Source organism: Medicago truncatula, chromosome 4 (assembly GCF_003473485.1).
Source record: "Medicago truncatula cultivar Jemalong A17 chromosome 4, MtrunA17r5.0-ANR, whole genome shotgun sequence".
NCBI lineage: Eukaryota > Viridiplantae > Streptophyta > Magnoliopsida > Fabales > Fabaceae > Medicago > Medicago truncatula.
The window spans coordinates 5,188,887-5,260,975 of NC_053045.1; the positions used below are offsets into that span (position 1 = coordinate 5,188,887).

At 31.5% G+C, this 72,089-nt stretch overlaps 2 protein-coding genes and 2 long non-coding RNA genes across 6 annotated transcripts; all 4 read left to right on the top strand.

Annotated features, from left to right (window-relative positions):
• The first annotated feature begins 10,372 nt into the window (after positions 1-10,372).
• On the top strand, positions 10,373-13,225 carry LOC112421082 (uncharacterized). The gene is made up of 3 exons (XR_003011048.2): positions 10,373-10,697; positions 10,989-11,061; positions 11,458-13,225. It is a non-coding gene; the product is annotated as an uncharacterized lncRNA (long non-coding RNA).
• Positions 13,226-23,759: 10,534 nt separating this feature from the next.
• Positions 23,760-25,454, top strand: LOC120579854 (uncharacterized). The gene is made up of 3 exons (XR_005645598.1): positions 23,760-24,093; positions 24,217-24,297; positions 25,118-25,454. It is a non-coding gene; the product is annotated as an uncharacterized lncRNA (long non-coding RNA).
• A 6,633-nt stretch (positions 25,455-32,087) lies between these two features.
• LOC25491461 (metal transporter Nramp1) lies at positions 32,088-35,699 on the top strand. Of its 3 annotated transcripts, none has more exons than XR_005645597.1 (5): positions 32,088-32,356; positions 32,454-32,526; positions 34,444-34,610; positions 34,708-34,811; positions 35,268-35,699. XR_005645597.1 is itself a non-coding variant. In XM_024781241.2 (4 exons), exons 2-4 carry the CDS (start codon positions 34,506-34,508, stop codon positions 35,306-35,308), a joined length of 234 nt encoding a protein of 77 aa, XP_024637009.1. In that variant the 5' UTR covers positions 32,364-32,526; positions 34,444-34,505; the 3' UTR covers positions 35,309-35,699. The 3 variants fall into 3 exon arrangements, 1 of the variants encoding a protein (XP_024637009.1); XR_005645596.1 differs by having other exon boundaries at positions 34,724-34,811; XM_024781241.2 differs by lacking the exon at positions 32,088-32,356 and having other exon boundaries at positions 32,364-32,526; positions 34,724-34,811.
• Positions 35,700-38,028: 2,329 nt separating this feature from the next.
• Positions 38,029-39,265, top strand: LOC120579859 (uncharacterized). The gene is made up of 4 exons (XM_039832569.1): positions 38,029-38,474; positions 38,657-38,826; positions 38,912-38,996; positions 39,070-39,265. The coding sequence occupies exons 2-4, from the start codon at positions 38,727-38,729 to the stop codon at positions 39,263-39,265; spliced, it is 381 nt and encodes a 126-aa protein (XP_039688503.1). The 5' UTR covers positions 38,029-38,474; positions 38,657-38,726.
• Positions 39,266-72,089: the final 32,824 nt, after the last annotated feature.

Sequence of the window (72,089 nt, forward strand, 5' to 3'; positions counted from 1 at the left end):
AAGTTTCAACTCATTAAATGGTATCGATCTTGTGTTTTCACCGCCGCTTCTGATTTTTTTAAATACACTTTGTCCTCTAGGAATTGACTAAGTTATAAAAAAAAAAAAGGCTTAAATATGTAAAAGGTCCCTGTAAGTTCGCGCATTTTTGGTTTTCGTCCCTGTAAGTTTTTTTTTTCTAAAATAAACCCTGTATCTTCTTAACCTTTTGAAAATGGTCCTTGCCGTTAGCTTCTGTCAACAAAAACGCCACTGTGGCTAACGGAGCACAGGTGGCAAGTTATGAGTTGGCACATTTGATGAGATGGCATGAGAGATGATTAGTTGTGTAAAGACAGGGACTAAAATCAAAAACGTAAATTACCACAGGGACTAAAATCAAAAACGTAAAATCAAAATTTCATATTTAAAATCAAGATCTTATTCTTCTTCTTCCCTCATTGTCTTCTTCATCTTCATCACCATATTCATAAATCATCAACACCAAACCCAGGAAAAGAAAAAACAAACATATATTTTTTAAACAAAACTAATAATCATCAATCAACAACAACAAGACCCACTATTCATCAACACATTAAAACAACACAAACTCTTTTCATCAATTTCTAATGGAAGCCATTTGAGTTAGTTTTCTATTCTTCACTAGAGCAGCTAATCCTCTGCTTAAAACTTCTTCAGCCAAACAGAAGAGGAGGGGTGAGAGGGGATCCCCCTGCCTCACTCCTTTAGTGCAGTTAAAGAAACCAACAGATTTTCCATTAACATTGATTGAAATTTTAGCAGAATGAAGAATGTTTAGAATCCAATCACAGAAAAGCTGATTGAATCCAAAACAATGAAGAACATGTATGAGGAATTTCCAATTAATAGTATCAAAAGCCTTTCTCACAACAATTTCCAAGGCTAAGTTTCCCCCATAAGACTTCTTGTGAAGAGAATTAATAGCTTCTGAAGTAGTTAAGATGCAGTCTTGAATATTTCTACCTGGAATGAATCCCCTTTGATTTATAGAAGTGATTTTGGAAGCAATAATTCCCAATATATCAACCAAAATTTTGGTAATGATTTTGAATTGACATTACAATCAAAACATACGATTGAGTAATGGAATTAGAATAAATTGTTGAAGGATAAGGGTTTTGGTTCAAGGGTGCAAGGTATGGGATAGATTGGAGATAGTTTGAGAGGAAGAAGACTGAAATTTGAGAGGAAGAAGAAGATTAACCGTTTTTTTAATTTCATCCCTGTGTCAATTTACGATTTTGATTTTAGTCCCTGTATTTTAACAACTTATCATCTCTCATGCCATCTCATCAAATGTGCCAACTGCCACGTGTGTTCCGTTAGCCACCATGGCGTTTTTGTTGACAGAAGCTGACGGCAAGGACTATTTTCAAAAGGTTGAGAAGATACAGGGTTCATTTTAGAAAAAAAAAACTTGCAGGGACGAAAACCAAAAATGCGCGAACTTACAGGGACCTTTTACATATTTAAGCCAAAAAGAAATTCCAAAATTATCACTTCCCATTTTCCATTTTTTAAGGTCAAATCAATAAAGTTTTTGGATAAAAAAAAAAAAAAAAAGTTTTCTAGAGTTGGGATAGACCTCAAGGCTTAAGAGATTGCCACACTGATAATGGTTGTTGAACTTACGTCCTTTTATGGTACGGGTTCAACTCCTAACCAATGTTCTTTGGCATAATAATTTTTCCAATAGTACAAGACATTTTTTGGTGTAATTTTGTGGTACTTGTCATGAGAAAAAGAAAGTTATTTTCAGGTGCATTTTTAAAACTAGATTCGAGCCTAAGACCTTTATTAGGTCATTAACATTGATGGATTTTCCATCCTTATGGACTGTTTGTTTGGTTCAAACTCGATTATAGATACAATCAATGACTATTAGGTCATTAACATTGCAAATCTAAGGACAAGGGTATTTCAATATCTTTGTTGGAAGAACTTTGGCACTCATTGCAATTCTACTCAGTCCGAGGGATTAATCTCTGCACTTATATGCAAGGAAACCCAATTCAAAAGAAAATTAATCCCTTTATTTAGACTCTTAGACAATGTCCATAAAACATAACTTAGTATAACATTTCAAAAGAAAGACTCTTAATTAGACAATGTTCTTAAAACACAACTTAGTATAACATTTTATTGTTACATATAGTAAATAATATCAGAAAATTAAAGTATCCACAAGGGTATTATTTTTTTGAAGAAGCCGAATGGTATAAGTTATTTAAACCAACAATTCAATCGTAACGAACACAGGGTATGCAAGAAGTGTATCCAACGAATATTGTACACAACTAAATTCTTACCACTACTACACGAAAGATTCTCCAAATAAAATTGTACACGAAAAATATTTCAAAAAACTATTTGTTCTCAATAATGATTGCTTTATATAATGCTGAAACTTACCACTTCTCTTCTCTTGTACTCACTTTGAACCTCAATAACAACTTGTTCACTAAATTCCCTTTGAGAATTGTTCTTCCAAACAATGAGTGCTTCTCATAGTGAATAATTTGTTGTTTTTTTTTTGTCATCCTTTGTATTAGTTTTAAAAATATATTGGCTCTTTAATTTGATCCTCCCAAAGTTCTAAATATCACTAACAAATCTTTTTTTCAATACCAACATCACCATATCAAGAAAACCTTCTCATATACTAACAAAAACAGAGTGGCTAAATACTAAGAAAAAAAAAAAGTAATACCTTGCATCAATCTGAAGAATTTCAATGTCAGCTTCAACAACTCCCCTTACCTTGATTCATCTTCCTACGCGGGCAACCAATACCTCTGCGGCCGCCCCTTATCCAAACCCTGCACTGCCGATACCGCCGTAGGTGAAAACGAAACTGATATTATATTCATCATTTGGATAAGCGCGTTCTGAAACTGCACTCATAATTTTCCTCGTTCATCAATTGATTCATCGCTGTTTTCATCAATTGAAGAACGAGGAAAATTATGAGTGCAGTTCCGAACGCACTTATCCAAAGGATGAATCCAATATCAGTTTCCTTTTCACGGGCGGCGGTGCAGGGTTTGGATAAGGGGCGGCCGCAGAAGTATTGGTTGCCGGCGTAGGAAGATGAATCAAGGTGAGGGAAGATGGCGGAGGAAGGAATTGGACCGGTGAGGTTGTTAAAGCTAACATTGAAATTCTCCAGATTGATGCAATTGCTTAAGCTTGAATGAATTGAACCCGTGAGATTGTTTTGCGAGAGATTGTATCCGCGGTGCAGGGACTTGACATTGACAACATTCCTTCCAATGTTACAATTCCTCTCGATTTGGAAATCGGCAATCGCTACAAGTGGAGGAGCTTAGTTCTTCTCTTCATTGCAATAATTTGTATTAATTGTTTCTATTTATTTTTCCACCACTGCGTCTTCGCTAAAATATGAATGTTACATGTTTGATAGTGGTGACCATCTTTCTATACATGATAGTGACCGAGACATTAGAGGGTAAAAACCATGAGGGGTTCAAGAAGAGTTGGTGGTGGATCAGGAAAATTCTCCGATAATTCAAATAAAATGGTACTTAAGGAGATCAATTCAGAAGCAACATCATATCAAAATTTAAGTTTTAAATGTAAACAGCTTGTCATTTTTAAGGGCATGATAGCCAAAGATCAACTGAAATCGAAAGTCTTTGCAAACAATTTATGTAAGAAAACAAAGAAGAAAGAACTAATGTTATGTATCAAATTTTAAAATTTGTTCCACTTATGATTTGTTGAATAGATTTTTTTTTTTGTGGAGTCTAGGATTTGAACCCCGAACCTTCCATATATTATGTATTGTTCTTAACTGCCTAAGAAAGGAACATGCGGCAGTTAACTGCCGATGATCTGTTATAAGAACAGAACAGGCATAGAAGTTTCCAAAACACCATTGTTGCGTTTTTTGAATTCTTAGGTGCGATTTTCACCAAGCATAAGTCATTCCAAGCTAATTTCAAGCACAAAATCAAGTAAGTTGTTATCATCTTATTGCATTGTTGTTTTGTGATTGAATTATTAATTTTTTTTGTTAAACTTCGATTATAGAGGTTTTGTTGATTTTATGATTTTATGATAGTTTAGGTTTAGCTTTTGATGAATTGTTGTAGAATTGTTAGGAAATATTGTTGTAGAATTAGGTTAAATTGTCACATAATTAGGTTTTGTTGATTTTATTATTAGATGTTAGTTTAGGTTTAGTTTTGATGAATTGCTAGAAGTTTTGGTTAAATTGTCACATAATTAAGTTTTGATGAATTTTTGTAGGTTGAATTGTTAGAAGTTTTGGTTAAATTGTCACGTAATTAGGTTTTGTCGTAGAATTGTTAGGTTTTTTATGAAATGTTGTTGTTATGAATTTGTGATTGAATTGTTACGATTAGTTTAGGTTTTGATCACCAATTTCTCTATGTAGATATGTCTCAAAATCAGAATCAGAATTAGGTTCAGTTGAACAAAGAGAAGGGTGATGACAAGAAGAAAGCAAAATCGCCTATGACATGGCACAAAATCGAATGTGATGGTTCCGTAAAAAGGAAGGATTTGAAGGTGTCGATGTATAATCATTCTAGGCTGAGGAAGAGCGGGAGGACATGCTATTTTGGTCCTCATCCAAAAGCAGGTGCCCTAGGGACTGTCGAGGACAACCCAATTGACTTGTGTGACGAGGAAGATGATTGAATGTAATACGTTGTAATATCTAATTGTTTTGGATCTTTTTTTAAATTTTTTTATATGCCGCGCGCATTTTGGTACATTATGGTTTACATTATGGTACTTTGAATAAAGTCGCGTATTGAATAATTTTGAATAAAGTAACGTATTGAATAATTTCGATTAAAGTCGTGTATTGAATAATTTTGAATAAAGTAACATATTGAATAATTTCGATTAAAGTCGCGTATTGAATAATTTTGATTAAATTACATTACCTTACATACATAAAGTACCTAAATATGTATTATGAAGAATCAACTATATATGTTATCACATCAAATTCTCTCATATAAGACGAGTCATCACATAACCATGGTTCTGGGTTCGAATACAACCTTGGGTATGCAATATTACTAAGTGCAACTTATACTCACCATTACTCAATTAATAATTGATATGATGTATTATTTTATTTTTTTAAAAAGAAGTTAAATTAGCTCACCTAAATTTGATTGGCACTGAAGAGAATCGAATATGAAACGTTGAGTAGGAGCACACTCCTAAGTCCCAAGCTAATACCACCAGACCAACCCAAGTGAGTTGTATAATGTATTATTATTAGTTTAAGTCGTTTGAGGTAGTTTATATATTTCGATTAATAGAATTTTAACATACAAATTCTAAATTGTTGGCAATTGCTCCTTCTTTAGCCAATTATTTAAATGTATATTCGTATTCGTATATTCTTTTGATGGAAATCATCAAAGTTATATATACTAATAAGTTTCTCGAAAATGTTTGATGTACAATCATATAATGTATACACTTTGAGAGATAAATAGATAAGAAAAAAAATGATGTGATAGATATCATAGATTTTTTTTGTGGTGTTCAGAGTTTGAACCTCAGACCTTACATATATTATGCATATCCTTATCAACTGAGTTAAGCTCACGAGAACATAGATATTATAGATTAATGATATGATAGAAAGTCAGAGATAAAAATAAATCTGATATTAAATGAATGTATATTTTTTTTGTTTACAAAAATGAATGTATATGAACATAAGATGTTCAAAGATAATTGTTGTAATCTTTTACCAGAGTACACAGTTATTCCAAAGAAAAAAGCACGTGGTGTATGCTTTATTGAAAATTGAAAGAAGGCAAAGTCACACATATAATTTTTTGGGGTACATTATAAGACATATGTTTTAGGGTTGGCTTAGTGGTTGACTTAAGATCTTGGAGTTTGCTTTTTTAGAAGTTTCAGGTTCGATTCCCTCTGGTGTTAATTTTGGTGGCCTATGTCCATATAGAGCTTGCTTGCTCTGGCTTTAAACGGAGCCCCCGCAAGTGGGTGGTGTGATTGATCCCCCCGAATTAGTCGATTCTTGGATCAGATACCGAGTTTTCAAAAAAAAAAAAATGAAATTCATTAAACCGTCAATTTGATGCGCCAATTTCCACATGGCAAAACACATGTTCTTACGGATGATTAATTAGTTTTTTCTTAACAACAAAATTTATTATATAATAGGAGAAGTATAAAGAGTACTTAACCCATAAACTGAAAAAAGTACAAAGGATACTTGCCCCACAAAAAACAAACACCCTACATCAAGAACTAACAGAGAAGAGGGTTCAAAAACCATCCGTAGTAACTTTGTCTAAGCATGCGATAAGGGATGCAATGAGGCTGACAAATAAGAGTAACGTGTTACATATATCCATTGTATGCATAAAGAAAACTCACTCATAGTAAATTATTTTTATTATAGTGTGATTAAATAAATCACAATTTTTTATTATAATGAGATTTCTCAAATCACAATAGCTCACCGTAATTTCAAAGAACTTATCGTGATACTAAGTATGCGCTAAACATTTTAGGTTAAATATATTTTTGATTCAACAATTCAAATTCTAATCACTGAGTGATAATCAAAATTTGAAAATTTTAATTTGTCTAGCCTAGCCAATAATTCATTCCAGACTGTACTGAATAAGTTTTATGAATTCTTATCCTACCTTTCACCCAATAAAAATCATACCTTTAACCAACTTGAACCACATCTACCAAGATAAAAGGACATATATGTTTTGCCATAAGAAGGAAAAGGAATCAATATCATATCCCAAAAAATTTGTAGATCGCACTATGAGGGGTTTAGGATGCCTGTTTTTACCTACAATAATTGATAATGATAGCTATTTAACCAATACTTTTAAGAATACTATGCTTTTGCGTAAAAAAGAAAAGAAAAAGAGAATACTATGCTTTAAGAGTACTATCCTATCTTAAGGAACTAGAAAACTATGATTTTAAGAATACTATGCTTTAAGAACTCAAAAAACATGCATGGTTTTTTTTTGAACAAGCAGAATCAATTGATAAGCCAAGCACAAGATGTGCGAATGGCAAAATGATACAAAAGTATAACAGGCAAAACCTTGCAAAGGAATAAGGCACAGGCAGCCCCCAAAACCAACAGACGCTACCAAACAGAAGGAAGAAAAAACAGATACAGGAAACCTATCAAATACATTTAGCAGCCTAAAAAACAAAAGCCTGGAAGAGTAACCGAAGAAAGGCATGGCACTTATTCCTGCCAAACCAAAACCAAACAACCGGGGCAACACTGTCACCGTCGTCTAATACACTCTCTCGGATTCCAACACCACTCGTAAAAGAGACAAGAAGCTATCCTCAATCTACTCAAAGACCAACACCAAGACACCACTTTAATGTTATCAACCACCTCATCAAAATGCTGAAATTGATTCTTAAAAATCCTCGCATTTCTTTCCTTCCAAATCATCCAAATTGAGGCATGCCAAATCATCAAAAAAGCTTTCCGAAGCTTCCGAGAATTCACCTCACCATTCCAACAAGCATAATGGGAAAGCAAATTTTGGGGAGTGATGAAATTAATTTCTAACCAATCTAGCACCTTACGCCAAATTAACAACGACACCTCGCAATGCACAAAGAGATGAGACGTTGTCTCCTCCATCTCACCACATAGCACACAAACACAAGGTTCCCCAGGAGCCAAAACATTCCGGTGCCTAAGATTAGTCCTCCAAAACATGCATGGTTGAATATGCATTTATTTTCATTTATATTCGAGATTTTGAGCAAAATAAACCTCCAAATGAGTTATATCGTACGGGTCAAGAAAACATGATTAGTTATGATTAAAAAAAATTATAGACCAAGGAAATACATTTTTTTTTATTACAAAGACGATGGAATACTCAATAGTTGTTGAAAAATGTGTTTGAATCTTTTTATTGGGGATTTTGCCATTTTGCACCTAGACACAAGGATTTGCGTCCTGGGGCAAAAGACCTACTGCAGGCGTGTTGGGACTGTTGTTTTGCGCCCATGTGAAAATGCGAGATTAGGTCTAAAAAAAGACAGTTTTAACACAATTTTGAGTGGGGAAAAATGCGAATCTTGTGGAATCAAAAGAGGGGACTCTTGGGATAGGGTTGGTTTCTTTTTGGGATGATTCAAGGGGTGGAAACATAAGGGAAACACGTGAGAGGTGAGATTGAGGCAAACACTCTCTTGATTAGTAGAACAGTGAGTTTCTCTCTCATCCAAAGTAGGTTAGTATTGGACCAAAAACAATATTGTGTGTTGTTCCTCTTCTTTTATACTCTTTTATCTTGTTTTTTTTATTCAATTGTGATTTTCCTTTACATTGTTATTAGATCTATAGTTATCGCTTGCGACTGTTTGGTTATTGATTGTCATAGTCCCTTGCTCAACACATCAAAGTTTATTGGCATGAGTTTTGATACGAGTTCATAACAATAGCCACCGGTGTATTTTCAATTTTTTTTTTTTGTTAAATCTTTTAAGATCCCAAACCCATGTCCTTAGTTATGTAAAAATGAAACTGAATGAAACATATTCAAGGCTTCCTATTACTACTTTTTATGCATAGTTATATCATTTGGGTAAATCGTTACAATTACAAATAAATTCTTTAATTTAATCCAAAGAAAGATGAGGGGCTATGGAGTAGACCATTATAGTCAATACAACGAGCCTTCAAGTTATCAAGTCACCATGGTCTGTAACGGAATGATGAAGCTTCTTTTGGAAACATCCTTGATTAATGAATTATTGAAATAGTTAAATAGGGAAACAACACTTATGGGTATTTTTCTTACTCAATTTTAGAGAAATGATATTTGAACAACTATTTTGTGACAATTTTTATGACAACTACACTCACATTATGTTTTCATTTTCTCTCTATTGTTTTGGTTTCGTACTTAGACCTACATTTCTTTATATATTTTAGTTGTCCTACAAATTATTTAAGAAAATGGTTGTTCAAATAACATTTTTCTTATTTTTTACTCTAAGGTGAAGTAAAAAGGGAAACAACCCTTCCGGTATTTTTTTTTACTGAAAGACGAAGTAGTGAAATGGTTAAAGAGGGATACAACACTTCCGGGAATCACTCCCGTCTTAATCCACCTAAAATCGAATACCAAACTCTATCAACCAAACAACATCTACAAAACAAATAATCATCCACTTTTAAAACGCCGAACACCACACACAATTAGAGCTAACACCATCCACCAAGATGACCCTTCTAAATAAATTAGAACGAGTTGGAAGCCTACCATGAATGAGTTGCCAAGAGAAAACATATCCCTCGCTAATGTTTGTTAAGTGCCTATTTTTGAACACCCTTACAAAAATCAACACATCCATTCAACACCCTTCATTCACCTCTCTCTATATCTCTCTCCATCACCTACTCATCATAGACACGGATCTGCTCGTAGGGGTCATTTGACCCCACTTCTTTAATTAAATTTTTAGGAATGTTATTTGAAAAACCATTTGATTGACAACTTAAATGACAACTATAATTTACAAAGGAAAAGTAGGTATCCACATGAACACCAAAGTAATAGAAAGATAAAATAAAAAATAACGTGAGTATGAGAGAGAAAGTTGTCATAAAAATTGTCACAAAATGGATGTTCAAATATCATTTCTCTTAATTTTTTTTACTAATAATATGATAATTTTATGTTTTGCCATCACATGAAAATTGTGGTTGACCCTACAAGAAGGCCACTAATGAAAATACATATATAATAATTATTGTTTTTTTATTGTTAAACATATACAAACTATTTACAGTGTTCCTCTAAAATAATAATTATTTTGTAGTGTTAAAATATTGCTACTAAATATCAGAATATTGCGTTCAAAAAAGGATGCCAAGATAGCGGATCCTAATATTTCAACATTCAAGATAGAGAGACATAAGAGTGGGGCTTTAATACAAAAGTCTTATTAGGGAATAAAAATAATACATAGGAAACATTAAATCTTTTTACTCCTTTTTCCATGTCTCCCAAATTTAAATTGTGTGATCATACACATTGATTGATTGTGGTCCTCGTGAACTTAGCTCAGTTGGTTTGAACAATGCATAATATATGTAAGATTTGGGGTTCAAACCCTGGCCACCATAAAAAAAATATATTATTTTTAGATGTACAGTAAATAATCATACCTCGCTAATGAACATTGTGGATCCGTTTTGTAAAAAAAAAAAAAAAAAAAACATTGTGCATCTATCTACCAAGTACCAAAAACTATTTGTTCTCAATAATGATTGCTTTATATAATGGCTGAAACTTATCACTACTCTTGCACTCACTTTGAACCTCAACAACAAACTCTTCACCCCAACTCACTCTTCACTAAATTCCATTCGAGAATTGTTCATCTTACAATGAGTTCTTCTTGTAAAGAATAATTTGTTGTTTTGTGGTCATCTTTTGTACAAGTTTTAGAAATATATTGACTCTTTGATCCACCCAACTATCTAAAAATCGCCAACACCTTTTTTCTTTTCACTCCTAACATCACCATCTCAATTTAAAACCTTCTCATATACTACCAACTACATAGTGACTAAAAACCAAGAAAAAAAGCATGTATTTTATCAAGAAATTAAGGTATATATATACATATACCATATATTCTTAGATTTAAACACACATAATGAGGCACACACATATAACTTTATTATTTCGTAGAAAGCATATAACTATGTTCACCTAAAAATCAGTAACACAAACCATTTTTTCATCCCCAACTTTACCATCTCAACAAAATATTCCTATATACCAAAGCAGTAGCCTTATTTATTTATTTTTCTTTCATTTCCATGTTTAAAAGCATATGTGAATGTAAGTTGAAGCAAGTTAATTATTATTTTCTAAACATGATTTGTCTTGTGGGTGCAGAAACTCACCTTGAGCATGAACCTCACGCTAAAGTGTGGAGCTGCCTTTGGGCATGGGTGGAATTGGAAAATAGGTAATGAATTTTGCTTTCTCTTCTAAGGTTACTTTTGGATCTTGGGAAATAGGCTCACACGCATGCATTAAACTGCACATAATTTAATTATTGTAATTTTTTTTTCACTTTTTTGAGTTTGTGCTTAAATGTTGTGTCTGAATATATTGACCACACAATTTTTTTTCCTCTTTACAGTGGTAAATCGTAGGGTTCACCTCTTTCTTATTTTAAAAACAAAATTGTAATCTATAATTAATAAATAAAATGTTTAGGTGATTTGGTAATTGTCTTTGGAAATATATATATATATATATAATAAAAGTCATACTACGAATATTAGATTTAGCATAAATTTGTCGCATCTACATTTTCACTCTCAAACATATTAATTTTTTCCCAACATGTGTACTTTAGGTCGAATGGCCCCTTCACACTAAGAAAGGAGGGTCTTGTGAAAAATCCCCACAGCTGAAACCAAGTGGCAAATATACTATATTTGGGGTAGGCTTCACATACTCCCTTAATTCCTCCGACCAGTTGGTGAATGATGAGAGGACAACAAGGGATAACCTTGCTTTCCTTCGTAAGTGGTTCAAGATATTTTCAATGCTAAGAAAAAATTCCTTTTTTATTGTTGGAGAGCGCTATGCGGGACATTTTGTACCCCCAACTTGCAAATCTGATTATTCAAACAAAATTTCGTATAAATTTGAAGGGGATTACTATTGCCAATTCTCTTCTTGATTTTAACACAAACTATAATTATGTAGCAAGCTTTTATTGGTCTCATTGTGTTATATCCGAGCAGATCTTTGACTTTTTAATGAAGGTTTGCAATTATTCCCAAATTAAAAGAGAACATATTTATGGTGGAGTTCGTGGCATTTGCAAGCAAGTGTATTTCCAATTTGTTCATGATGTTGGTGATTTTAAGGGTTACACTGATGTCCTTGATAATATCTGATACGCTTGGAATTTGGATTTTTGGATCTCTGATTGTGTTAATGATCTAACTTTCACATATCTGAACACAAGAGATGTGCAGGATGCTCTGCGTGTTGGGCTCTTCAGGAAGAAGTCTTGGTCATTTTGCACATTTCAAAGGATCAGGACATGCTGCACATTCTCATCCTGAGAGGAGTCTTATACTTCTCAAAGCCTTCCTTGAAGGAAAGCAGGCTCCAACACTTACATATATTTTTTTTTTCCTCAAAAAAAAAAAAAAATTAACATACACAAGAACAATCCAACTAGTTCCAATTTCTATGATGAAAGTGACTTCTCACCACCATTAGAACTATGATAGAATGTATTTAGATCAAAAGTAATGAAATTTGCATTTCTTCTTGTGCAGAAACCGATTAAGGCCCGTTGTTGGGTAGTTTGCTGAGAATTCAGAGCTGTGGTTTGTGATCAGTACTCAAATTCTAATGAACAAATGCACGCTCAACTTCTGGAAGTTTCTCAAGTTTTATTTAGAATATCTCCAATGTCATGTGCTTCTTTTAAGTGTAAATCTTCTGGCAGTTCGACCTCGACCTCCACAAAATATAAAACAACAGATGTATATGTGCAAACAATATATCAATATGGTTAATTCCAACGTGTATTATAACAAGATGTGATAGCTTCTGCAACTTCACAGGAGATACATATTGCCCCACCAGTTAAACTGCATTTTCTATGATAGTGTGAGACCAATTTGAAATAGTGTAAATTGCAAGCAAAATAGCCCCCCTCCCCCCAATGGATCAATCCACCAGTGAAATTTATCACCAAGAATAGTCGTAACTAATAAACATACATGTTACAACATCAATGTGCTGATAATCTGCATAGGCATTGACAATCTTGTTTCCTAAGCGATCAACTGCAAATTATCTTGTACTTTATATACTTTGTATATATTGGTTTCCAGGTAGCGGCATATATAAGGCAATATTTATAGGGAGCTTCTATGAAGAAGTCGGGGAATTGACTTTTTCGGTGAAGTCGTTAATTCAGCCAATCAGATTTCAAGCCATGACACGTCAGATGTTGGGACAAATTCTAATATGGATCACTTGTTTCATATGTTCCACCATAGACAAGTTTATTTCAAGATCTTAATGGTTAGATTTGTTTGGTCTCTATGATATTGTGGTACACGCTCTACACATGATTTTTCTTATTTTTCCAATTCTATTTCCTCTTTATCACTCATTCATCTCTCATATTTCTTTCTCTTTCTTTATTTATCCATATTCTCTTTCTTCCAGATTTTTATCAAATCACTATGTCACTCTTCAACATCTTCATCATACATTCATCGTCTTCATCATCTTCATGTGAAAAAAATCGGAAAAAAAAAAAATTACAAAAAAAAAAAAATGATAAGTAATTACATTTGCATAGAAACAACAACAACGACGTAAAAATGCAAATGAAGCTATAGATCCATCACAATAAACCTACCATAGATTCAAAAACGTCAACAACAATTTTGGGTATTTTTTGTTGAAATTAAATTTATTTATTTCAATTTGAGTGCTTAAAGTTACAAAACATTGCTTGAAATCGCAAAAAAAATGTTACTTTTGTTCATGAATATGTGTTGAAAATGAGTTTTTGATGATATGACTTAAAGTTATGTTTTTTTGGTTTTGGGTCGCATGGGTTTTAACCGGATCGTTATGACCCGTCTGGAGGTAGAAGATGAAGTATTAAAAAAAATACATCTTTCAACATTATAAGAATCAAACCTGCAACCAACCATTTGAATATGTTTGCCTTAACCAACCAACTAACCACTATGTTTTGGAAAGTTAGGCGTTCTGATTTTATTTTACGGGTTTTAAATTATATTGAATGAACAAATAATTATCATTAATTTTATGCTTTAGAAATTTCAATAGTACTCCTTATTATAAGATACAAATGTAGAAAATTCCACCGACCAAAAAAATCAATTTTTTTACTATACTACCGGAAATTATATAAAAAAACAATTATATTGATAATTTTTTTGTTGATAATATTATTAAACTTTTAAAGGTATCAAAGAAAAATCATAAGCAATAATTTAATGTTTTTACTAATAAAAATTCTTTTATATGTGAATAATATATTGTTTTTCTTATTATTTATGTCATAATATATTGTTTTTCTTATTATTTAATAGGAAATTGACCATAAAGTCTATCATAACAGTGACACTAAGAGTACGATTAAGGACAATTTTGAAAATTTTATGGTACATAAAAATTCAAAATAAAATCACTTGTCTAATTGTACCCACTAAAGTAAAGTCATCGCCCTTATGTGTTAAAAATTTGACATGTCATTAACACAACAAGGGTATTGAACTAAATTAAATCAATTGACTTAGTTGAATAGTTGGTCTCTATAAAAAATTGTAGGTTCTTGTTAATCGATGTCTTTAGGATAATAGTTAAAGAATTTACAAATAAAAATTTTGTCTTAAAAATATTTAATAAAAAACATTTATTAATGTTGATATTTTGAAATGGTCATGAGTTTTCAAAATAAATAAATTTCTTTTGGAGATATTTTTAAAATAATAATGAACTATTAAAGTTTTATCTTCGGTGTAAGTCGATCTGACAAACTATCACATTTGAAACATAGTCAACATGGAAGGACATTGATCCCACGATCAAACGGACCAAATCGACTAACGATATCAAATATAATCAATCAGACCGTTGAGTATGACCTTATTAGAATAAGAACGAAGCACGAACTGAAATTTTGGAAATCGGAATCTTCGGTGTAAGTTAATCTGACCAACTATCACATTAGAAACCTAGTCAACTAGGAAGTACGCATGTCCGACGACTAAAAAGAGTCTAGGTCACAAACGAAAACAAATATAATCAATCATACCTTTAAATATGACCTTAATAGAGTAAGAAGGAAGTAGGAACTTGAAATTTTTAGATTGAAATCTAATTGGTAAGTCGATTTGACAAACCATCCCTTCAGAAACCTAGTCAATTGAGAAGTACGCTTGTCCAACGACTGAAAAGGGTCTAGGTCACAAATGAAAACAAATATAATTAACCAGACCGTTTAATTAGATTAACTTTTTTCTATAAAGATACAGGAGTACAAAATTTACTTGTCAATATTGTTATTATTTTTATTTTTAAAATTAATATTTTATTTCAAATAAATATCTCAACAAACTATTGATCTTATCCACAAAATATTTTATTTAATCTTTTTATTGAATTCCTAATATTTTATGTAGAGTAAATATCTCAACAAACTATATGTAATACTTTCTATCCTATCCATTAAATATTTCACTCCATTTGTTAAATAATTATTGGTTTAATGAATTAACGGCTACTACAGTTTTAACATTATTTGTTTCAATAAATTTAGTTTTATATTTATTTTTGATTTTACAAATTTTCAATAAGTAGTAGTATAGATATATAATATATTTCACTTGATTACTAAAACAAATACTTGATATAGTGGTTAGTTTTGCAAAAGTTTACTTTTTAAGTACACGGTTCGAAACCTTGAGCCTTCAACTTCTGATTATTTTTTTCTATAAAAATCAAACGTGAAAGCTGTTTCAAAGTAATTGCACATTTATTTCGGTATTTACTATTATTAATAGGCATATCAAATCTAGTAAATGCTTAATCCCGCGACCAAAATGTTTTGAAAATTAGCTAAACCACTGCAACGCATCCAATCTATCTGTACCATTTTTCGCTTTTTTCTATTTGTAATATAAAGTCCGATTAAAAAAAAAGAGGAAGTCGTCTTCAACCTCCAACCGGGTCGTTTAAACCCGATTCAGACCATTGGCACCCGAAATTGAACCCGATGATTTGTACTTATTTTCAAGGTCGAAAATGATGATTATAATTCGTTTTCAATACTCTTCTAATTCTCCTCTTCCTTCCTATCTATTTAAATCACAAAATCAGGTGTTTGGAAAAAATGTTGTGTTGTTCAAACAACATTTAAACCATCGCCGGATTACTGCTGTCATCGTCGCTTAATTTCATCCTATCTTTGCGCCTATATTGCTGAATTTTACGACATAGATCTGGAAACTTTCATAACACAAATCATGACATTTTAATTTTTGAAGGTGAATTAGAGTAGCTATTTTGTTTTTTGTTCAATAAAGAAGATGATGAAGGTATGAACATGGTGATGATGTTCATAATCTTCCTGGATTTATTTATTTTTAATAATGAAATATTTTTTGATAAAAAGGATTATCATAAAAAGGTTTATTTAAATATTTTTTGAAATAGAAGGAAGAAAAATTCAAAAAGGAGAAAAGAAATAAATATAGTGGGAAAGACAACACAATAACACTAGTGAAGTGTTTAATCCGATGATTCAAAAAATCTAAGGGCTAAAATACAATTAAATTTGACTGAAGATACACAATACATACCATGCATCCGCCACTATAACATGACATAACTAACACACGTGGCGTGTTCTTATTAGTTGTAGGATTACTTCACCGAAGAAGTCATTTTGACAACTTCACCATAGAATTTCCCATATTTATATTAAGTATTCTTAGGTTAATAATGCAAATCACCAAAAGCCACTTTCATGCACTTTTTTTAATTGTGAATCTGATTGGGAGCTTCAGTTTTCTACTTGTGATTCTTTTCCTATTGCATTATTTTTCTATTTTGTTAATTTTTCTTGATCTCATTTTGTATTACTAACCTTTGAATGAGGAAATGGTGAAGTGAAAGAGAGTTCAGTTTATGGGATAGATAAATTATTGTAAAACTAATATCCATAATTGTCTTGTATGTGCCTAGATTCATTTAGCTCAACTTTATCCTTCATAATTGTCTCCTATTCAATTATTGACACTCAATTTCCCAGCTTTAAAATTATTTCTTAAATATATGCCCTGAAGATGAATTATTAAAATTAGAGGGGATTGGTAATTTTAGTATAAAGATGGTGGAGAAAAGAAAATATAATGCATACACGTTGGTATATTTACTTTTAGAGTTATCATTGATACTACATGTGACAACTGCATGCAACAACTGAAAGAGATTTCTCTGCTATATAGGTCATCAAGAAAGAGTTGCAAAATCACATAAGAGATCTTTTAAATAGGAGTGTGTATTAACATAGCAAATATCTTTTGTATATATCTTTTGCAACTTGGTTGAATTATTTTGGTAAAATCTACTCGTGCAAAGAATTATGTATGATTTGCCATTGATCCGGTTCTTTTGCTCTACTTTTAAAATCTAAAGAATCTCATGCCAACGAGTTTGCTCCGGTAGATTATAAATTTTTGAAAAAAAAAATAGCATTTTTATCCACTTTTAACTGATTTTGGTTGATTACTTAATTATTCACCTGAATTTGCTTTGAGTAGATTTAATATGGTGACGAATCCACTTTAAATTAAGGAAACGATATTTACGATTAGTAAAATGTAACTAAAGCACTTTAGTAGCACGAGCTTTAAACCTACTTGGGTTGGCCTAGTGTTATTGGTTTGGAACTTGAAAGTGTGCTCATCGTCAAGGTCTCAGATTCAATTCTCTCTTGTGCCAATTTGAGAGGGTTAATTAGTTTACTTTCTTCAAAAAAAATAAAAAAATAACAGTAACATTTTTCTTGATTTAGTAACAATTTTTAAGTGTTACTGGATGTTAATTATGTTGTAGAGATTGTTATTTCTTCCTCATGGCTAAAAGTTTTATTGTCCAAGTCTATCATAGGTAAATATAAATAAATTATTTTGTGCAAATCCACTTTGTAAATATAAATAAATTATTGTGGAAATCATCATACAAATATATATGAAGTCTATCTTGATCATGTGTAAAAGTTTTATCAAACAACAATAAAATAATTTTTACGGGACAAAGTACAGGTTAGATTCCTCCCAAAAAAAAAATAACAGAAAAAATAGAGGTTATATATCCCAAATTAGTTGGTTATTCTGAAAAGGTAGAATTGATTCAAAGCATTGTTTGATTTGTTTCTTGCTATATATCCAGATTTCATACGTTATAGCGGCTATAATATTTAGGGTTTCATTTCTAAGATTTTCTAGACTATCAATCATCCAATCAATAAAGGATATATTATTCTGATTAGAGAAATTAATGCATAAGGGAGAGCCAAACCATATAATATTTGTGCAGACCAATATACAATCTTCTGATTAGAGAAATTTTCTAGACATCCAATCAATTATAAAGGATATATTATTTCGTGTATTAATCCTAACAATATTCTATGGAACTTGAAAACAAGCCAAAGCTATACTAGTAGCCAAGTAGGTCCTTCATCATTGACTGTGGGTGTGACCTTATATTGAAAAAGTCACACATGTTTTTTTATCTTTTTATTACCAGCCATGACTAATTTCCTAATAGGGTTAATTGAAACTTCATATTATTGATTGATTGCTTATTATTTTTGACCCATGTTGCTCTATGATTTGAGTGAGTTTGTGGCTGTTAGGTGAATGGAATTGAGAATGGAGATTTCATGTGGATAGTATTTGGGATCATGGAATGTGGTCCATTGTTAATGTCTGTACTAAGAGTTATTGATTGTGTTGTTTAAATTTTTTGAGTGGTTAATGTGGATAGACAGTAGTACATCTTTAACTCATTTTTTCATATTGCGACGAGTGACATCAACTTCATATTATGAAGGGGAAAACATTGTGGCAGATCAAAATCATATGAGCATATCTAACTGCCAAAACTAATTAATTTATTCAGAGAAGTCCTAACTGTTAGGTAGTGTACATATCCTAACTGTTACATAATTAATTTATTCAAAATTTATTATTATCGGTGCAGAATCAAACATGCACTAATGCATGTTAGGTACATGTCATATATAAATCCAGTAGATGCCGGTTTTATCTAGTTATGTAAATAATTTGACTTAAATCATATGAGAATAGTATAAGGTACCTTACCTCATTGGATTGGTAAACATTAACGACAATGATAAATGGAGGACCATATTGGTTTGGTAAACATCACTTTCAAACTCTCTTTCTTATTTGTTTTCTTTTAACTTTATTCTCTTTCTACTTTGTTCCCAATTTTATTTTTCTTTTAGCTTTTTAGTTTCTCCATATCTACAAGCCTTCAATATTCTCTCCCTCTTTGTTGAAGATCAATTTCAAAATTATCATCAAAGGAAATTTCCATTAAATTCTTATTAATATTTATTTTGTTAGATGCTGACCTAATCTTCATCACCACTCACTCTATTGATTATTTTTGTAGCTTTGGTGCATCAATTTTATTTTACTTCTTTATATAATATTGTCTCTCGCTACATAACTTTGGCATTCTAATTCTAACGTCTTTGTCTTCCACTCTTTCTCTTATATCTTCTTTCTTAAAGAATAGAGAGACTTTAACACTTTCACTTGCAATATTTTTCATGTTCATTCCCAAGCTTGAGATCCAATGTATTCAATCGTCACTAAAATCTCGGTTTAGCCACAGTTAGCAATATATATATAAATCCATTCTCTTTCATATCTTCCTCTCGCTTTTGTATCGAAACTGGTTGATTGCTTGATTGCGTGCCAACAGAAAAGCTGCACTCGATCAATCTTACATGCTACAAGAATATGCATATCTCTTTGTTGTGATGATTATTCTACTACCTGGACCAAACCAGCCGCGGCTTCCACACAAAGCCTTTTGTTTAAAGGCTTTGTGTGGAAGCCACGACCGGTTTGGTCCGGGTAGTAGAATAATCATCACAACAAGAAATATTCATCTTCTTGGATCGTGTAGAGTTGATCGAATGTATACAAATAGAAGAAATGGACAAAAGTGAATCTATTAAGCTTCTCTGTTGGCATGCATTCAATTAATCGACCAGTACCGATAGAAGATTTTGCTACACATTCAACAAACGTGGTTGTTTAATGTGGGAGATTGCCACTAGCAGTTAAAGTACTTGGGTCCTATTTTGCTACACTATGAGATTTGCCATATACATATCTTAAATGCATGTTTCAAAGAAACATATGCCAAAGGTGCTTTTGTTTTAGAGATTATTATGTTGTATAGAATAAAATTGGTATTATGTTGTCAAAGGTGTATCGTGTATGTATATTCTCTAATGAAGAAACTGTGCAGTGGGAAGATTGAAGAAAATTATTCCCTTCTATTTTGATGGCAGCATATGCATTTGTATAACTGAAAAAAGAGATTGTTATTGGCTATTTACAAGAGGAGGATAAGACCAGATTTGATTTTTTGTAATATTGTAGGATATTCACTAAATTTGAGATAAAGGGATTATTTTATCTTAGATTTAATTAGGCATTGGTTGCTAGGTTGCATCACAGTAAATTTAAATAGGATTTTATCTTAGAATTAAAAGGTAATAGAATATTGAAGATTTAGTTTAACTGGATAATTGCATACTTCATTACTGTTTCACTTCTAGCATTTATGTTGGATGGTTTTACATTATTACATGCTCTTTAAGCACCTATGGTTTGCTCTCAAGTATCCTCAACCGACGAAGATACTTTTAACGACCGTTAACTACCGTTTGAGTGACTTTTTAAATCAGTTAAACTGATTTAAAAAGTGATTTGACCGATCTAAAAAAATTTCGAATGACAATTAAATACCGTTTTATGACGAACGACACTTAATTGTCGTTCAACAAACTGTAATTGCATTTTTGAGCAAGTATAGGGTGCCTAAAGAGCAACCTCCCCTGAAATATTGCTCAGTATTGTGTGCAGTTTCAAAATATTTAGAAGTGCGACCAATTTTTTTTCCCTATTGCTTCAAGTATTTGTTACGATTTCGTGACATTTAAAACGAGATTATTGTTCAAATAAAATGAGATTGTGGATGATAATGAAGACAATCAATTATCTTGCAGTGCATATTTTTAAACCTTATAGAAGTACAACAAGTTTATGTTTTTAAAACGAGATTTTTTAATTCCCAAAGAAGTTTATGTTTTTGGTATAAATATTTTCTTTTAATTGCATTATTTTGTATAAATAAAATGGGAAAAAAGAGTAAGTAAACTAAAAACTAAAAACCATGGGGTAATTGATCGCATATAAATAAAAAGGGATTAAAATTGTTTTTTATGTCATTTTTTAGGTACATTAGAACACGTATGTGTTTACCGACGGTGGCGGATCTTAATGGGAGCCCATGGTAGCCATGGCTCCCCCCAGATATCTATTACTGGATTAGGCATAATTATTTAGTTGTTTCGCATGTGTCGTATCGGATAATGGAAGCCTTTTGTATCTTGAGGCCGCGTGTTCCAGTCCCTATATATCTCTCATTTTTCTGTAATTTTGATGCATTTTTTATTATTATTCACAAAAAGAGTCAGCCATAATTCGAACCCGTAATCGTAAGGCAATGATCAAGCACAAGAACCATCTACAGCAGATAACAATTTGTATCTACACATGAAAACACATAAATATAGGTTATGAATTTTTGGCACCCCCTAGAAAATTAGTCAAGATCCGCCATTGTTTACCGATGATTAATTACCAACTTTGTCTGGGTATGAGATAAGGATATGCAATGGGCTAGCGAATAAGAGTAATGTGTTACATATATCCATTGTCATGCATAAAGAAAACACACTCATACTAAACTACTTTTGATTATAGTGTGATTCTTTTGTACATGTTAGTTATTACGATGGGTTTTCTGAAATCACTATGATTCAACAATTTAAAATTCTAATCACTATTTGATATTCAAAATTTTGAAATTTTAATCTGGACAGCCTGGCCAAGAATTCTAATCTTTATCACTGTTAAAATTCTCGATTTTCCTGCAGAATTACCTGCGGAATTTGTTAAACATTCCACAGGAAATCTGTTTCCTACGGTTTTTGCCAAGGCTTTAAGTTCCAAGAAAAATCTTCATGGGTAACTGTTTCCTGTGGATTCATAGCAAATGCAAAACTTTGTAAACCGCAAAGAATAATTGACTTCAAAATCTAAAACATACATAGTTTCAAAACAAATATAAAACTTCAATTATAATGTTTTCATTGCAGACTTAAATAATATCTACCCAAGATAAAAGGACATATTTGTTTTACTACAAAAAAATAAAAATAAGTAAATCCTACCTTCACCAACTTGAACTACAATATCTACCCAAGATAAAAGGACATATCTGTTTTGCCAAAAGAAGGAAAAGGAATCAATATCATATCCCAAAAGATTTGCAGATCGCATTGTGAGGGTACGTATCATATTATTTCGATTCATAACAAATATTTTAACAATTCCAATTCATAAAATAATTTGAAATAGATAAAAAAAAAATTGAAAAAAATGGATCGTACTTGAGCGGATCAGAAACAATAACTTGTTGATCTTACTTTGGAGGTGGAATTACAAAGCTAATAGTAAAATTTGAATTTTGGAAAATGAAAAGAACGAGGTATGAAAATGATGGGAAAGGTCGGTCACTGCAAATGCATCAAGGTCCTTCGTACAGGGCCCTCCAACTTAGAGGGGTTAGCAAAATATACAAAAAAAAAAAAAAAAAATCATTTACTTACGGGCAAAATCGGTCACTGAATGTCATTTTTCGTAAGTAAAAATTTGAGCAACGACAATTTTGCTGTCAATTATGCATTGTCTATAGATAATGTCTATTTGTTTGTAAGTAAAAGTCATCCTTAAACGGTTGCTAATATAGTTAACTACAACTTAGTTGTCTTTCACCACTTAAATACAAGGGTTAATGATGTTTTACCCCCCTGTAATATAGGTCATTTTTTGTTTTCCCCCTGTACAATATTTTTTTTTATTTACCCCCTGTAAAATATTTTTTTTTGGAATACCCCCCTAATAGGTTATAAAAAAACGAAAAAATTCTAAAAAAAATAAAAATAAAGTCGTTTTTTTATGACCTATTAGGGGGTATTCCAAAAAAAAAAAATTTACATGGAGGAAAATAAAAAATGACCTATATAACAGGGGGGTAAATCACCATTAACCCTAAATACAATTAACAAACATACAATGCTCATATTTGTGTTCCAATAACACACTTATTTTAATCTACCTAAATGTTAACGAATGTCCCAGGAAATTTTTTAAGAATCTTAAATGGTATGTTTTTTATATTAATATTTATTTATTGAATGCATTGAAAATTGAATTATTTTAATTTTTTCGAGAAAAGTTTCTTATTTTAAAATCTCTAAAAAATACACTAAGATTAATATTGATTAGCAAGACTCTTTGTTAAAAGGCTCATATCCCCCATAATGTTAGTTAAGTGGTGATTTTTGAACACCATTGTAAAAATCCGCATCCGGCCAACACAATTCATTCTCTTCTATCTTCATCTCTCTCTAAGGGTAAAACAGAATTTAGGTATCTTCCCTAATATTCGACCATGATATTTGAACATTCCATTTTTTTTTTACAATTATTCAAACATCTCATTTTTTTTCTCTCTTTTTATCATATGATCGATCTATCACGTCACACTTTTTTTTCTCTTTATTTCAAGGCGTATACATTTATAGATGGTGTAGACCAAATATATTTTCCCTAACTAAAATTTTCCACGTTTAAATGAAGGTCGAATTGGAATTAAATGCATCTATCTACCAAGTACGTACCAAACCAACACCTATATTGCTTTATATAATGGTTCAAACATGCCACAACTCTTGTACTCAGTTTGAAATTAAAGAACAAACTGTTCACTAAATCCCTAGAATTGTTGTTCTAAAACGAGTGCTTCTCACGAAGAATACTTTGTTGTTTTTAAGGTCTTCCTTTTTATAGGTTTTAAAAATATATAGGCTCTTTGATCCACCCAATATTCTAAAAATCACTAACAGTCCTTTTATTTTCATCCCTAACATAACTAGCTAGCTAAATTGAAAACCATATCATATCATATACTACCAAAAACAGAGTGGCTAAAAACCAAGAAAAAAATTAGTAAACTCATTCCCAAAGATGATTTACCCCATAATTCACTCCATCATGTATTTTATCAAGAAATTAAGGTATATATATACCAAAGAAGTAGCCTTATTTTTTTCCTTTCATTTCCACGTTTAAAAGCATATGCAAACGTAAGTTGAAAATAGTTATCATCTTCTTAAACGTGATTTGTCTTGTGGGTGCAGAAACTCGCCATGAGCATGAACCTTACGCTGAACGGCTGAAGTGTGGAGCTTCCTTTGGGCATGGGTGGAATTGGAAAATAGGTAATGAAACCAGTGAGAGATCCATATTTGCATTTTGGTTTTTACTTGCTCTTGCTTTCTCTTCTTTTATCATCTATTAATATATTTTCCTTATTGTTTAAAACTAGCACTAACTTGCTCGTCTATCCATTTTTATTTTATTTTTTGGTCATGTCATCTAGTTGTAAAAAATTCACCCTTAAAATAAATAAGTGAATAATATGAAGTTCAAACTCCGATCCTTACATACTATAATATGGTGTTCAATTGTAGATAAAAAGAGATGTTGTTTTTTACAATATATATTAAAATAATATTTTAATTAAATTATGATGTTCCTATTTTACTGAGACTTTACTATTTTTGAGTTAATAATTTAATTTTTATGTTGTTCATACTTAATGAGATTAAATATTTTTTTAATTAATAATTTCAAGAATAAAGTAAAAGGGGTAAAATTATAAATATAAATGAAGGATAAACTTGAAAAAGTAAGCTCAAATTTTTATTATTTTTTTTTATTTAGTATAGATATATAGAAGTATTTGGTAGGTCACAACCCCAAATAAAAAGTGTTTGCACATGTATAAAGTTGAACATCATTTAACTATAGTAAGAAATACATTATTTAATTATAATTTTTTTTACATTTTTTCAGTTTTTGAGCTATGATAGAAAGTATTTGGATCAAACGAAATGAAATTTGGCAATAGTTTGGTTGGAGTATCAACTCCCTTATAAGCAACCAACTGTATTTTTCTCTATACTTACAATTTTATTCTTCAGGAAGAAGTCATTGTCATAGACTCATTTAAAAAAAATTGCATTTCTTCTTATGCAGGTACCGACTAGGGCGCATCCTTGAGTAGTTTGCTGAGAATTGAGTGCTCTGCTTTGTGATCACACTCAAATTGCAAGCAAAATGACTCAATAAAATCTATCAGCGAGAATAGCTGCAACTAATTAATAAAACTACATTTGTTACAACATCGAAATGGTGATCAATTGCATAGGCATGAACAATCTTGTTTCCTAAGCTTCGACATTAATGCTAGAGTATAAGCTTCACAACTGTTGTAAATATCATGATAGAGTACAACCATATATTAGTTGTTGAGCTGTCCTCTTTTCACTATGCCAGCTTTTAAATATCATGGTATAAATTGTAACCCTACAAATATATCTGAGATAGATGGATTAGGGATTAATTGCAAGTAGAGTATTGGTCAAATATATTTGATAAAATTGTCTCGAAGGGTCTTTATTAATTGTTTGGGTGGGTAGAGTATTAATGAATTGTTCGTTTACTGTTAAAAAAAATCTAACGAGAGTGGTTAGAGTACTCCTACAATATGGGATTTAGTGTTCAAATTTTGGCTTGAAAATATTTTTACATTTAGAGTCCGACATGTCTTGAATAAGATTAATTTCAATGCACTAAATCAATGATATAATATACTAATAATAATAATAATAATAATAATAATAAGTTTGTCAAATGCACGTAGTCTTGTTTTTAAATTTAATCTTCCATTATTTTAAAGCCTTGGAAAATTATTTAGAAGGCCCGCTACAAATACTATTGTACTCGTCCCCGTGAACTTAACTCAGTTGCGAGGGACATTGCATAATATATGTAGGGTTTGGGGTTCGAATCCCGGACATCCCCACTTATTCACCTTATAAAGGTATTTTATAACCGGCTTAAATATGTAAAAGGTCCCTGTAAGTTCGCGCATTTTTGGTTTTCGTCCCTGTAAGTTTTTTTTTTCTAAAATAAACCCTGTATCTTCTTAACCTTTTGAAAATGGTCCTTGCCGTTAGCTTCTGTCAACAAAAACGCCACTGTGGCTAACGGAGCACAGGTGGCAAGTTATGAGTTGGCACATTTGATGAGATGGCATGAGAGATGATTAGTTGTGTAAAGACAGGGACTAAAATCAAAAACGTAAATTACCACAGGGACTAAAATAAAAAACGTAAAATCAAAATTTCATATTTAAAATCAAGATCTTATTCTTCTTCTTCCCTCATTGTCTTCTTCATCTTCATCACCATATTCATAAATCATCAACACCAAACCCAGGAAAAGAAAAAACAAACATATTTTTTTTAAACAAAACTAATAATCATCAATCAACAACAACAAGACCCACTATTCATCAACACATTAAAACAACACAAACTCTTTTCATCAATTTCTAATGGAAGCCATTTGAGTTAGTTTTCTATTCTTCACTAGAGCAGCTAATCCTCTGCTTAAAACTTCTTCAGCCAAACAGAAGAGGAGGGGTGAGAGGGGATCCCCCTGCCTCACTCCTTTAGTGCAGTTAAAGAAACCAACAGATTTTCCATTAACATTGATTGAAATTTTAGCAGAATGAAGAATGTTTAGAATCCAATCATAGAAAAGCTGATTGAATCCAAAACAATGAAGAACATGTATGAGGAATTTCCAATTAACAGTATCAAAAGCCTTTCTCACAACAATTTCCAAGGCTAAGTTTCCCCCATAAGACTTCTTGTGAAGAGAATTAATAGCTTCTGAAGTAGTTAAGATGCAGTCTTGAATATTTCTACCTGGAATGAATCCCCTTTGATTTATAGAAGTGATTTTGGAAGCAATAATTCCCAATATATCAACCAAAATTTTGGTAATGATTTTGAATTGACATTACAATCAAAACATACGATTGAGTAATGGAATTAGAATAAATTGTTGAAGGATAAGAGTTTTGGTTCAAGGGTGCAAGGTATGGGATAGATTGGAGATAGTTTGAGAGGAAGAAGACTGAAATTTGAGAGGAAGAAGAAGATTAACCGTTTTTTTAATTTCATCCCTGTGTCAATTTACGATTTTGATTTTAGTCCCTGTATTTTAACAACTTATCATCTCTCATGCCATCTCATCAAATGTGCCAACTGCCACGTGTGTTCCGTTAGCCACCATGGCGTTTTTGTTGACAGAAGCTGACGGCAAGGACTATTTTCAAAAGGTTGAGAAGATACAGGGTTCATTTTAGAAGAAAAAAAACTTGCAGGGACGAAAACCAAAAATGCGCGAACTTACAGGGACCTTTTACATATTTAAGCCTTTATAACCACTAGACTACTTAACAAAAATAAATACTACTGTACTCAAAATATGTTAAAAATACGTCATAAAATTTAAGCAATTGGAAACTATATAATCGATGTAGAACTTTCTAGCCCTTTTGGTTCAGCAATTTTTTCTTTTCCTAATTAATCCAGTGGTTGATTAATCCAGAGGAAAAAGATAATAAAGGAGAGAAAGAAGATGTGTGGGTGGCTTAAATTGTGGAATGATGGCAGCAGGACGAATATGAGAGGGTGCAAATCCCTCTATGACACGTGGATTCTTTCATAAAAAGAAAAAAGAATTTGATATTTTGAGGAAAATATTTTTTTATGCCAGAAATTGTTTTTTGTCATTTTTTTTTTGGTACATTAGGACACGTATGTTTTTACTGATGATGAATTAATAACAAAAATGAAATCCATTCTTAAAAAAAAAAAAAAATGAAATCCATTAAACCATTACATCAATTTCCATGTGGCAAAACACATATGTTCTTATAAATGATTAATTAATAACTTTGTTTGAGCTGAGCTGTGATGGAACCAGACAAAAAAAATATGGTGTGGCTGCAATCGACAAAAACATAAATATATAAATAAATGGAAGCTTATATGATGTAGTCAATAAACTGACTTTTTTGAACAAGTTAATTTTGATCTTAATGTTTAATTTATTTTTAAAATTTTTGATTACTGATTAATGATTAATAGAAATTCATCTATTAATGCGTGCAACATAGGTACTATTTTATCGTTGTCATCTTTAACATGCAAACATAGTTGATGATATTATATGATAGTCTTAAGTGTTACACTTTGTGAGGTGTTGGACTTAAAACAAGGTAGAATAAAATTAGATTAAGTGTAGTCTTGTTAATCTGATGAAATGATGATACTATGAGGATTGAACTTTTGATGCCAGTGTACAAACAATGGGGGTGTTACTCACTACATTTTTTATACTAGTGTTAACTTCACCATAGAATTTTCCTAAATTGTATTGCATACAACACGTTAAGATTAATTGTTTCCCTAAAAAAAAAAAAAATTGCTGTCGTCTCTTTACATTGTTCTAGCAAAACTATTGCTATTTTTCACGTTTTTATCAAACCAGTACACCAAAGTAATTCAAACACGTATAAAATAGTAGATGAACAACTATATCATGATTAAATTAAGTATATAAGATTATATTTTTAAAAAACAAGCAAACAAAATCCAACACAAATAGCGATCACGAATGAGTGAGACAATATCTGGTACTCTCATTAACAAAGAATATTAGAATAAATACCCTCGTCTCTTCGCGATGTCAAATCAAAAAGAGGCGATGGTGGCAGCTATTTTGGTGGATACCGAAGAGGGAAGGGATTGGAGTTTTTCGTGGAGGCGTCGGTTTTTCGTATGGGAAGAAGACCTTTTTGGTAATTTGTTGGAGGACTTGAATGGGCATGTTGTGTTGGGAGGGGTTGACGAGTGGAGATGGAGGTTGGAGGACCATGGGAGTTTCTTGGTTAGATCCGCTTAAAAGAAATTGTTAACGGTGATGTTTCCAACAGAACCAAAGGGGCTTGAGGAGGGTAAGGTTTTCTCTCAAATTTGGAGGAGCTCGGCTCCTTCGAAAGTGTTGGCCTTTTCTTGGAAGGTGCTTCTTAACCGGATCCTGACAAAGATTAATCTTTCCCGTAGGAATGTGGTTCCCCAAAATGCATCTTTGAGCTGTGTCTTGTGGGGTGGCCGGAGAATCGGAAACTCACATGTTTTTGCATTGTGGGGTGGCGTGGAAAATTTGGGATGAGTTGTTGATTTGGCTCCAAGGGGCGTTTATTATGCCCCCGAATTTGTTTATCCATTGGGCGTGTTGGGACAGTTTGGCAACAAACAGAAAAGTCAAAAAGGGGTTGAGACTTGTGTGGCATGCAGCTTTGTGGGTTATGTGGAAAGCGAGAAATGAGTGTATCTTCAATGACGGTGTGATTAGGGGTGGAGAGTTAGTGGAAGAGATTAAGGTTTTGTCTTGGCAGTGGAGTTTTTCGCGCCTCAAAATCCTGGCGTGCTTGTACTACGAATGGGCTTGGAACCCAAGGGACTGTTTTGCTCGGTAGTTTTGCTAGCCGGTTTTGCGACCTGCTGCTGTGTGCTTCTAGTTTTTTGGTTCTATTGTGACTGTCCTGTGTTGGGGTTCGGCTATCAGCTGCAGGATTGTTGCGATAACCACTGTGGTTGCCGGTTTTTTAGAGTTGTTCTAGACACTGTGTATTGGGCCTTCTGCTGCGGCGCTTTAGTTGTTATAGTAGCAGTTAGTTTTTTGCTGGTTTTTTGGTGTTTCCGTGTATTCCGGACTCCTTGTAATTGTTTCTTTTTTGCGTTTTAAGGTGCTTCTTACACCTAGATCAGCTCAATAAAATTAGCAGATTAAAAAAAAAAATATATCTGAAGGGACTATAAAACTAGGCTTTATGATTTATTTTATTTTTTGTGTTAACCCTCTCGGTGCCAGGAAAAAGGGTTTTGGTAATTCAAAGTTTGACCGAAAAGTAAGTAAGGTCTGACAAGAAATAATTTCAATCAGGAATCCAAATTATGTTCTTCTGAACCATTCGTTTTTAGTGGAGTTCATTAACCACTTGAGTTTGGCGGTGTATGATGAAGGTTTCGCGGGGTGCCAACTTAGTTGGGATGTCGATGTTTCCTCTTGATGTCTGTCATGACTCCTAGATTACCTAAAAAAAACCACTTGAGGCTAATTGCTCTATTGACTATAAAAATAATTTACTATAATTTTTCCCACCCTATTGATTACTAGCGCACCTGTAAATTTTCCAAAAATGCCCTTGAGGTTTTCGAATTTTAAAATCCGAATTCATTTTTCACTAATTCAGATTTTATAATCAGAAATATGCTTATGTAAAATTAGCAATCAGAATCTCTCCCATTTCAGCAGTTTTGAATTTTGCTTTTAAAAACAACCAAAAAACAAATTAAAAAAAATGCTAAAAATTTGTAAAATAAAATCATAAAAATTTAAAATACCACCAAAAAATTCTAAAAATCAAATAAAATTAATGCAAATTTTTTCGGATTTTTTTGAGACTGAAAAATTAAAAATGGGTCTAAAAGATGAAATTTTGGATTTTGAGGGACGGAGTCCCATAAGAAGTATCTTCTAAGGGAGTCTTGATCCATGATTTTTTTTTTCTTCTGATTTTCTAGAGAAATTTTGGAGCAATCCGATCAAATAGCCCAAAAATCAGATTTTTAACTAAGAACAGCTAACAATTCGTAGTAACATTGTCTAAGCATGCGATAAGGGATGAAATGAGGTTGGTGAATAAGAATAACGTGTTACATATATCCATGCATAAAGAAAACTTAATCATGGTAAATTACTTTTATTATAGTGTGATTCTTTGTGCATGTTTTTTATCTCGATGAGATTTCTCAAATCACAATTTTTTTTATTGTGATAAGATTTCTCAAATCACAATGTTCCACCGTAATTTCAAAGAACTTATCGTGATACTAAGTATGCACTAAACATTTTAGATTAAATGTATCTTTGATTCAACAATTCAAATTCTAATCACTAATTGATATTCAAAATTTAAAAAAATTCATTTGGCTAGCCTAGCCAACAATAATTCATTCCAGACTGTACTGAATAAGTTTTATGAATTATTATCCTACCTTTCACCCAATAAAAATCATACCTTTAACCAACTTGAACCACTTCTACCTAAAATAAAAGGACATATTTGTTTTGCCAAAAGAAGGAAAAGGAATCAATATATCATATCCCAAAAGATCGCACTATGAGGGGCTTATGATTCCTTATTATGTTACTTACAATAATTGATGATGATAGCTTTTGTCAAAAAAAATAATAATAATTGATTATGATAGCTATTTAACCAATACAATCAAAAACAAAATAACTCACTCTGATGGTATCATAGTATTTCCATGCAAACATTGTTTCGTGCCTCTTTTGACTCCTAATTTCATTGAGCATTCATAACAAATATTTAAATAATTTTAATTCATAAAAAACAAAAAATTCGAAATAGGTCAATTTTTAAAAAAAATAAAAAATGGATCTTAGTTGAGAGCATGTGAAACAATAACTTCTTGATCTTACTATGGAGGTGGGATTCCAAAGCTAATAGTAAAATCTTGGGAAAGGTATGCATGAGAAATTTGGGATTCACTTTTAATATAGCACCGAACAAGAAAAAAAAATTCCAATTTGATCGTTAAATTTGAGTAGTGCTTTGTATCATCTCAATATCCCATTGAGGAGGGGTAATTTTAGGTTATTATTTTGATCTAAAATCACCTGTGTGCTTCTTTTATTCTTTTCGTTCAATCTAAATAAGTGATTTTCATATATATTAAGTTTTTTCTTTTTTGTTTTGTGTGATTTCTTCGTCTGAGTACGACGTTGTCTTGTATGTCGTTAGTGCGGCGTTGTTTGATTTTACATCTTGTTGCGGAGTTCGTTTGATTTTTATTGAAAGATCAACTTCAGTCGATTATAAATTCAATCAATGATTTAGGCGTCAATATACGGATCCAGAAACATTAATATTTCGATGACTTACGTTTTATCATATTATTTGTAGACTTAGGTTCGGTTTAGAATTAAATTCATCTATCCACCAAGTACGTACCAACACCTACTCTTGTCCTCACTTTGAACCTCAACAACAAACTCTTCGCTATAAATTTCCTTCGAGAATTGTTCTTCTAACAATGAGTGCTTCTCACAAATAATAATTTGTTGTTTTTGTAGTCATCTTTGTACAAGTTTTAGAAATATAGTGGCTCTTTGATCCACCCAACTATCTAAAAATCACCAACAACCCTTTTCTTTTCACTCCTAACATCACCATCTCAATTGAAAACCTTATCATATACTACCAAATACATAGTGACTAAAAACCAAGAAGAAAAAAAACATGCATTTTATCAAGAAATTAAGGTATATATATACATATACCATATATTCTTAGATGTAAATGTAAGTTGAAACAAGTTAATTATTATCTTGTTAAACGTGATTTGTCTTGTGGGTGCAGAAACTCACCATGTGCATGAACCTCACGGTGAAGTGTGGAGTTGCCTTTGGGCATGGGTGGAATTGGAAAATAGGTAATGAATTTTGTTTCTTACTTCCTCTTTCTTACTATAAAAACAAAAATTTAATGTTTAGTTAACAAATAAAATGTTGAGATGATTCAGTAAGTGTGTTTGGAAATATATTATATATTAAATCATAAATGTCATACTAGGAATATTATGGCTCTGTTTGGTAAAAATAGCGGATAGCTGATAAGTTAGCTGATGGTTTTTAGCTAATAAGCTAGCTGATGACTTTTAGCTGATAAGCTAGCTGATAGCTTTTAGCTGATAAGCTAACTGAAGTGTTTGGTAAAAATAGCGGTTCAACTAGCTGATAAATGTAAAATGACATAAAGGGTATTCTTAATTCATAATTAAAATTATATCATTAATTTAAGTATTTGTAATTTTGTAAACTAATTTTTCTTTAAAAAACTACTTTAAATTTATTAATTTAATATATCCTATGTATTATAAATTAAATTAAATTTTATTCACTAAAATTTTATCTTATATTTATTATCATTTAAGTGTTTCCACTTTACAAAGAAAATAACATTTACCTCAAAAACAACAAAAAAAGGTAGCACTAATAGAGTAATACTAATAACAGAGAATAAAGAAAATAATACTTACCTCAAAAAAATAAAGTAACACTAATAGAATAATAGTATTTTGTTTCGTAAAAAAAAAACGAAGGTATATATTTTTTCAAAAAAAAAAAAAAAAAGGTCAGCTGATATATATATAAAAATTGGAATAAAGGGATTGTAGTCTTTATTACGTAACTTATTATAAAAATTATAATGGATAAAAAAATAATTTAAATGAAATAATAAGGGTAAAATTGGAAGAAAAAGTGAGAAGCTATAAGCTATAAGCTCAAACGCTACTTGGAATAGCTTCTGAAAAATAGCTTATAAGCTCGTGAAATAAGCTATAAGCTCATGGTAAAAAGTGTTACCAAACAGAACTTTTTTTGTCAAACGAGCTTATAAACTATAAGCTAAAAGCTCTTTTTTAGGGTTTCCCAAACAGACCCTATATATCTAATTCCTAATGCTAATTCGTAGTACACTCTAATTCCTAACTAAAGGAAATTCTCAGCTCATAATTACCTTCAAAATCTTTTAACTTTTTACCATAAAAACAATAAATATGTCGTTTAAATAAATAAAAAAATATATAGTTTTCTGACGCATTGTAGCGATAGCATTTGAAGTATCATATGTCAAAATCACGTTAAAAGAGGGTAAAAGTAAAAATAAAAAATAAAATTTAAAAAGGAAAAAACGAACATGGCCCATTAGTATAAAACTAGTATCAATTTCTTGGAGAGTAAATAGGCAATTACTCCTCTGAAATTGTAAGTTTCGTCAATTACCCCTTGAAATTAACAAAACTTCAATCACCGTCTTCAGGGGCGGATCCACTATGAAACATGGTGTGGCAGTTGCCAGTGTTGCAGGGAATCGAACCTGTAACACCATGGTATAATGCTCTCACCCAAACCACTTTGCTGTAGTTTATAAGTTGTCAAAGCTTTACTTTGTTAATATATATAGTTCCTTTGCAAATTTTGCCACACCAATATCAACTCTCTAGATCCGCCCCTGACCGTCTTGAAATTGTACAATGTTAATCAATTTACTCCTTCCGTCAAATTTTTCTGTTAGTGAACATGATGTTTTGCAAATACACCATGAAGTTTTGCAATTATGTGCAAAATGCCCTCCAAATTTAAAAATTTATATTTTTGGGATGTTTGGGCAATATACAGGTGAGGAAGTTGGAACTGCTTATTTCAATTCTAGTATTTGTAATGGCTGCATGTTTCTTTGGTGAATTGAGCTATGTAAAACCCCTGCTAAAGGAGTAATTAAGGGAATATCTGGTTAATTGAGTACATACTAATATTATATGACATATATTCAATTGATTACGCAGGATGCATGCAAATACTTTCTAATTGAGAGTGGTTTCGCGTTGCATTTCTAATCAATGTTGCAATGATTTTTGTGACTGGTACTGTTTACAAAGCTGATGATATTTCTGAAGAGAATGCTGATCGTTGCAATGATATTACTCTTAACTCTGCTTCTTTCCTTCTCCAGGTTCCTAATTTACTTCACTCTCCAACTATTATGGTCAAAGCATGATATTAATTAGTTTAATCCTAGTTAAGTAATTATGTACATCTCACGTGTGTAGTTTTGATGTCCATTAGAATGTGTTGGGACGTTCAAGCTCAGCTATTTATGCCATAGCATTGCTAGCCTCAGGACAAAGTTCTGCCATCACTGGAACCTATGCAGGTCAATTTATCATGCAAACTATTTCATTATATCACTAAACACTATTTTAAAATTAATATAACAAACAACATAAGCCACAACAATAACAAAAAAACTTACAAGTTTTTGTATAAGGTTTTACTAAACTTGGGTTTATGTTTGGTATAAGGTTTAAAAAAATATAAATTTTTAAGTTCGGGGGACATTTTACACATAAGTGCAAAACTTCAAGAGGGTATTTACAAAACGTCATATTCACTAACAGAAAAAATTGACGGAAGGGGTAAATTGATTAACGTTGTACAATTTTAGAGGGATAATTGACGAAACTTATAATTTCAGGAGAGTAATTGCCTATTTACTCATTTCTTGGATCCTTCTCTCAATATGATGAAAGTAACTTCTAACCACCAATAGAACTATGATAGAATTTATTTGGATCAAAATTAACAGAAATTTGTATTTCTTCTTATGCAGAGACCGATTTGTTACAACATCAAAACGAATCAAACAGGTGATCACCTGCATACGCATGGACAATCTTGTTCCATAAGATGCAACTATAAAGTTAGTGTGATATTCAACACCAGAAAACCAAGTGTGGCCATGACAGCACCAAAAACGAATATGTTTACTGATACACCCTCAACTTTCCTATTCAATACTTTTAAATATTTTCTGACCTAATTTTAATATGAGAGAATTATAGTGTGATTCTTTATGCATGTTTTTTATTACGATGGATTTTCTGAAATCACAATGATTCAACAATTTAAAATTCAAATCACTAATTGATATTCAAAATTTTGAAATATTAATCTGGCCATCCTAGCCTAAAATTCATTCCAGATTGTATTGAATAATCTTTATTTATTAATTTTGTTACATCTACAATAATTTAACCTAATTTTTTCCCGCTCATTTGCTTTATTAGGTTTGCAATTATTTAACCTAACAAATTTCATCTAAAAAAATGCATCGCACCAATTTCATTGCTATCCTCTTGACTTTTTTTTTTAGGAAATATTTTTTACACTTATTTGATGATGCATGTTTGTTCTAGAAACTATGAGCATAGATCACGTTTGATGGCTTTTATTTTATACTTTTTATTTTATTTATTTTTTTGATAATTTTTTGTACACTTACTTATTTAAGGAACTATTTTGTACACTTATCCTCTTACTCTTTTTTTGACAATATTTTGTACACAATACTAGAAAAATTCATCGCACTAATTTCATGCCTTTTTTTTCGACAATATCTTGTACACTTTTTTTTTTGAACCAATTTCATGCCTTTATTTCATTCCTATCATGTTCCCTTTTTTTTTTACAATATTTTCTACACTTGTTTAATACGTTTACAAACAGTATACCCTAATTTTCATGCAAACTCGGCTACCCTAATTTCCATGTAAACTTGGTTATATATACCAACCCCTAAACGTGTTTCTCTCAAAAAAAGAACTCCTAAATCGTGTAAAAATTTCACACACAACACAAAAATAATATATTTTGATATTTAGAACTTTCCAGATGAAAAGACGTGACCTTACAACTTATTTTTTTCACAGTTATTAATTATATATTGCATTTTATTATTCGTATGTCAATCCCTTTACAATAAACCCGAGCGGAGCGCGGATAAAAATCTAATTTTTATGAATTCTATTCCTACCTTTCAACCAACTTGAACTACAATATCTACCCAACATAAAGGACATATTTGTTTTGCCAAAAGAAGGAAAAGAAATCAATACAATTATAAACAAAATAACTCACGCTGATGGTATATATCATGGTATTTCCATGTAAACAATGTTGTGTGCTTCTTTTGAATCATAATTTCATTTAGCATTCATAACAAATATTTTAACAATTCCAATTCATAAAATAATTTGAAATACGTAAAAAAAATTAAATTCAAAAATATGGATCTTACTTGAGCACATCAGAAACAATAACTTATTGATCTTACTTTGGAGGTGGAATTACAAAGCTAATAGTAAAATTTGAATTTTAAAAAATGAAAAGAGTGAGGTATGTAAATGATGGGAAAGACCGGCTTGTGCAAGTGCATCAATGCATTTCGCATGAGGCCTTTAACTTGGAGGGGATTTCAAAGTTTACAAAAAGAAAAGAAACATCTTTGACCTACGAGCATAATCCGACATTAAATATCATTTTTTGTAAGTAAAAGTTTGAAAGATAATAATTTTGCTGTCAATTATGCATTGTCTACAGGTAAATGTTTGTTTGTTTGTAATTAAAAACCATCTTTAAATAATTGTTCATATAATTAACTACAATTTTTTTTGAAGGAGTAATTAACTACAATTTAGTTGTCTTTCACCGCATAAATCTTTATACTAACAATTTAGAGTTCTTAGAAATAGCCTAATTCAAATTCCTTTCCTCTAAGGATGTCCACCTCATCAAAAGCCTACTTGGCATATGTTCCTAAATTTCCTCCTAATTTTTAATACAAGTTTAATAGTTTTAATTATTATTAAAAACCGTTTTTTATTTAACATTAAATTGTACATAAAGTAAATAGTTGGTTACAATCAGATAATGATTAATATAATTACTGTTTCGATTAAAATTTATATTTTACAATAAAAATTTGAACGTTACAAATCAAATAATTATTAATCTAATTAGTATTCAATTAACATTTATATGTAACATTCAAAATTTGGTTGGTTACAAAATTATAATAAATAAACTGAATAAATTATATTTTGAATTTTGGGACGTTACACTAAGGCATTAACTTACTAATTAAAAAATTCATTGTATTAATTAGTTTTTAAGGTTATATAATTAATTTTTGTTTGTTACAAAACTATATTACATAATTATTTATAAGATATTATTAAATATTAAATTAAATTTCAAATGTTATGAAGTTAATTTTTTGTACGTTACATGAAATATAATTTAATCGTTTAATGCACGTTTTATAATATTAAAGACGTTGATAATATTAATTTTAAAACGGTTAAATTGATAATTAATTTATATTAACCGTTATGATACTATTTTTCTATATAAATAGTAGAGATTTTGGGTATGAGTACACAACAATCACAAAATATAGTTCTTCGTTTTCTGTTCTTTGGTGCTCTGATATCTATATTCTAAACTATTTCTATAATTTTTCTATTGCAAAGGAAAATGTCAACGAAACACAACTTCATCTCTAATGTTTCGCCAAGAAAACAATCGTGGACATTGGTTGTGAAGGTTGTTCGTGCTTGGTTTGGTCAAGACTACAAAAATAAAAAACTACCATTTTCCATGGAGTTGGTTCTAATGGATCGAAAGTTACCTTTTTCATATTGTTTTTCTTTTTTGTTTTTTTTAGTATTTTTTTGTTTAAATTATAGTGTTCTCATCTTTTTTATCTAGGGTGATCAAATTGGTGCGTCTATACGAAGAACATTGATCTACAAGTTCAAGAATCAACTCCAAGAGGGAATGGTGTTCACGATTTCCTCATTTAATGTTGCTAGCAACAGTGATTTGTATCGACCATCACGCAAAGAATACAAACTGAATTTCACAATCAACACAAAAGTCAAACTATCTATAACTGTTTTGGTCCCAACAAACGTGTATTCGTTTACACCTGCACCTGATGTTTTCAATGAATTTTACGACAACAACTACTTAGTTGGTAAGTGACTATAATTTTCTTTATGTAGATTTTTTTAAATATTATTTTTGCTTACAAAAATAACACAATAATTTATATATTGAATTAATAATGTTTTGTTTAATATGATTCAATTGTACGTTATATTCTTTTAATAATAAATAGTAATTTGATTGATATTTTAATGTGTGTTATATATGCAGATGTAATTGGAGTCATGATTGGAGTTGGAGTTGAAAGAGAGTACGAAAGAGATGGTGTAAAAACTAAAATATGAATGTCATTGAGTTGGAGCTGAACTCTTTCCTATCTTCCGGTGAATCTCAAAATGCTGTTGTAGCCATTATGTTGACAAAAGTTAAATTGTTTCAAGGTAATAATTTATGACTAGCAATTGTGATTGTTTGTTTATACGAATATATATACTTGATTCATATACTTTTGAATCTTAATGATAGGAAAACCAGCATTACAAAATGCATTTTCTTCCACTAGAATCACATTCAATCCTGAAATTGGTGAAACAAAGGAACTAAGGAAAAGGTATATATTTTTTTTTAATATAACATTTTTTTTCTTAAGTTATAATATTATTGATTGATACTTTTTATTACAGCTTTCTTAGTGCAAATACAAATTCTCCTGCATCGGGATTGATCCAGTTACCAAATTCATCTTGCATATCTGTACATGAGGAGTTTCTCTTACTTACTCCTAGGACCACTATTGAGGAGTTGAAGAATGTTAATAAGCTTTTTTTTTTTTTTTATTACAGGTCTATTTTGGTAAAGTTTGCACACCTTTTAGTATAATGTTATTTTGTATGGTGATGTAGGGCACCTCTTTTATTGTCTTGGGAATTTCAATTTTCAATTAAACAAAGCGTTTTTGTTGCATGTATTGACACTTCAATAAAAAAACAGTTTCCATATTTTCAATTTACTTTTGTCTTAAACTTTACACAAATTCTAAAGTAAATACAAAAATTAAGTTTCACTAAGTGTGAATAATTAGCGATAACCTATTATTTTAAAAATATTGTTTTTGTGTTTTAAACTTATTTTTTGTTCACAAATATAAAACCAAACATGATTTGTTAATGCTTTTTTTATATTCAAAATTTAACATAAAAATTCATTTTTTTTAATGAAGTACAAAATATACATATATTTATGAGGTAAATTTTATTCAAAAATGTGCTTATTTTCATAAATTAAAAAAATAATGTCAATGAATATTATTTATGAAACCAATAAAAATAATAGATGTAACTAAAATTTTGAATTAGGTTTTTTTTATTTATAATTGTGATCGTAGAGATCATTGTGATTAAGTAAAAAATTAATATTTTTATTAAGAGTGAAAAATTAAAACATAGGTAATCATATCCATTTGATATATTGAATGACTGACAAACCAAAGCTAATACAAACTCTTACTAATTAGTTAATTTTTTAGAAATATATTAATTATTTATAGTGTTTTTATCTTTTGGATTTAATTGTACTTTTGTTGATTATTTTATCACTCTCACAAAAATAGTCATCTATAAAATTTAACTTTTTTATCTCAATAAATGATTATTTATTGTTCAATTTTAAATACGAAGATAAAATATCACATAACGCCAAAATTATGAATGAAAAGAAACAAAAACAATAATATTTAAAAAATATGTTAAAATTTAAATCATATTAAATTTTTTTAAATAAAATGTATCCCGTGCTTGGCACGGGGCGTTACACTAGTACAATTAACAATGCATATCATATTTGTGTTCCAATAACACACTTTTATTTTAATCTACCTAAATGCTAACGAATGTCCCCGGAAATTTTTTAAGAATCTTAAATGGTATGTTTTTTATATTAATATTTATTTATTCAACGCATTGAAAATTGAAATATTATAATTTTTTCAAGAAAATTTTTTTTTTTTGAAAGAAAAAATTTCTTAATTTTTTTTTTTGAGGAAAAATAACTTATATCATTTCATTAAAAATTAAATCAGAAATACATGCTGGAATTTTATCAAAGATCTGGAAGCTAGGACATAATGTGGCTGTCTTAGCTAACTCATGAGCAACCTCATTTGCTTGCCTCCTAATAAACTCGATATGAGAATTTGTTAAAAAGATTTCTTAATTTAGAATCTGTAAAAAATACACTAAGATTAATATTCGTTAGCAAGATTCTTTGTTAAAAGGTTCATATCCCCCATAATGTTTGATAAGTGGTGATTTTTGAACAGCATTGCAAAAATCAGCATCCAATCAACACCCCTCTCATTCTTTGTGTCTCTCTCCATCAATCATTCAACACATTAATCATTCATTTCTCATCTTTTTCTTCTATCATCATCTCTCTCTAGGTGTAAAATAGGATTTGGGTATCTTCCTGTTTACACCGATTTTTGGTAAAGTAAACTTCAATGGTCATAAATGTATTTTTAAAGATGATCGTTCAAGTCTCGCGGCCTATGACATCACTTCATGCTTTCTTTAAGAACATTAAAGTCATAATTGCATCCAACGTCTTTTAATAAAGTTGTCTCATGACAACATGATAGAAAAATGCTCAAGTGAGCATATTAAAAAGAAGAAGAAAGATGAAAAGAAATGCCAATTGCAAAAGAAAGAGGAAAATAAAGCAAGAATAGTAATATTAAATTGCATGAATGTAAAAGGTGGTTGGAATCTGTCGATCTATCCACTCGTGAACCCATATGCTCCGCGGAGGGGGTGTTAGAGTTTCAGAAATAAAGAAACAAACCCCTTGTTCTTATTACAAACTGATATATACAGACCTTGTAGGAAAAACTACCACTAAATCCTACGGTCTAGATTAAAAATAGAAATAACTTCTTATAACTTCCTAAGACATTAGAAAATAACTTCCATGCACTAAGACACTAGGAAATAACTACAATGCACTTCAACCTTGTTTGCCGCTACACGTTCCACTTTGCCTTACTGCACTCCAACTTTAACTTCCTTGATCGAAATTGCGGTGTGTCGAAGTCTGTATGTTATTGGTCGAAATTCCTTTGGACTTCGCAGCATGTCAAAATAACTCATCTGTCTTGTCAAAAATATAATTATGAGTTCGACAAAATATTTCATTTTTGGTACTAACACTTTGAAGGTGAAAAACACAAGAAGGGGGGTTGAATTGTGTTTTCTTTTTCTCTTAAAAAATACTTCTTCTGATAAAACTCCAGAAGCAGTTTGATTGCTTCTGATGAAATGATCAGAGACAGATTGCAGCGGAAAAGAACAGAGCAGAGAAAAGAAAGACAAAGACACAAGCAGTTATCCTGGTTCCTTCCACAACACGGAAGTAGTCCAGTCCCCCTTGCACTTCCAAGGAGATTTCACTATAATCACAAAGATTACAACTGCTCAATACTTTCTAAGTATGAGACTTCACAAAAATGCTCAAGCACACACGCAAGAGTCTTCCAATGCTCAAGCACTAAGCAAGAGACTTCTAATGCTCAAGCACACAGGCAAGAGACTTCTAATCAAACAAAAATACAGAGAATTGAGTTTGAGTTGAACACTTGATATACAATCAGTGGTGTTCACAATACAATACAGTAAAGACTCTAGACTTTGAATTTCTAAGATGTATCAAATCAGTGCAGAAATTCAGTGTGCTTTGTAGAATCAAATTGACAGAGTTTTGGCGCTTTTGAACTTATGTATTTCTGTATCATCTTCAAGTCTTCACTCCTTTATATAGAGGCGTGAAAGAGACGTTGAGATAATCAGCACGTCTAAAGAGTCGTTTGAAATCCTTTGATTATCCACCAGTGATCCTTTGCCTGATTTGGGTGTGGTCATTTGAAGAATAAGCTTCAAATTCATTCCCATCTTGAGTGTACATATTCTGCAGGCATGGCTGTTGTTTTGTCTTGTAGCGTAGACAGAAAACAGAGTAGTGGAGGTAGTGGTTGTACACTTGTACTTTGTCAACTCTATTAACGAGAGACAAGTGCTCAGTGCTATCCATATATCCGTTGATACCTCCCTTTCAATTCTTCGTTCTTCTTGGATAAGACTGAATTGAGAATCAGCTACTTTGAATCTTCAGTTTGATTAAAGGATCAAACGTAGCTTCTGGTGAAGATATTGCTTTTGATAAAAACTTTTGCTTCTGATGACCTTCTGCTTCTGATGACGTCATCACTTCAGAAGCACTTCAGCTTCAGGAGCAGTTTTCTTCAGATGCTCAGAATTTCTTTTTCTTTCCATTGTTCTTCCAAGACCTATTGAAATAACTTGAGTAGCCTTTGATCCTGTACACTTGAACAATTATTAGTAATAACCAATTGACAATTTTTAATACCTTGTTATCATCAAAACTTAATAAGGTTCATTGTGAAACACATTTTGTTCCAACACACTTCCCTAGCGGACTATGATATTTAAGCATCCCTTTTTTTCTACAATTATTCAAACACCAAATCATTTTATTCTTATCTCTATCTTTCTAGAGTAATGATATTTTGATAACCATTTTGGTACAACTTTTGAGACAACTTTGTTGTTCTTTCTTCTCATTGGTTAAAAACAATAGAAAGAGAAAAAGGAAGAGAGAGAATAAAAACATAATGTGAGTATGAGAGATAAAGTTATAGAAAAGTTGTACCAAAATAGTTGTACAAATATCATTTCTCATCTTTCTATCATATGATCAATCTATCACGTTACACATTTTTTCTCCTTTTCTATTTATTTCAAGGTGTATACATCCAAATGTGTAGACCGAACATTTTCCCTAACTAACATTTTCCAGGTTTAAATGAGGGTCAGATTGGAATTAAATGAATCTATCTACCATAGTACGTACCAAGTACCAACACATATATTGCTTTAAATAATTGTTGAAGAGAAATGATATTTGAACATTCATTTGGTGACAACTTTCTCTCTCATACTCACATCATTTTTACTTTATCTCATTATTGTTTTGGTTTCCGTACAAATACTTACTTTTTCTTTGTAAATTATAGTTGTCGCATAAGTTGTCAACTAAATTAGTTGTTCAAATAACACTTTTAAATTGTTGAAACATACCACTACTCTTGTACTTGTACTCAGTTTGAAACTAAACAACAAACTGGTCACTAAATTCCTAGAAGTGTTGTTCTAACAATGAGTGCTTCTCACAAAGAATAATTTGTTATTTTAATCCTTTGGATCGGTTTTAAAAATATATTGCCTCCTTGATCCACCCAATATTCTGAAAATCACTAATACTCCTTTTCTTTTCATCCCTAACATAACTTCTAAATCGAAAGAGTAAATTACACTCCACTCCTTTCAGAGATGTTTGAATTACACTCCCCTCCTCTCTTATGTTAAAATATACACTCCCTTCCCTTAAAAAATAAAATTAATACTCCCCTCCCCTATAAGATGCTTGAATTACAACCTCCTCCCTTAATAATTAAATATGGACTACACTTTAATCTATTTTAACATAAAGTAATATTTTTATAATATATATTAATTTTGAATCACCATTTAAAAAATATAAATTCGTTTATTTATAATCTAAATGTCAATGACAATTAAATTTAAATTTTGTGTTATTAATTTTATAATTTAGAGTATAAAATTCACTTTTAAATAACCATACTTAATCGATTTTAGTACTTTTTCACATATTTTAATTTTATTTTGGGTTGTTTCATATTTTATAATAGGGTTTAAAACTATATGTTAATGAAATTGTGAATAAAAATAGAGAAAGATATGTATTCAAAATTTGATTATATTAAAATAAACCCGCATGCTATTTTTCTTTGAAGTGTGGTAGATTATTTTTTTGCTAGATTATTAGAAGAAAAAAAATTGAGGGACTAAAGCGTAGATTTTAACTTAAGAGGGGAGGGGAATGTAATTCAAGCTTCTCTCAAGGGAGGGGAGTGAAATATTTTCTAATATGTTTTGAATAAGAGGGGAGGGGAGTGTATATTTTAACATAAGAAGAGAGGGGAGTGTGATTCAAGCATCTTTGAGGGGAGGGGAGTGTAATTTACTCAAATTGAAAACCATCTCATATACTACCAAAAACAGATTTGCGCCGCGCCGCAATTCACTCCTTCATGTATTTTATCAAGAAATTAAGGTATGTATACGTAAGTTGAAACAAGTTATTATCTTCTCAAAAGTGATTTGTCATTTCTTAAACATACTTCTCTCTTTATACCAAAAATATTTTATTTGTACCAAAAAAAAAAAAATACTTCTCTCTTGTGGATGCAGAATCTCACTATGACACCATTTGAGATGTGCTATGGCTGTCAAGGCGGCTCGGCGACACGATTGTGGAGCTGCCTTTGGGCATGGGTGGAACTGGAAAATAGGTAATAAAACCAGTGAGAGGTTTATATTTGCATTTTTCTTTTCTACTTGCTCTTGCTTTTCTGTTCTTCTTTTATTATCTATCAATATATTTTAATTATTATTTAAGACGTGCACTAACAGGCTTGTCTATCCATTTTTTTTTTTTGTCATGTAATTTATTAGTTAAAAATTCACCCTTAATATAAATAAGTGGATTATCTAAAATTCAAACTTTGATTCCTACATATAGTGTTTAATTGCTTTTTCACTCACAAAATAACTTTCGTTAATAATTCGTGAGTGCTATGTTAGCTGGATTTAGCATTTTTCTAAAAACAATAAATATTTTGTTTAAATAACAAATCTTTTGTGACTTTTATGGATGTGTTTTGAAAAATCTGGAACCCAAATCCGTTGTAGGGATCACATTTGAAGTATCATATGTCAAAATCACGTTAAAAGGAGGGTAAAAGTTAAAAAAAATTAAAAGATAACTAACTTGGCTCATCGGTACATATATATGTGTGATTTTTTTTTCTTTATCATTTAAAAAGTGTAACAAATTAGATAAATATATTTATAAAGATTGTTGTTGGTGTCATTAAAAAAAAAAATTAGATTATATTTTTTGTTATATTGTTGGTATCATTTAAATAGATAATCATGGTTTAGTTTGCTCTAACTTGAAAGCAACAAACATTTATATTTTTAGTTTTAATCAAAATCGAAACTTCATAAAAAAGCACCGTTAATAATTTTCAAATGTTATTGCAGTAAAAAGAGCGGAAAGACGGACATATGACAAATTCTACTATGCTTTCTTCAAATAAATAGCTATATCTTTCAATTTGAGTCTCATCATCACATCATCACTTGACAGCATTGCTTCCATGCTCTCATCTGCATCCTTAGACTGAACATCTTCCAAGACATGGTTACAATCCTCAACAATATCAACATTTGGAGGTGAACTTGAATGAGCATCTACATCAATATTTTCCTCAGCATTCAAACCATCTTCACCAGAATTTTCAAAGAGCATAAAACCAGAAGGAACATCACCACCATCAACAATATCATCTGTCTTCCTAGTAGATTCTTTTGCAATAACATTACTTGTTTTAGTGCCGAGTCCTTGGCTGATGCCATGGACCTATAAAGAGATATAAAGAGTTAGCTACATTCGACATCAAATTCAAGGATACAAGAACGCTGCAAGATTTTGTTTATGTTATCTCATAAATAAAATAGAGTTATCATGATATAAACCTTAGGAGGGAGTTAAATATGACTGGCAACTCCATGGCATTTAAAGTGTAAATTACCTGGAGTTACGTGTGTAGTGCATGTAATGTATATATAATAAAAACAGACTATTTATGTTTATGCCTTGCTACAACTATAAAATATACTGTGAATTGTGTATATAAAAAACTGAGTAATTATGTTTGTGCTTACAACTATATGCTACTATGTAATATAATACTAAGAGTGTTGTTTTTTTTTTCTTCTTATAATAAGGATCGGAGGAAGTAGTATTTCTTCGAATCTTAAGTCAAAATACCACTTACACATACATGCATATGCATAAAAAGTAGCATATATAAGAAAATTCGCATGTTAAGTCAAAATATTAAAACTAACCTTAAATTAAAAATTCATAAATATAACTCAATTCTCTAAAAGCAAATAAGTTTAATAACATCGGTTGCACCACCAAAAACTTAGACAACTCAAGTGAAAGTGTTCACACCTAACCTCATCGAAATTATTATTTTAGGTAGACCTTACACACCACTTTAGTGTAAAAGAGCATCTGAATAAGGTCTACCGTAACAAGTATAATCTTCTTTTTACCAAAAATAAATAAGAACTACTGTAATATACTAATACTAATATGTTAACATACATGCAACAATATAATAGAAGTGATCCAATTAAAATATCCAATCATTTATAATTGAAATAAACATCAAAAGAGATATTAAAACTAAAATACGATATCAGATATATCATCTAGTATTTGGTACACATATATCAATCCAGAGATTACGGAATTTAACAACGAAAAAGTTTTTTATAATAGTCATTTAAACAAATTTATTAACTATCATCTAAGTAAAATTGGCTGAACAGGATGACAAAAAGTGAGAGAGAAGACATAAGAAATGTTAAGGTGTTGTTACTCCCATAATAGTATATGTGGTAACTTTTGATCTAGTGGTATATATTACTCATGCACGGTGAGAGACATAAGATGGTCTCCCACCGTAGCATCCGCGGGGAAGGAGTCATAATAACTCAACATGTTTTTGTAGTAAATTATGCCCTTTAGGGTTGTATTTTAGGGGGGGTGTTAATTGTTATGGGCTGAAACATGATCACTAATGTTTTTAACATTAGTAATTTTTGATATTATTTGCAAACAAAAGAAGTATTAATATAAAAAAAATGGAGAGGATGAAAGGACATAGCACATGATGAAAACAGAGTGAAGGAAAGGAATTTGTTATATAAGTTTTCATGATTAAAAATTGTTTTTTTTTAAGGAGTGATTTAAAAATGTTAAAAGTGGTTATGGAATTAGGGTTTGATAATTCAAGATCAATAATTTATTGATCTTGTGTGGTTTTGATGACAGAGTATCATATGACATTATGAATATGTCTTTTAGTATTTTTCTTTGTATTTGAAGAGAAATAAGATGTGAGATAAAGGAGTTGTTAATGGTTTGAGGAACATATTGTATTGTTTTCACTCAATTCGTAATTCAGTTTTATCCTATATCATTGATAAACTTTTAACAAGTATACTTAAAAATGCATCGAAGTGATAAAAAAAATCGTCTCCACAAGAATTGTTTCAATTTCAACTCGTCAATTTAATTGTAATAAGGATTTAACAAATGGAGGATATGTAGAGAATATATCTAATTTGCCCCGCAACTCACTCCATCATGTATTTTTTATATCCTTTCATAATAACTTTATTATTTCATTGAAACTATATTACTATAACCTTATTTTGTAGAAACTATATTAGTGTGTGTTTTGTTTGGCGGTGGAGAAAATTGATTTTGAGAGAATTGATTTTGGTTAAAAGTGAGTTTGATGTGAATTGATTTATGTTTGGGTACCCTCACTTAAAAGTGATTCTTATGAGTTGATGTTGTTTGGATAGGTTGAATCAAAATTAATTTTAAATGTGTAATGACCTAATTATCCTTTTAATTGTATTTAAAATTATATATCTCATTCCCATTTTAGATAATTATTTAAACTTATGTCCAATAATTAAATTTAATATAATTACATATAATTAGCAAAAAATTATTACGTTAATTTTATTGTTTTACAAATTCGTTTTAAAATAATATAATTTATAAGTTCATTTTAGTATAATATAAGCATATAAGTGTATTTTATATACTGCATTTTGTCAAAAATAGTTAATATATTGCACAAAAGAAAGGATAAACTTATTATTATAATATTGTAAAAGAAAGTTACCACCATAACAATTAGGACAACTCGGTGAGTGACTCACCAACTCACCATCAAAAACAGAATGAGATACCACTGTAAAATTGCAAAAATGATATGAATTACCATTAGAAACGTGCAATTTCTACTCTGTAAGCAATGATTTCGACCAAAAACTCTCCATTCCTTGCTATCTTGTTCGACTTCTTCCTTTTGAAAAACAAGGTTGAACCATGGCAGACGCTAATAAAGGGTATTGATGGAAGATTGCCTTGAAAAACAAAACTAAAACTTAGAATCGATTTAGGCAACCGCAGAAGCTCCAAATCGTAGCTTCCAGTCTATCGTGATTTTGAAGGTGGAATCGATTTAGAGGAATATAAGCCAAACATGAAAGTTTACGGTCAAACCATGTTTGACCACTACGAACGCGCGTCTAGAGTGTTCTACCGCGGATCCAAACAACCACTTACTATGTTCACCTTAAAATCAGTGACACCAACCTTTGTTTTCATCCCCAACTTCACAATCTCAACAAAACCTTTTTATATACGAAAACAGTAACAAAAAGCAGTAGCATTCCACGGTCTGGTTGGGGTTTTTCTTTCTTTGTTAGTCCCCTTTTTTATTTCCAAGTTTAAAAACATATGTAAACGTAAGTTGAGACAAGTTATTATCTTCTTAAACGTGATTTGTCGTCTTTTGAAACATACTTCTGTTTTGTTGGTGCAGAAACTCACCATTTGAAGTGTGTTATGACTGTCGAGGTGGCTCAGCGACACGATTGTGGAGCTGCCTCTGGACATGGGTGGAATTGTAAATTAGGTAATGCCATAATGATTTTTGTTGGGTGGCTAGGTGACCGTCCAGGCTAGAGCAACCGCACAAGTAAGAGAGACGCCACACTCTTACCCAAAACCTTAAGGCAATGGGTTTATGAGTCCTCTTACTTATAAGGTGTTCAACCTTAACTATTTTATCCGATATGAGACATATAACTCACACTTGCACACAACAACAACTTTTGTATTTTACTTGCTCTTGCTTTTTCTTCTTTGCTTACTATCTATGTTTATATTTTGTCTATTGCTTATATAGAAAATATCTGGTTGGTCTTGCTTATATAGAATACTGGTTGGTCACAATCTAAAATAAAAAGTATTTAAGCGCACATGCATAAAATTGCATATCATTTAATTATTGTAAAAAATACTTTTTATCTTTCTTTTAGCTGTTCAATTTTTTGAATTTATGCTTAAATATTGTGTTCAAATTTTGTGAGTGCACGATTTCTCCCTCTTTTTAGCGATAAATCGTACGGTTCACCTTTTTAGTGTATACGAATAGTAAAATTAGCGGGGTTACTAGTAAAATACATGCTAATTCATACACTATAATTCCTTTCTATTTTCCCAATTTTCAACGCACAAATTTTTTTATAAATAATGAATAAGTTGGTTTTTAAAAAAGAGTGCAATCTACAAGCTATTTTATATAAAGAGAACAGAACACACAATTCCCGTGTAATTGAGCTTGCAACTTGTAATATACAATAATCATACCAATATAACTTAGACATGTGGAGCAAAGGAAGTAATAATCAATGAGCAATGCAGCCTCAAGCAACAACAACAAACGGATCTAGATTTAAGTGTGAAGCAACACCACAAACATAATCAAAGCAACACAGATAAAAAAACAAGAGAAAGAAAAAAACAAATCAATATTGTTTATCCAGTTCAGTCCAAAATAACCTAATTATAAGCAACTCTCCAATCCACTATGATAAGAATGATAAAAAGAGGTTACAAGAAATTAGCTAAAAAACTCATAAAGAACAAACCCTAATTATAATTTCTACCCAATTTCAAGTCACCCACACTCACAATGAATCCAAAAAAAAAAAAAATCTCAACAAAAACACTTAACTCTAAAGTTTCCTCCTTTAGTTTTCCAAATTTCTCTCCCTTAAAGATCTCTCAAAAAATGAAGAATGAAGTCTAGAATCAAGAGAAATTGTGCCACAATTGACACCCATTGTGCCACTATTGCAGTTGTACACGAGTACAATACTACATTTTATCCGTAACCGTGCCACGATGTCTTTCCTTCAAGGCACGGTATATGAACACCACTATGCACAATATTAAAATGCAACAAAGTATATGAGAAAGATTGATAAAATGATAACTTTATTTGTTTTCTAAGAGGACAGTAGTGATAAAAGAAATCCTTCCGAACAGAGCTTAAAATAGGAGCGCCAAGATGTCCTTAGTGGTGTTGCCGTAATTATTTGGATATATAGACAATGTTGGATGGCGAAGAGTTTGTAGTGGTTGGTCTTGTTCTAATTAGATGTTGAAGAGTTTTTACCGATTGCTCTTATGCTAATATGAAGCATTATCCACTAGTTTTCCCCAATCCTCAAGATCTTGATTATGTATTCTTGCTAAGGAAAGTCACTTTATGCACTTACAAAAACCTCGTGCTTGGTAATTGGTATTAGTGATTTACCACTAAGGTAATGATATATCCTTCTCTATGTGGATGATATAATTCTTGTTGCGTCCTTATATTCCCTTCGTCAATCCATCATAAATTGTAACTAAACTCCTCTCTGAATTTTCTATGAAGGATTTGGGTCCTCTTAGTTACTTTCTCAGTATATTTCTTAATAGACACACATGAAATCTTTTTCTATCATGAAAAAAATATGACAAGGAAATTATTGAGCGCGCGGCTATACCTACTTGCAAACCATTTGCTACACACAAACCAACTAAGTGGCTCTTATGGAAATCCATATCATGCTCCAACTAAATATTGTAGTCATGTTGGGGCTTTGTAATACTTGACTTTTACAAGACAAGATACTCTTATGTCATGCAGCAAGTGTGTTTGTTTATATGCATGACCTTAAAACACAACATATGTGTTTATTTAAGAAATTTTCGTGGTACTTTTGATTTCGATATGCATTTATATCCTTCCTCCATTGATGAGCTCGTCACATACAATAATGTAGACTTTGATAGATGTACAAACACTATATGGCCTATGTTAGGGACGGGTATCGTGTAGGGACAACCTCATCTCTAGACTCACCAAACAACAACCTACATTTTCTCGATCCATTGCTGAAGTTAAATATCGTGCAGTCGGTAATGTATTATCTTGGTCAAATTTTCTTAGGAATCATCTTTTGGAACCATATTGTCATATCTTAAAGGTCACATTAGTCTATTGTGATAATGTAAGCACTTTGTGTATCTCCCGTGATCTCGTTCAACATCAATGCATTAAGCACATTGAGATGAATATTAATTTTGTGCTTGAGAATGTTACTCATGGTCAAGTTTGTGTGTTACATGTTCCTTCATATTACCAATAGAGGCCATCTTCAATAAGGGTCTTCCATGACAACTCTTTGATAACTTTTGACATTGTCAATGATAATGGCCTAATAAACTCAAGCTTGGGAAAGAGCTCAGAGGGAGTATGTCAAATACCTTTTTCAGTGATGCTAGAATCCTACTGCATTTTCAATGATAATGTATTAACCATATGCAATAGCAGCAACAAACTGTCTCCAACACTGTCAACAATTTTCACCTGATCATATAATTTATAAAATTCAATTAGTTTCCACTCAAGAGTTATCACAAAAATTTAATGGTTGTTAAAAGAAATCTCCAGCATAAATTTAATAGACATTATGGCAAGAAAGACAAAGAATACTTTTTCTTTTTGTGTTAACACTCCGGTTCTCATGGGAAAGGAGTTTTAGTTATCCGAAGTTTGATCAGGGTGCAAGTAAATTGTAACCATAAACTATTCCACCGAGGAATTATACTCAGTTCTCTAACAATTTTTCATTGCTAAAGCGCATTGTTCATTAATCTCACTTGATTATTCCATTGATATTAGGATTTTCGAAATGGAAGTATAACTCACACAAATCCAAAGATATTTAATTTCAGTCCATTGTTCAGAAGGATATTATGTTTTAATTGCATGCGTATTATTTATTTATTTTTTTGTCAAGTAGTTTAGTGGTTAAAGCTCACATAATTTAATTGTGGAGAAGTGGAGTGTCCGGGGTTCGAACCCCGACTCCTGCATATAATATGCAATATCCCTACCAACTGAACTAAGCTCACGGGGATTTTTGCATGCCTATTATTAATTCACCCTAAACCGGAATTTAGCCATTAAACCAAGAACACTTTTATCTTTTTACTATTCCTACTAGCGAACGAAAAGACGGACACACTTTTTATTATGCTAACGTTTGAAATTATGAACGGTGCTTTTTTATGAAATTTTGATTTTGATTAAAACTAAAAAATATATAAATTTTTATTGCTTTCAAGTTATAAAAAAATCAAACTAACCATATCAATTTCAACGACATCGACAATAATACAATATAACAAAAAATATATAATCTAATATTTTTTTTTTTAATGAAACCAACAACAATTTTATTATAGAAAAAGTTGTTTAAGAGTATATTTGAGATAAAGAAAAAGTAAGTATAAATTTACTATCCAATTTGTTACACTTTTTAAATGATAAAGGAAAAAAACAAAAAAAATGTATATTCATATCGTATTTGTTACATTGGTTTTAATATCTAAATTTATTCTTATCTATTTGTAACATGTGTTATTTGTATTGAAAATAGAGGGTATTTTTGGAAAGAAAAATTCAACTCAAAAGTGCTTAAATGAGTAGTTTTGTGTATATATATGGTATAGATATAGTTTTTTTTTTACAAAAATAAATGATATTCATTCATTCATATTGATAAAGTACATCGTTACAATGCAAATTTGTTAAAAACAAAAAGAATGAACATGCGAACAAACTCACAACATCAATGTTAATAGCATAAAACTGCAAAGTACAAAAGTCTACACCCATGACTATATTCAAGTCTACGGAATACCCATGTCTCCGGATCTGCAACGCTGACGACGCCAAAGTCATTGATTGGATCTGCACTAATCTAAGCTGATCTGACATTTCGAACCGAACAAATACAGGAACGAAACAAGAAAGACAAACAACGTCGCACAAAAACAACGAACAAAACAATGTCGTACTAAGACGACGAAATCACGAAAGAAAAATAAAATAGATGTGAAAATCACTTATTTATTTCAATAAACGGAAAGAGAAAAATGAGTTAGAGTGATGATTTTGGATCAAAAATTGACCCTAAATCACCCTCGTTGATGGATGAAAAAAAAAAAAAAAAAAAACTATGATTTTGGTGAAAGTTTACAAGAGAGAAGTGTATAACTTGCAAAAAATAGTATAGATATAGATTTTTTTTTTTTTTTTAATAATAGTATAGATATAGATAAAAACATTAAATATGCGTAAAAAAACAATAAATAAAATATAACGTGATTGTGATGTAGATATTCAATGATAGTGTTTTAAAAGGAAAAAACTCAAATCGTGGTACGGAATTGCTATGATCATCTCGTTCTATGTGTGTCAAATCCATTAACACAAAAATAGACAAATCTCAATTAATCTACCATAAGAATCGGCGAAGGCGTCTTGTACAAAATTAGTAATAAGAAGTTCGATCACAATTTTGATGAAGAAAAAACACGTTTCATCAAAAAATTTGTAGGGGACGTTTGCAATGCATCGAAAATTAAAATATTAAATTTGTTTAATTAAAAATTTTTAAAGAGTGCATTTAGAACACTCGTCAACGGTCCTCCTGTCTTAAATTATAAGAAAAAATTCAAAAAATAAAATAAATTTAGTCCTATTTATAAAAAAGTGTTACAATTTTTAAGGTGTTGTTAATGCTTAAAAGTCTTTTATACCTCTCATTTAATGTTTGTCATTTTAATTTGGGTCATATTAACTTATGCCCTTAGGACACATGTTAAGCATTAATTTCATTCCATTAATGGTAAAAAATTATTGAAAAAAAATGAATATTAAACAATTTGAGCAATAAATTAACACAATTTTCAATACGTAATTTCTATTAGTGGAATTCATTCTTAACATGTGCCCTAAGGACACAAGTTAACATTTCTTTTTAACATTAGTGATTGTATTTAATGTTTCACAACTTTCTATAAAGATATATTTGTAAAAATATTTTAAAAGTTTTGAGAAATATAGGAGAAAATTAAAATCATCTAACTTCCATGATGATGCTAACTTGTACACTTAGGGCACATGATAAAAATTCGATTAATAGAAATTAGTATTTAAAATTCTGTTAATTTATTGCTCAAATATTGAATATTAATATTTTGCAATAAATTTTTATTTTTAGTAGAATGCTCAAGATCTACGCTATGACACAAGTTAGCATAACCTTTTTTATTTAACTTTTTATAATAAGAATTAGAGGGAGTATTGAAGAACGAAAGAAGAGAGTGGTATTATAAAGTCAAAACCTAAGGCCATTGATTGAGATCACTTGCCACTCTGTTTTCCTTTTTCCCAAATTGCAGTTTCCATATTCTTTTTCTAGGTTGTTGAGGTTTTCCTTTCTTCTTTTTGTCTTAATCCGTTTTCATTTTTCTTTCTTTTATTCTCACGTTTAAAAGCATATGTAAACCGCAAAATAAAATATTTTATCTTCTTAAACGTGATTTCTCATCTTCTTAAACATATTTTTTTCTTATTGTAATAGGAGAACACAATGATGATATGGAGAACACAACTCGGACCAAGGGGATCTATGCCATTGAGGCTCTGCGACACAACTGTGGAGCTGCCTTGGGCATGGGTGGAATCGGTAAATAGGTAATGAAACCAATTATGCCTATATATGTTTGCATTTTGACCCTCACTTACTCTTGCTTTCTTTCATTTTTGTTGCTTGCTATCTATTTTTTTAATTCTCTTCAGCTTATATAATTTTCACCCTATCTTTTTAGAAGTAAATGATACTAGTTGTGTTCACCTCTTTCTTCTCATTACTTGATATAATTTTACTCTCAAATTTTCAACTTTTTACTATAAAAAACAATGTCAATTATACTTTGTACAAGTGAAACAAGTCTTACATCATTTGTAGCTAGTTTGTCGTACCATTAAATTAATAAATCTCATCATAAATTAAACAAGATATAAGGTTGTTCCCTTATATATACATAGTATTTTTCAATTGAGGAAGGGGAAATTTTGCTAGTAACAGTTGCATTAAGGGGGTCTGTTTAGGTGATATTTGAACTTTATTTCCTGAAATTAGGAAGTGAAACTCTATCAACTGAGCTGACATATTTTGGACATACTAAGAGTATATGTTTTGGCATAAATTTATCATATCTACATTTTCACCTTCTAGCATAATAATTATTGATGGGCAGAATAGCAAGTGTATTATATCGTAGTCAAGTAGTAGTATTTATAAAAGTTCATCTTCACAAAGATTGTGTAATTTTAACTAAACAAAATCAATTGTTCTTAAGATGCGTAAATTAGGGAAGTTGCACTAGGCAATAAGTTCGATTTGCAGAGAGAAAAAAAATAAAAGATATAAAATTAAATTAACAAAAATGATCAGGTCAATTTGATTCATTTCTTTGCATTGTTGGTAAGTACAAATTATGAATACAATTTGAACTAATTACTTTAAGATATTTGATCAAAATAGCTATGTCAATATCTTGGTCACTAGTCCCTAATTTCTTAGGTGAACGCATGTCCATTGAAAGTTTAAGAACGCGAAATTAAGTAAACTAATATTCCTGTTATGATAGGCAATAACTGGACAATATATACTAATTCTACTATAAAGGCTAATAATTCAGATCAATCTATGAATAATAATATAAACATAGATAAAATTTAACATAAGTATAATTGAATGAACTAAGTAAAGCAATCAACTGAAATTCATAGGATAATTCAAAGTTACAAGAACAAACAATTACATAGAAGATCATCTACTTAACCTAATCAAGGAGAATTTAGTTAGACATGGAGAGAAGAATAAATAACATGAAAAGTAAAATAACCATAATGGAATTGCTCCTCGAATCATCCTCCTCCCTTGGTCATGCGGCTGCTCCCTCTTGGAGTTGCATTAAGGAAACTCTAACTTTATGCAACACGATGAAACAATTCTCAATTTTTCAAGATCCCATGACGCAATTCAATGCGAAGTTTTACTTGAACATTTATCTTTGAACTCGTGACGCGCAACTCATAGCACGTGTCACAAGTAAAAAAGAGGTTGATCCTTCTGCTTTTTTTTTTTTCATTCCTTACCCTATTTTTCATCACCAAAAGATCCATAACAACTATACCCAAAAAATCAACTTGATAAAACCTGTAATAAGCATAGTACAGTTACAAAGTTGTCTAGTTTGGGAGATTTTAACATGTTAAAGGCCTTTTATCCATTTTTGCTCTTTCATAAATTTTGAACTGGTCAATCCTTTAAAAATCTCAACAAAAATACAAATAAACTTGCCACTTTTACCCTAAAATGACTCTAAAAAGACACTTAAAATCTTATATGACTTCATGTCATCATTAATCTTTTCCCACATGCGTACTTTAGTTCCACGGCTAGAAATCTAGCTATTAGTGACTGATTTGGACACTATAATTTTTCGGTCACTTTGATGACCAAAATAGAGACTTAATACTCAAATTCATAACGAAATATTGTGTCTCTAAATTACTCACAAATTTTGATTAGTGGCCGAATTCAAGACATATGTTTGGGGACAAACAATCGGTCGCTGTTGGGTTTATGATTCCAAGGCTTTTTTTGACTTTTTCGAATAATAAAAACAAAAAACAAAAAAGGAGCAAGTTTATTCAGTTCCCCCTAACTTTTGGGTAAAAGGAAAATTCTCTCAATTTTCTAATTTTTTTGGTGGTGGCCGGGGTTCGAACCCCGACCTTACATATTTTATGTGTTGTCCATATCAATTGAGCTAAACTCACGAGGACTCAATTTTCTAATTAATCTTGCGACAATGTTTCCGTCTCATTTTTTTTAGCCCATAAGTTTACTATTTCCCTTCATTTCATCTAATTTTTTTCTCCAATTTCTCTGTCCCACGCTACACGCTACACACTAAAAACTTTAATTTTTTCAACTTCTATATCAATCTCATCTCTTCGATACTAAGATTTTGTAACCCTAATATTACCCTCTAAGTTAGAACAAAATCTATTTTATTCACGACACCCTAACCTATAGTTGGGAACTTGAAATTGAAATCATTAAATGCAATCGAAATCCCTATCCACAATGAAAGAGTGGTGACTGAACAATGAAAGATCGACGACACGCATAAGTTTAGATGATGAACAAACCGTTCACATTGCGCGTTTCTATTTTCAAACCTTCATTTTCTCCTCCAATAGACCCCCCTTTTTCTCATAGAAGAGTCAATTGTTCATGTATGTTTTTATTTTTGACTAAAGTACACTACCCTTTCCTCATAGAAGTTTGGATTACACTCTCTTCCCGTTTTATGTTAAAATTTACACCCTCCTCCTTTAAAAAGTAAAATTTATACTCCCCTACCCTATGAGATGCTTGAATTACACACCTCTCCCTTAATAATTAAATATGCACTACACTTTAATTTATTTTGACATAAATAAATATTTTTATGATATATAATAATTTTGAACCACCATTTAAGTAAAATTTATTAATTTCTTTACGATTTAATTTTCAATGATAATTAAATTTAATTATTTTGTTATTAATTTTATAATTAGAGTGTAAAATTCACTATTAAATAACTATACTTTATCGACTTTAGTAATTTTTCACATATTTTAATTTTATTTTATGTTGTTTCATATTTTATAATAGGGTTTAAAACTATATGTTAATGAAATTGTGAATTAAAAATAGCAAACTATATGCATTCAAACTTTGATTATATAAAATGGACATGCCCAGAACAAAAAAAAAAGGATCTGCAATATTTTTCTTTCACATGTGTTAGATTTTATTTTTCTAGATTATTAGAAATAAAAAAAAATATATTAAGGGAGTAAAATGTAGATTTTAACATAAGAAGGGAGGGAAATGTAATTCAAGCTACTTTTAAGGGAGGAGAGTGAAATATTTTCCAATATATTTATGAATAAGTGGGAAGGGAAATGTATATTTTATCATAAGAGGGGATATGAGTGTAATTCAAAATCTTTTAAGGAAATGGAGTGTAATTTACTACTTATTTTTCTCTCAATTTTCAAATTAAAAAGGGTTTTTTTAGTAGTTTTAATTTGACTTTGTATTTGTGGGTTTGGTTTGGACAGGTTACTAGGTTATTCGGACCAGCTATATTTAAAGCTATATAACCTCAAAATTCATTTTGGCAAATTCACAAACAATAAATATCTCTCAGGTACTTTTCATGAATGTGACTCTTTATTTCCACTTTTTTTTTTTTGAGCTCTTTTTATTTTCACTTGATGTTCATTATAAATTATAAAGCATTCAACTTTCACAAACATTTTTGCAATTAATTTACTCTTCTGTTTTTTCTTTGTTGAAAATTTGCTGCTATGCTTTTACGACTTTTGATCTGTACTAGCCACATAATATTAGTGAGTGGGACTTCTTTCGTATAGATAGAGTTTAATGATGGTGGGTTGACAGTCCAAAATAATTTTACACAAACGATCAATCAAAATATTTATAATCGTCACATCAATTAATATTGTTAATTTACGTGGCAATTTAGAACGTTTTGATTGGTCATGTAATATTTTTTAGAATGTTTTGATTGGTCATGTTAAACATCAATATGAGCAGTAGTGTAAAATAGCTTCAATTCTGCTCTTCTCCTATCAAAAATTGCTTACTACCAACCAAACTTTCGAAAATATTTATGCGTGAGTTAACTTATGCTGAAGGTTTAGTGTGAATTTTTAGTGTGACTTAAATCACGTTGAGTTTAACACATGCGTGACTTAACTTACGTCACGGGTATTTTTGAAAGTTTGATTGAAAGTGAGCAAATTTTATTGGGAGAATAGCAGAGTTCAAATACCTTATTGGGAGAATAGCAGAGTTCAAATTTCCCCTAAAAAACACTTCAAAATCATTGTTCTACCGATCTTTCAGATTGTTCAATCTTTAAAATAAATCGATAAAAAGATACATCCATTCTAAAAAATAACAATAAGATTGTAACTCCCAGTAAATTTTGTATACGAGTTACGGTTAGAGAGACTTTACTCCCAACATGAAGACTTTACGATTAGAAGAAACTAGTTCAAGTCCCTCGTGCTTGGGGAATATCCCTTTGTTAATCAAGAAGAATTTAGTCTCCATGTTTTTTTTTTAGTCTCCATGTTGTATTGATGTTGTTTGACCAAGGATGATAATATATATATATATATGATAAATTGCATTTTTGGTCCCTAACTATTTAAGTAATATCGCTTTGGTCCTTTAACTATTTAGGTAGTATCGCTTTGCTCCCTTAATTAAAATTCGATTTATTTTGATCCCTTAACTTCTCTCTGTTACACATTTTGGTCATTTCCGTTAGTTTTAATTCAAAAACGTTAGGTTTTCATTTTCTTCTGGAATTTTTCTGGAATTCTCGTTGTTGAAGATTGATGGAGATGATATGAAGATTAAAAAGAGAAGAAGAAGATGAAGAAAACCTAACGTTTTTGAATTAAAACTAACGGAAATGACCAAAATGTATAATGGAGAGAAGTTAAGAGACAAAAATAAATCGAATTTTAATTAAGGAATCAAAACGATACCACCTAAATAGTTAAGGGGCAAGAAATGCAATTTACCCTAATATATATTTTCTCATCAAGGATAAAAATATATTATTTGACGTGACCAAGGATAATAAATAATAGTACACCATCCATATCTTGTGCTGTGTATCACATAAATATTTTTCAGTTAAGTTTTTCCTAACATGTGATACGTGCATCACAACCTATTCCACAAGTCATTCATTTCCAACTTCTTCTTGGTATGAAAATTGATAATGTTCAACTAACGTGAAGTGACGTTGTGGTGCAGTCCTTTCACATGCAGGTGCAGTTTTGTAGTTCCTCGTAGGGGTGGACAACGGTCGGGTATGGGTGGGTTCGGGCTCAGAAAGCTCAATCCGAAACAATCCACGGTTGAGAATTCAAGGCCCAATTTCACCCAAATGAAGCAACGGTTATGGCGGGTCTCGGTTAATCGGTTTCAGCGGATGTTATGGGTGGGTTATGTCGGATGAGGCCAACATTGGGCCGGTGATGCATTTTTGGCCCATCGCTGTTTTTCAAATATTTTTAACCATAATTTCCAAATTGGATCAGTTCATGATTCCATCCCCTCTCAATCTAAGTTGCCAATGAAATACAAATAAATTAAGCATATTTTCTTGTCATATCATACAAGAGTTAAGTTGGCTTAGAAAAGCCTAATTACATCATTTGATCATTCATGATTCAGCCCTGTAATAGGAAATAAACATGAATTTAGTTGGTTTAAAGAAGCCCAACTACATCATTCATGATAATTCATCATCCATGTGATAGGTATCTGGTATTCCTGTATCATAATATTACAAACTTCAAATAAATAAAAGTACGACTGTGCAATACGTTTAGAGTTGATAAGACTGCACAACACAACCAACAACTTAAACTTTACAATGCCATAATTACAATCATCCATAATTCTACAAATACATTGGCAGGAGATGCTTGCAGTTGCTGATGCTGCAACATGGTCACACAAATATAGCTGCACAACAAGAGGGACAAAATGTTATAAGATATAAATTTTGTATTTTTTTATAGATGAAGTTAGAATCAAGACTAAATTCAATAAATAAACTAAAACTAACCTTGATTGTGTTCAAATTAATATCACATCTCATCATTTCAGCAAGTACAAGAGTAGCCACACCCAAGTTAACATCAATAATCTGCTTGAATAATGAAAATCAAAAGCAATGTGTTACCAACACATTTCATCACAGTAAAATCATCACAATAAAATCATTATGCATCCTACATTATTGTACCTTTGTGCAACAGTTTGGGATAAAAACAGTGAACTCTCCTACATTACCATCACTAGAGCTGACCTCTAGATTTATAACTGCATCACTGACTTGAAAAAAAGAAGAATAAAACAAACAGTAAGGGATTTAAAACCATGATAACTACAAGCATTATCAAGTAACACTTACTAAGCCTAACATACCTTAGCATAAGCATTAAACATCGTTTAAACAGCAGTGTATATGCTATCAATCAAGCAAAAATGTGAGACCATGGAGCCAAGCAAGCAAGCATCTACATTTCAAAATGTCTTCAAACATACAAGTTGGATTAAAATCCTTCATCATCCTCCAGATGCTTCCAAAAAGAGTTGCTGTGTATATTCCACAAAAAGTAGATTCTCCCAAAAAATGCACTAAGCAAAGTCATTAATCATTATGATTAATGACACCAAAAAAGGGTTAAGAACCTGTAAATAAAAACAATAACTACATTAATAAAATAAACAATGGCATAACTTAATAAAATAAATAATAACATAAACACAAATAATGAAAAATAATATAATCACTAACACTAGTTTTTTCAATCACAGCTCATTGGCTGTGATTGAGATGATGATGCATCTCCTTGTACAACAGCTGCTCTAAAACCACAAGATGTTGATCCATTAGCTGATGGTCCATCAAATTCTATATACAAATACAAGGACCAAACAATATGATTAGTTAATGGCATTTAAACAAGAATAAATGCCACACATTTAAAAGTTAAAATAAACATATTAAATACCTGATACAACAGTGGCAGACAGCTCAAATTCCTCATTTATGTTGAGGTCTTTGAATTGATTCAAAGTGGGTTTCAACCAATTTTGTGCACAGATCAATGCCTCTGCCATTTGTGGGTTCAATGAACTTCTATATGTATCTAAAACTCTTCCTCCAGTGCTAAAGGCACTTTCAGAAGCCACAGTTGAAACTGGTGTAGCTAAAACATCCCTCACCATGGATGACAAAACAGGATAACGACAAGAGTTTTGTTTCCACCAAAGAAGGATCTCAAAGTTGACATCCTCCGCACGCTCCTCATCTAGGTACCTTTCAAGCTCATTTTTTTTAACTATTGATTCCTTCAGTTTAAGATGCTCCTTAAAAGCTTCAGCCCTTGCCAAATGAGATGGGACTTCAGCTGGGATCACATTCTCGCTAACATAACTAGACTCGGATGGACTTGCAGACGGATGACCAGAATTATGTTGCTGGTCATAGGCATCCTTGTACCAATTGAACAGTTTGAATAGCTGAGTATGGATCACAGCAATCAGATCAGTAAAAAATGTAGGTTGGTCACCATACATGTCATTGAAGCACCACTCCACATAGCTAAACTTGTATCGAGGGTCAAGAATCACACCAAAGTAAATAAGCTTGTTGATGTTTTCAATTTTACCCCAATACTTGTTGTATTTCTGCTTCATGTCAGACCCCATTGAAGCTAAAACTGTGTTCAGGTTCATGGCTGATCTTTTCAACTCACAATGAACAGAAGCTAGTTGGTGGAATGCCTTGTGCAAAGACACTTCCTGAGATGAGGAAAACTCCTTGGTAGCATCATAGAAAATTTTTAGAAACCTGACAAAACACCTAACATTCTCCCAGTCATGAATACTAGGAGGACCAGCTTCCCCAAAAAACTCCAAATACCCAGAATCTTCACCCTCCAACTTCTCAAAGGCTGGTTGGAATTTCTCAGCACCATCTAGCATTAAATACGCTGTGTTCCACCTTGTTTGGACATCAAGACACAACATCTTCTTACAAGTAATTCTAGCAAACTCAATGCACTCTTTAAATTTTGCAGATCTTTGGGGTGACGATCTCACAAACCTAACAGCATTTCTAATTGAAGAAATAGAGAGCTCATTTTGTTTTAAACCATCCCCCACCACAAGGTTTAGGATATGAGCGCAACAACGAAGATGAAAGAAAGAACCATCACCCATTAAACCTCCCATGTTATTAATTCTTTTCTTCAAGTAAGCAACAGCTACATCATTAGAAGATGCATTGTCCACTGTTATTGTAGACACATTCCTTATCCCCCACTCTTTCAAAATCTCTTCCACTTTCCTACCAATTGTGTCACCCTTATGATTGGGGACTGTGCAAAAACTCAAGATTCTTTTTTCATACTTCCAGTCATTGTTAATGAAATGGGCAGTGAGGGTCATATAGCTAAAGTTTTGACCAGATGTCCAACAATCAGTGGTTAAAGCTACCCTAACACAGTCTGATTTGAAATATGTTTTTAATCTCAGATTTTCATCAAGAAAGAGCTGGAAACAGTCCCTAGCCACAGTCCTCCTAGATGGAATGGTTAAGAGAGGTTGCAACTGTCTACATAAGAGCTTAAAACCTTCCCCTTCAACTACTCTAAAAGCATGTTCATCTAGAAGTACAAATAAAGCTATAGCCTTCCTACAAGCTGCAGGATTAAATCTTTGGCTAGCAGCAACTAAAGTACCACCCTCCCCATTAGAAAACATAAGAGAAGCTTGTGTAGGATCATTTTGTGGATTTTTAAAGCATACTTTTGAGTGGGCCAGCAAGTTAGAAGTTCCATGAGTTTTTGGATCACATAAATATCTTTTATGACAGTGTATGCATGCAGCAGTAGGTTCTGGTTCATCAGGTAACTTAATGAAGTGGTCCCAGGCTGGAGAGGTTCTCCTAGGACCACCAGCATTAGGCTTCCTCCTTTTTGCAAGACAAGGGAGAGGAGGAAGCCCGACAACAGGAACTTGAGTAGCAACTGCTACTTGTTCAGTAGGCTCAGCAACATTAGCGCTTCCAGATGTTAAGGTAGAAGACAAATTTTGACTTATACTCTCCATTACTGAAAACATGAAGATTAAGTAAAAAAAACGTCAACCACATCAACTTAAATATTTCATAGCTTTATATTTACATGTTCAAAAAGGATGGATTAAAAAACTTACCTTTTCAACAGCTTAATCAATAATCACTACAAACTTAAATACCACCAAAAAGCCAATAACCTTCAAAAATAAAAAGGATAATTGTTAGTAAAGCTTGTTTCTAGAATTGTTTTTTACTCTCAAATTTATTGTTAAATCATTTTTGCACGAATATATTTGTTGAGCTTGAATTGAACATTGAAAATAAAGCATGCTTCAGCAACTCTTTGATTCAAGATTATCATGACAGTCCTTGCGTTTACTTTGAAAGAAAACAGTAAAGAAACTACCAAAACAAAAAAGAATTACAAAAACTTGTTTGATTTAGTTTAGAAAAAGTTTTTTTTACATTTCTAACAAAAATTACAAATTAAAACCCAGTTTGAATTTATTAGAAATAAAGTAAGAACAAACCAAAAAAGTAAAAACAAACCAAAAAAGAAAAATAATGAACACAAGCATATAGTCATATACCTTCTATTTCTTTAAGTTGAGCTTTGATTTGTTCTTCAGATAAGAGAAAATGAACATACAAAGTAAAAAAGAAAACTTGGTTAGATGGATAAGTAAACTTTGATTTCTTCTATGATGAAAAAATGCAAACCCTAGCCAACAAAATAGTGAATACGATACAACACGTACCTTTGTGAAAATCGATCTACTAGTACCAAACATCTGTCAAACACATCCGCAAAAGATGAACTTAATTAGATGGATAACAGAAAAATCAAGAGATTAAGTGAAGAAAACGAAAACGAAAATGAACTTACGAAAATGAACACTTACGAAAACGAAAACGAAAACGAAAATGGACAGACATCTTCTTTGGGTTTCAAAATGAAATCGATCGAGAGAGAGGGAGGAAGTGGTGGTCAATATGTTTACGACGGTGGCGCAGTGAAACTGGCTTTCCTTCAACTTCCAGAACTCGTTCTCTCTCTTTCTCTCAATGAATGGATAAGTATGAGTGTGTGTTTTGATATAACCCTAGTTTGTTGTCAATGGATCTAAAGAATTGGGCTTAAATTTGATCCAAGCAAAAGTCCAGCAACTTAACAAGAATAGGGCCTTAGGGGTAAAAAAATACTGATTGAATATTAGTTGGGCTCGGTCGGATTTGGGTTTCGATGGGCCTGAAAATTCAATCCGAGCCCGCCCATCTAAACCCATCTGAAACCATTCCTTCAATCCGCCCAACCCGGAAACCGACCCGCTACCCACCCAGACTTTCAATTTTCCAACGGGTTTGCCGGGTTCGGGTCGGGTCGACTATTGTTGTCCACCCCTAGTTTACTTCCTCGCATTCATGAAGAGAGATTCCTCAACTTCTTTTCGATGTGATTGATAAGCTTTGTATAGGTCAATTGAGTATAACCATAACCTCTAATTCAAATTTTAAATACAATTAATTCAGGCATGTCTAGAGACCAGAACCTTCTCTTTTACGAAAGAGCAATGATATTTGTATATGTATTTAATGATAATTTTAATGATAACTTTGTTTTTCATTTTTTTGATTGGTCAAAAACAATGAAAAGAGAAGAAAAAAAAAATAACATCATGTGAGTATGAGAGAAAAAATTGTTAAAAAGTTATAGCAAAATGATTATACCAATATCATTTCTCATTACGAAATTAACAAAAGTAATTAAAAATATCTCTTAAAAAGACATTCATTCAAATGGACAGAAAATACATCAAATTTTGATACAAAATTCAATATCACTAAAAATGCACATGCTCTATGAATTTGCGAACAAAGTTACAAATATGACCAAATTATGTTGTCGGGAATATCCAATATCCCTCTAAATATGTACTAATAGTTAATTAAATCATTAGTTAAATCTACACTGAATCATAACTAATATGTTGATCTAAACCGAACAAACATCATGACAAAACAGAAAAGCAAACAACACCGCATCAAAACGACGAAAAAACCAAATATTTCTCTAAGACAACAAAATCAGAAAAGGAAAAATTAAACATACATGAATCCACTTACTTCCTCCGTCTCACAATTATTGTCTATTTAGCATTTTTTTTTCTTTTTCTCAAAATAACTGTCACTTTACAATACCAATGTAACATTTATTATTTTTTTCACTATTATACACTTATTTATTGAATTTCATCTAACATAACTACAATTAATAAGAGTGTTTTAGTAAATGTCACCAATTTTTCAATTGAAATCAACACAATTAATCATTTCATTAATAATCGTGCACAAATCTTAAACGACTAATATTGTGAGACGGATGGAGTAGATAAATGGAATAACTCCACTTGTACACTATATACATATCACACAATACGACCATGTTTTTCTATATATATATATATATATTTGTCAAGTAATTTAATGGTTAGAACTCGCACGTTTAAATATGGATATACACATACCCCGTATTTAATATGCAATATTCATAGCAACTCAGATAAATTCATGAGGATAAAAATTATTAAAATAAAATCCAAATTCTTTAAAAATAATAATAATTCTAAATGTGATTGCAGTTTGTAAAATTGATGTGAGAGGTACGGCAAGTGACTTTATTCATTACCTAAAGCAGTGCAACGAGGGATAGGGTGAAGTAGAAGGGAAATGACGCCCAGACATTTAACATGGCCCTATGAAGGGACATCTAGGGGAAATAATAGAATTCTGTTTTTTATCTAAATGGTTTCGCTTATTTTCAAAGTAAATGTTCAGAATATTCGTATGTATGTTAACTCACGCTAATGCAAATGTCAAAGTAAGTTAACATACGCTGCGTGAGTTATTTTCACCCATATCCATACTATGGACAACAGAGATCACAAATCCTTATTATAAGTCACCACACCACACCACACCACACCACACGTAAATGATGCTTAAAAAGTGGAATATGGGTGAAAGAAACCAGAGTTGGACTTCACTCAACTCACGCTGAGATTTCAGTGTTTTTTTTTTTTTTTTGGATTGACTTAATTCACACAGCGTATGTTAATTTACGTTGACATTTGCACTATTGTGAGTTAACATATGTAGCATAAATTAATATATGTAGGGATATTTTAGACATTTATTTTGGAAATGAGCGAAATCATTTAAAGAATGAGCAAAATTCAAAATAATAAACTATTAAAAACTCAATCAAATAAAGTGGAAGAATCGAGGTTGGAACGTCAACCATAACATCCAACCTTACAATTTTAATATTTCTATCCATATATTTAAAATTTGTAAATAAAACATAAAACAAAAAAAAAAAATGAAAACATATCGCTTTTTTTAATATTTCTATCCATATAATTGAGTGATGTGTATGCGTAAGTTCTGTATATGATCTCCAAATTAAAAATCTCTATTGTGGATGCCCTTACGAGTACAACAAAAAAATTGACAAGAGATATGCAAGTTGCCCATAACTTTAATTTGCAAGATTCCCATGGTGATAGATTATACGTGTGGACAAAAAGCCAAAATCCGTCCGAAACCAGTAAATCCGAGTGTCAAAACGGATAAACGGGTGGGTTTATACGAATCATCGGATTTTCAAGTGAGCTTTTACGGTTTCTAGCGAGTTTAAAAGGATGGGCTCAGATGTCCATAATACATCCATTAAAAACCGAATTCGACCATCATGCATTGTCCATATTATATTATGAGAAATGATATTTGTACAACTATTTTTTAACAACTTTCTCTCTCATACCCACATTAAATTTTTACTTTCTTTCTCTATTGCTTTAACTTTTATGTCAATACATCATTTCTTTGTAAATTATAGTATCTCAAAAGTTGTGATTAAAATGCTCGTTCAAATAACACAACTCTTATATTATATAGTAGTTCATTCAAATGCTATATTATGTGTTCAGGTTTGACTAGACAACTCAAACTTTGTCATTAGAGCACCATTATCGGTTGTTTTGAGCAAGTATCTTCACAATAACCAAGGCTAATGTGTCAGGTTCCATGGATAATTGGCATAAAAGTTGGGTAGTATTGTTTGGCATGGTAGCAATGCATTACCACGGTGGCTTTAGTTGAGTTGCAATAAAATAATACTATATAGAATCAAAATATGATAAAGCAATACAATGTAATTAATTTATGGACCCATTTAAAGTACATATTGTAAGATAAGTGAGACCTATTTTAGAGTTTTTGAGGAGTGGTATGAATATTTAGAAAATATAGTTGAGTGGTTATGGTATGGATGTGGGTGCTCTTAGTAATAAAATACTACTACTACACTCTAGAAAAAAAGTAACGATCGCATCTCATTGAAAATTGCTTATTATCAAGACATGAAGTTACAAGAACAAACTTTAATTTTCATTGAGTCTAAGTATTTACACTCCTCTCTCTCTCAAGAGCCCAGTTAAGGTCTTCACCTTACACTCTCTTTTCCTCTCTTATCTCTTGATCTGAAACTATGGAAAGAGTTGTCCTCAAAGCTTTGTGCAGCACCTATCATTTTTAGATACCATTTCCAGCCATTGTCATCAGCTTTCATGTTTACTATAAATTAGATCTATTTAATTTATATTTTTCTCTTAAGTTCTACTATTTGAAACAAAATAATTGTTTCTCATCCCTATTTTTCCTACTCTCAACTTATTTTTATGTTTTATGTTCTTAATGAATTAATGATCATGGAGATGATGATCCAGTGAAGAACCCGAACAAATGTTAATCTTCCAAACAGTGAGTGCTTCCTAACATAATATTTTGGCTCTTTGATCCACCCAGTACTATGAAAATCACTAACACACATTTTTTCCAACCCAAACATCAAATATCACAACAAAACCTTCTCATTTACTAATAAAAACAGAGTTTACGGAAAACCAAGAACAAAAAAGCTATTAAACACATATTTCTAACGAAGATCAACCCTTCTTAATGTATTTTATCAAGAAATTAAGGTATATATATACATACATACACCATTGTGTGCTTAGTATAGCAGCCATGTAACATGTCTATACAGAGGTACACACAGGTCATGAATGAAGCATTTGTGTGGTCATTGTAGTATCTTCTTATACGTGATTTGTCTTCTTTAACATTTTTCTCAATTGTGGCTGCAGTAGGAGATGATGCGTAGGAACCTCGGCGGAGAACACGGCGACGTTCAAGGTGTGCTATGGCGACACAAATGTGGAGCTTACAGTTGGGCATGGGTGGAATCGGTAATATAAAGCAACCTATATTTGCATTTTGTTCTTCACTTGCTCTTGCTTTCTTTTCTTGAATTGTCCTCTATTTTTCTATTATATTCATTGCTTACATTTTTTTAGAATTGTTATTGACACATTGAAAAAGGCTGAGGCACACGAGTAATTTACGTTTTTACCCCCTCGACAGTCGGTGGTTAACTGCCGAGGAATATGTTTCATCAGATGAAACAGTCACCTGCTCCCCCTACATACTATTTTTATCATCAACTTCAATACCACCTCCATTCAATCCCCAAATTCAATATTTTTTTCATCAAATCTTGATCCAAAATCATTCCAGCATCAAGCATAGGAGGTATCAACACACTTTTGACGTAAAAAAAACAGGTATTGAGCATTTTAATCCGTTCATTTTTTGGTTTCGTTATGGGTATCTACGTCAGTTACGTAGAACTCTGTCATGGGAAACCTCGGCAGTTAACTGCAGAGGAAAACTTCGGTAGTCTAGTGCCGAGGAAAACCTCGGTAGTAAGGTGTCGAGAAACTCTTGTGAAAAATTTCCACAACGAAAAAATGGCAGCTACTGCTAGTTTTTTTTTTTTTTAATTCATTATGACATTGATGTTTATGCATTAGTTAGTTGTTAATTCATATTTATATGTTGTTTAATTATAGTAATGGTAGAGAACGCGGAAGATGTTCCAGGAGAAACAAAAACAAATTTTGTCGAATTTTCTGGAGATGTCAAACCGCCTAAGGTTGAAGCGAAACCAAACATTGATTGAGCTTCCGTCCATGTTGAAGCTTCAAAGTAAATTGGCGGCTCCGGTGTCCTCCCACTTCAAGCCCACGAGGTTGACACGACTAGGTTTTTTTCGGACGACGTTAAGTCGAAAGATAGAGAAGAATTGCTTGAGTGGGCGCGTCGTCAAGCAAATAAGGCGGGATTTACAATTGTTACACAAAGATCAAGCTTGATCAATCCAATGTTCCGCCTAGTGTGTGAAAGGAGTGGAGCTCACAAAGTGCGGAAAAAAACCCGAAGCATGTGAGAACGGGCTCACGTAAAAGTGGATGCTTGTTCATGATTAGTGGATATCAAAGTAAGCAAACAAAGGAATGGGGATTGAACATTCTTAATGGAGTTTGCAACCATGCGATGGAGCCGGCTTTAGAAAGACACATTCTTGCCGGTAGACTAAAGGAGGACGACAAGAAGATTGTACGTGACTTGACCAAGAGCAAGATGCTTCCAAGAAATATTTTGATACATTTGAAGAACAAAAGACCACATTGCATGACAAATGTGAAGCAAGTGTACAATGAACGTCAACAAATATGGAATGCAAATAGAGGTGACAAGAAGTCGTTGCAATATCTAATCTCAAAGTTGGAGGAGCACAACTATACTTATTACTAAAGAGCACAAAGTGAAAGTACTACAATCGAAGATATCTTTTGGGCTCATCCAACATCTGTTAAGTTGTTTAACAATTTTCCAACGGTTTTGGTTATGGACTCCACCTACAAAACCAACATGTACATGATGCCAATGTTTGAGGTAGTTGGGGTCACTTCGACCGATTTGACATATTCGGTTGGGTTTGGATTTGTGACACATGAGAAAGAGGAAAACTTTGTTTGGTTTTTAAAAAATGTTGCGTAAACTTCTTACGTTCAGATGAATATGCCTAAGGTGATTGTGACCGACAGGGATATGTCTTTGATGAAAGCGGTTGCAAATGTTTTCCTCGAAAGTTATGCAATGAATTATTACTTTCATGTGCAAGCAAATGTTAAACAAAGGTGCGTCTTAGATTGTAAATATCCTTTGGGAAAAAATGATGGGAAAGAGGTGAGAAACCACGATGTTGTCAAGAAGATAATTGGGCATGGAAAGCTATGGTTGAATCGGCCACTCAAGAGTTATATGCAAATGCATTAGTGGAGTTCCAATATTCATGTAGTGATTTCTCACTTTTAAAAAATTATGTCATGACCACCTTGAATGAAGTGAATGACAAAATTGTGAGGGCATGGACAGACTGTGTGATGCATCTTGGTTGCAGGACCACCAACAGGGTCGAATCGGCTCATGCTTTATTGAAGAAATATTTGGACAATAGTATGGGTGATTTGTGTACTTGTTGGGAGAAAATACATGACATGTTGTTGCTTCATTTCACTGCGATACAAACAACCATTGCAATGTTCCAAAGCATATCTAGACACATGACCACCTTACCCGGAGTACAGAGTGACATCTTTGAATCTATGTTCCAACATGCTAACGCTCTGACTAATGGTTGTTTGTATCGCAGTGAACTGAAGCAACAACATGTCATGTATTTTCTCCCAACAAGTACCCAAATCACTCACACTATTGACCAAATACTTCTTCAATAAAGCATGAGCCGATTCGACCCTGCTGGTGGTCCTGCAACCAAGATGCATCACATGGTCTGTCCATGCCCTCAAAATTTTGTCCTTCACTTCATTCAAGGTGGTCATGTCATAATTTTTGAAAAGTGGGAAATCACTACATGAATCTTGAAACTCCACTAATGCATTTGCATATAACTCTTGAGTGGGCGATTCAACCATAGCTTTCCATGCCCTCATTATCTTCTTGA

Excerpts from the sequence above, each read along its gene's own strand:
- LOC25491461 (XM_024781241.2), top strand. The coding sequence starts at position 34,506 with ATGATTTTTGTGACTGGTACTGTTTACAAAGCTGATGATATTTCTGAA. Across the intron at positions 34,611-34,723 it reads CTGCTTCTTTCCTTCTCCAG|AATGTGTTGGGACGTTCAAG; the intron begins GTTCCTAATTTA and ends GATGTCCATTAG. Across the intron at positions 34,812-35,267 it reads CATCACTGGAACCTATGCAG|AGACCGATTTGTTACAACAT; the intron begins GTCAATTTATCA and ends CTTCTTATGCAG.
- LOC120579859 (XM_039832569.1), top strand. The coding sequence starts at position 38,727 with ATGAATGTCATTGAGTTGGAGCTGAACTCTTTCCTATCTTCCGGTGAA. Across the intron at positions 38,827-38,911 it reads AAAAGTTAAATTGTTTCAAG|GAAAACCAGCATTACAAAAT; the intron begins GTAATAATTTAT and ends TCTTAATGATAG. Across the intron at positions 38,997-39,069 it reads ACAAAGGAACTAAGGAAAAG|CTTTCTTAGTGCAAATACAA; the intron begins GTATATATTTTT and ends TTTTTATTACAG.